Here is a 72,089-nt window from a genome sequence, read left to right as displayed (position 1 = left end):
GGGCGCGATCAGTGTGATCGCTCCCCCCCACAGGCAAAGGAGACTGCTGTGGCTGCAGCCACGAGCAGTCTCCCACTGCAGCTCAGCACACGCTGTATGCTGGGCTGCTGAGAGAGAAAGAGAGAGAAGGGAGGTTGGAGCGGCGTGGCTCCCCCCCCCCTCTCGGCGCCCCTGTCTCTACTGTATATAAATCCTACACTAAAAAAATAAAACCATCCACATTCTTGTGGCAGCTTGCAGTTCTCCCACTTTCGTACACTGAAGAACTACTGCTACATTAAATGTACCATAAAATTAAATCATAGTGATTCATTAATAACAGTATAAAATATTATACAGACTTCTCTAGTCAAGGCTCATAACAGACATACATTTACATGTATCCATTGCTAGGAGGGTAAAAGGAGCCCATTTCTAGAATTGATATTTACTTGGTCTAATAAATCTAATTCACAGGTTCTCAAACTCGGTCCTGAACAGCAAGACCTATGAATTAGACCCAAATGTTCTGGAAGCTTGTGGGAGGTGGGTTTACTATTAAATACCTGTCTGGTTGGTCATCTCCATTAAAGGGGATCCGGTCAATATTCCGACAGTTGGGATGCTGGTATTCTAGAATGCCGGTGCCGGAATCCCGACACCTATCAGAATCCCAGTGCCTGTGAGAATCCCAGCGCTGGCATCCCGATGGTAACTACTGCGGTTAGGATTAGGCACTAAAGGGGGGAGATTAAGTTTAGGCACTAGGGTGGAGATTAAGTTTAGGCACTAGGGGGGGGGGAGCTTAGGTTCAGGCACTGGGGAGGGAGGGTTAGGATACTGACAGACAAGTGTCGTATCCTAACCCTGTCTGGGTGCCGGCATCGGGATTCTGACCGCTGGGATTCCGAGCATCGGCATCCCATACCCAACCCCATTAAAGGACCAGTGAATCATTCCACAATCCTCCCACAAAAATCCAACCCTGGCAGAACAAATATGCCCGTGCCTAGTCTCATGACTGTGCGGGTCATCAGTAAGAAGCCCTAAGGGAGTAACACTGTTATCCCCAAATCAGCAGGGTTCCAAATTTAGCTGGGCACTCAAGGACACAAGGTTGGAATACTTATCCCACATCCAGCCTTTAGAGAATAGTCACTGCTATATTGCAGGAGCTGCAGAGATGAACATCAGCTGCACACTAAACACAGGATTTCACATGCAGCTGCCATTTTATTGTGTCGTTGGGAAATACTATTTTATAGCAGAGATATGTTGATACATTCTGTACTAGGGTGGCTAGTGCTGTAATATAGGTTTATGTTCAGAGCTTTTCGTTCCTTTTGCTCAATCACTGTAAGTGATACAGTTTATGTTCAGAGTTTTGTTCTAGGAAAGCAATACGTATGTGTACAGTACTTCCTAATGGAAGTTGTGAGCTTGTATCATCAAGTGGAAGTGTCAGTTACAGCATGCATTGCAGAGATATCTCATTGTTAGCCTGCAGAGCTCATTGAGAGAGTGCTGGGGTGTCCAGCCAGTAAAGCAGCTTTATTACCAGACTCCCTAGTGATATTACCATGAGGTCCACAGTTACCAGGGCAACAATATTGGTCAAGTAACCATTAATGATTAAGGACAGGCTCAGTGCCTGTTACCTTTCAATGTCTGACGGCAGAGAGAATACATATAAATGCGTTTAACTGGACAGACATCAGCATGTTTGTTAACATGTCTCAGTATAAATAATTTTTTACATAAACTTAGTTTTAAACGGCCTTGGAGAAGGAGCTCTCAGGTCAAATAATGTGTACCAATGCTAATGCCATTTAGGGTGTCTTTCGCAAATCACTACGGCCCTAAATGTGTAGAGTTTGTATATTCTCCCTGTGCTTTGCCTGGGTTTCCTATGGGTTCTCCGGTTTTCACCCACACTCCAAAAATATACTGTTAGGTTAATTGGCTCCCAACAAAAAAGAACCCTAGAGTGTATGTGTGTGAGCATTTGGTAGGGGACATAGATTGTAAGCTCCGCTGGGGTAGGGACTGATGTGAATGGCCAAATATTCTCTGTAAAGCGCTGTGGAATCTGCGTGTGCTATATAAAATAGCTGGTAATAAATAATAAATAAATGGCAAAATATTAAACACGTGTATACATGTGCTTTTAAAGTTACTGTGTAAACGTTATAGATGTAAAGGAAATATATTATTTGTTCAAAACTGGTAGTATTATATAAGGATAGTATTATCACAGAGATGAGGCAGCTCCAGTTGACGGTGTCGTTTATTATAGGGAGTGCAGCCTACAGCTAGCTAAGCATGTAACTCCCTCTTCCTCATGTCGGAACCGTTGTTTTACACCAAATGAGCAAGACATATTGGGTCCACAATCAGATCCGATCGTCAGGCTGTTATCTCCAAATAACCGATTGTGGTGAATGAGTGACTGCTGCTATTGCAGTGTGCATCTAATTACAGATTACATCGCAGCGAAGATTCACCAATCAAAACAATTACTTCAGTCTAATTGGGACAAATCTTCTAATGCATCAATCATACAGACCCACTTTTGTTGCTCAACTAGGTTAATGCTGAGCTGGGTGTACGCCCGTTTTCCCACTTTACTGTACCTTTGCGTGCCCACAAAACAAAACAAAACGTAAGACTACAGAATAGTACTATAACATACAGATTTAGTGCTTGCACCTTCCTACGCTTGGAGAGGCCTGGGAGGGAAGCTGCATGCATATGCAGACCGAACATTGTAAAGTCACGTACACCTGCCAGTAGCCATATCAATTTCAGATACCTGTGGGCTGGTACAAATAAATACTGCCATTAATGATAATGATAGCAGCCGCCTACACAAGTTAGCTGTTTATTTTTCACCCAATTATGCATCCAAGAGCTTCAACCCCAATGCCTGTAGCAGTGAACAGCTCCATAAAAACTGTAAAAAAAACCCACAAAAAAGTAGCAACCAACTTAGGGACGAATTCAATTAGCTGCGATAATCCGAAAACAACGTATGTTAAGTTTTCTCACACTTCGGGACTTTTTGTGCAATATTTTATTGTCTTTTGCGAAAAGTACAGCAGAAAATGGGAACTGAGATAGGAAAAATATAAAAGTGTAGTAGTGGCCCTAATAAAGGTATTTAGGTTTCTTAAATTGTGTCAAATGGCTATTATATGCATATTTAAAAAATGATTTAAAAAAAAAAGCTTTTTTTTCAAGCAAATACAGTGTTCTCCTTAAATTGGGGGTTCATAAAAAGAGGATTTTTGGGTACTTACCGTTGAATCCTTTTCTCTGATTCATGCTGGGGGACACTGGATTATGGGGTTGTAGATGGGACTGCAAGGAGCTGGCACTTAACTAAACCTGTAGCTTTAACACTAAGCTCCTCCCCTCTGCAACCCCATCATGCCAGTACAACTTCAAAAGTGCCTGGTAAGGAGAAGCAGTAACCCAGTGAAACATTATAACAAAAAACCGAACCGCAGGGACCAACCAGTCAAAAAACACAACGCAACAAGACTGAGCGTGAGGGAGGGAACGCAGTGTCCCCCAGCATAAATCAGATAAATGGATTAAACGGTAAGTACCCAAAAATCCTCTTTTCTCTTTCTTCTATTCTGGGGGACACTGGACCATGGGACGTTCAAAAGCCGTCCCCAGGTGAGGGAACGCTCAGGTTGCCTGACCGGAAAACTGTATGTACAAAGTGGGCGTCGCCGGAGGCAAAAACATGAAACCTGTAAAACCGCTCCATAGGTGCCTCGGCTAAAAAGGTCTTGCCATGCTTCTACCTGGACAGAGGGCCAGGTAGCTGCGTGGCAGACCTTTCTAGCCAAGGCCCTATGGCGCGCGCCCAGGAGGTTGCCACCACTCGAGTAGAAAGAGCCGACACTTTGTCAGGTGCCGGTCTCCCTGCATCAGAATAGGCCCAAAAGATGACTGAGCGGATCTAACGTGCAATGGTCTGCTTCGTAGCCAGCCAGCCACGTTTTTGAGCGTTGTACATACCTAGCAAGGAATCCATACAATAATTGGAAGAAGTCCTGTCCAAGTAGAGCCGCAGGGCCCCGACGATATCCAACATGACAAGAGCGTCACTGTACGACGCTGAAGGTGGAAACGCAGGAAAGACATTTTCCTGGTTCAGGTGGAAATCTGAAACCACTTTTGGTTGGAATGAAGGAACCGTTCGGAGAACCACCCTGTCGTCATGGAATCTGAGAAACATGAGCAGGCTTGCAGGATATGGCCCCCAACTCGGAAACCGCCGAGCTGAGGCAACGGCCATAAGGAAAACCAACTTCTGTGACTAGCTACAAAAGGCTGCAGAGCAGCCCTCCCAAATCGTGCCTAACTCCCAAGGCACTTAATCTACACTGGCATTATGGGGTTGCAGAGGGGAGGAGCTTAGGGTTAAAGCTACAGGTTTAGTTAAGTGCCAGCTCCTTGCAGTCCCAATTACAACCCCATGGTCCAGTGTCCCCCAGAATAGAAGAGAAAACAGCTATAATTATGTATTTGTGTCATTCACCTGATTTGGATGTAATTACCCTCAAATTAAATCTGAAAGTCTGCAGCTAGAGCACATCTTGTTTGTTTCATTTCAAAGCCATTGTGGTGGTGAATAGAGGCCAAAATATGAAAATTCTGTCACTGTCCCAATATTTATGCACCTGACTTGTATAATAAAACAAACAGTAAAAAAATGTGCAAAAAAGGAAACGTGTAGGTATACACTTATATATATAATTAGTAATTTGGAGTTGTGCACCTGTGATCTGTCTTTTTTTGTGTCTGCATTAATAGTCTCAGCAGGTAGCACCTATTATATATATTCAGCGTGTGCAGTCTACGACTTTTTCCCATATACTCTAATAAGTGTGCTTCTTTGCAGCCTGCACTAGCACCCCTGCCCCATTGGTGTAAAGCATAGAGTCTGGCATTGTTATGCACACTAGTACAAGGCATAATGTAGGTAAATCCTTCAAATTATGTACTGTAGTGCAGCTTTGGGTTGATTTTTGGGGCGTGGGCCCCCTGGATTGCTTTGGTTTGTCTTCTTCAGGGCATAGCATTATAACACTTTTCCTTTTTTGCACATTTTAAACACTTTTACTGTTTATTATATATGTATTTTCACTTTTCTACTCCATATATGCAGCTGTAGCTGCTCTTATCTATCTTACTCTACAGTTCACCTTTCTCATTAGAGCGATGCCCTGGAGTGGCTCAGCTGAGCTGGTTTGGGGGTGTCCTGCGCCCTGGATTTGAACCCCAGTATATTAGGGACCTACCCTACAGAGGTTACCTGGATATGGTGGGTAGGCCCATAACCTAGGCCATGATTATGGCCGACGCCTGTCATTAGGCATATGCCGGGAGACCGACGCCCGGCATCCCGGTCGAAGGGACGCCAGGCAGCGAGCGCAGATAGCCGCGGGGGGGGGGGATTAGGGTTCGGCACCCCCCCGGGGGACTTAGGTTTAGGCAGCGGGGAAGGGGGGTTAGGTTTAGGCACTTAGAGGGTAGATTATGGTTAGGAACTGGGGGGTAGGTTAGAGTTAGGCACCCCTAAGGGAGGGTTAGGGGGTAGAATTAGGTTAGCTAATACTTACCTGAGGATGATCGGGATTTCCACTGCTGCCGGGATGCTCGTGTCGGGATTCCAACTGCCGGACATGCATACCGATTCCATTTGGAGTTGTGCACCTGTGATCTGTCTTTTTTTGTGTGGACAGTGAACAATGAATGACAGGGGCAGCTGTCTTACAGCACTGAGGGCCTAATACAGACCTGCTCGCTAGGCTGTATTCGCATGCAGCCAGCCTTTTTTTGTAATCTGCGCATGCATCGCAGTGCGCGAACTAGTTCATGCGATCGGGAAGCGTTTGCTCTTAGGCAGCTCGCTAGCTATAGTGACAGGACAAGCTGTTTGTGGGTGGTGAGAGGGGATGGTCTTTGAAAACAGGGGAGTGGTAGTGCGGACGCATGCGTGCCTGAGCATCTTAACGCCGTTTAAGAGGTGTGCATAATTAAGACGCAGCGTCATAGTACACGTCACTTGGTTGTATTTCACACTGAAGCACTCGCAGTGCTTGCGGCAGGGTATGGTCAACCACAAATGCTGCGAATGTATCCGATGGTACTCGATGTTACTGATGGTTGCATACACTTCCTGGACATGACATGGGAAAGTGGGCGTCTTAAGACAGGCTGGTGGGTGTCTGCATACACAGTGATCGCACGCTAAGACATAGTGGACGTGCTAATGCCCTGCCGTGCGATCGCTTGCCTTTGCCAGATTTGCATACGCTGGGTGCGTGCGAACACATCATGCGAGCGGATCTGAATCGAGCCCTGAGGTCTTGAGTTTAATTCCCAACAAGGCCCTATCTTTGTGGAGTTTGTATGTTCTCCCCATGTTTGGTGTGTTTCCTCCGAATGCTCCAGTTTTGTCCCACAATCCAAAAACATACTAATAGGTTAATTGTTTTCTGAGGATTAAATAACCATAATGTGTATGTGTGAGTCCAAGTGATAGGGAATATAGGGCCAGACTCAGTTTACTACGCCGGAGCTGCAGTGTGGGGGAAGCTGCAGCCTGATTGACAGTCTGTGGCTGTTTGGGGGACGACGACGGGGAAGAGTCTAAAACACAGGCATGTCACTTGTGTTTTAGGAGCGTGTCGAAAGCCATCTACGGCATCTTCCAATGCAGAGTCATCATACTTGCAGTAGACATTCTGAGTTTTTCAGATGTCCGATGTTCCCCCGCAATGTTTTCGATGATGATCCAATGCTGTGTCTTCGGACACAGGTAGTGGATCTGAGAAGGCACAGGTGGGTGTCTCAATTCAAAAGACGGCACCTTCATCATTTACATACCTGCTCAGATCCGCTGCTACTGAAGACGCAGCACCGACACCACTCACCTGGGGAAGTGAATGATGTGAATGACTGAAATCTTCTCTGTAAATCACTGCGGAATATGAGTGCACTCTATAAATAACTGTTAATAAACAAATCCCAGAAAATGAGAAATCCTTCATGTTTATTCCACAATACGAGATACAGTGAGACAGCCTTAGCATCAGATACTGTAACTCTATGCTTTCCTATGTCTTAAGTGTCTGTACAGTAACCGTCCTGTCCTATAGACACATCACTTATACCCTGCTCATGCTAATATCATACGTTATTACACTGATTTGAATAAAGTGACATTCTGTTATTATACTGTTCATATAACCACTAACATCTTCTGCTTGGGCCCTCAGTGTCACTATTTAGTGCACAAGTAACTTTAAGGAAGCTGTTTAATTTTTCTTGAGTGCAAGACCTCAAATAGCAATGAAATTAGGCAAACTATATTCCTGAAGCCTGCTAAACACATTCAGTTCACTTTGCTGCAGGGATTATTATATTCTTTAAGCCTGCTAATCACATTCAGTTCACTTTGCTGGAAGGAGTATTATATTCCTGAAGCCTGCTAATCACATTCAGTTCACTTTGCTGCAGGGAATATTACTGTATATTCCTGAAGCCTGCAATACACATTCAGGACCTCATTCAGAGTCGGTCGTTGCGGCTGCACGGTCGTACGGGAAAACGGGCCGGATATGCAAATGATGCACTCGCAAGTTGCGTCCCTAAGATCGGATCGTTAGCTGGCCGACGAAGGGGAGGAAGCGGCCGGAAGACAAAAAAAATACGCCCCCTTCTCGTACGCATTACACGTCATCTCCGGGCATATAAGGTTTAATCGAGACCATCGGAACTGGTCGTAGAGCTTAAGGTTGACCATACCCTCTCTTAAGCTCTACGATCATGTCAGTGTAAAACCTCCCATGTCACATGTGCTATGACACTACTTTGTTAATTATGCACTCCCATAAAACGCCGTTCGCATAATTAGGCACACCTGCGTTCGGATTTCCACTCCCCCGTTTTCAAGCACCTTCCCCTGTTACCACCCACAAACGCCTCAATCTGTCACTCAAACTACCGACCTTGCTGTGTTCAAGGAGAGAGAAATTTCTAATCGTAGCAGCTAGTTTGCGCATGCGCATTGCGAACTTTACACATGCGCAGTTTAGCGAACATCGGTGGCGTACGACCATGCGGCCGCTACGACCGACTCTTAATGAGGTCCTGAGTTCACTTTGCTGGAGGCAGTATTATATTCCTGAAGCCTGCTAATCACATTCAGTTCACTTTGCTGCAGGGAGTATTACTGTATATTCCTGAAATCTGCTATACACATTCAGGGCCTGATTCAGAGCCGGACGCTATTTGTGAACGGTCGTTCAGAAAAAGGAGCCGGCTATTTAAATTGAGCGCCTCTATGTCTGAGCGAGCGAACAAAACATGCGCTTGCTATTTTGTAAAGACGCCCCCTGGCTATTCACATCATACGTCATCTCCGCTATTTATTAGATTAATCGAGTACATCGAAAGGCGTCTGAACTGCTCGCAGTGCTTGTGGTAGGTTTTGCTTCCTGCAATCACTGCGAGCAGTTCAGGCTAAAAGACAACCAAGTGACGTGGTCGATGACGCTGCTTTGTTAATTATGCACACCCATTAAACGCCCGTTTTGACCGTTTGGCACACCTGCGTTCGGATCTCCACTCCCCGTTTTCAAGCACCTTCCCCTGTTACCACCCACAAACGCCTCATTCTGTCACTCAAATTAGCAGGCCCTCGCTGTTTTGCGAGCGCACGATTTCTGACCGCAATGACTGGTTGGCGCATGCGCATTACGACCCATATGCATGCGCAGATGTGCGAACATCGCTCGGAGCGGCCGCTTACGAGCGGCTCTGAATCAGGCCCTCAGTTCACTTTGCTGGAGGGAGTATTATATTCCTGAAGCCTGCTAATTACATTCAGTTCACTTTGCTGTAGGGAGTATTACTGTATATTCCTGAAGCCCTGCTATAACACATTCAGTTCACTTTGCTGCAGGGAGTTTTATATTCTTTAAGCCTGCTAATCACATTCGGGGCCTGATTCAGAGCCGGACGCTCTGACCAGAGCGCTCGCTCTGAATCAGGGCCCTCCTACCTAAAAATGGAGCGGCCTCTTGGACGCTCGCATAGCTGTGGGTTACCACCCACAGCTATAGCGAGCATCCATGATGATGGTCGCGATGGTCAAGACCATCGCGCTTGCGACGAGACCCTGCGGTAGGGTCTCGGTGACCGCAAGCCCTGGAGTGATTTTGGCTCTATCAGAGCCAAAATCACTCCCACTGACATCACTAGTGATGTCAGTGGGGCCGGACCCAGACGGTAGGCGTTCCCATGGGAACGCCTCCGTCTGGCAGCCACGCCCACCAAAGGGGGCGTGCTGTCAGTCAACATCGACAGCACGCCCCCTTTGGTGTGAGACTCATAGCGACAGCTTGGCTGTCGCTATGCGGGTCTCGCGCATGCGCACAACGGAGCTCCCTCTGTCGTGCGCATGCGTATTAGGGCACCGTCGACCCGCTTGCGAGCGTCCTACGCTCGCGATCGGGTCTGAATTAGGCCCTCAGTTCACTTTCCTGCAGGGAGTATTATATTCCTGAAGCCTGCTAATCACATTCAGTTCACTTTGCTGGAGGGAGTTTTAGAGAACGTGCTTTGAGCATTCTGTTAAAAGTGAGAACAAAGGGCCTGATTCAGAGCCGCCGCTCGTTCGTTCCGACCGATGTTCGCACAACTGCGCATGCGTACGGATTTAATTACGCGTGCGCGAACCAGTCAGTGCGGCCGAAAATCGTTTGTTCGCTAAATAGCGAATGCCTGCTATTTTGAGTGACAGGAGGAGGCGTATGTGGGTGGTAACAGGGGAAGGTGCTTGAAAACTGGGAGTGGAAATCAGAACGCAGGCGTGCTTAAAGGTCAAAACGGGCGTTTTATGGGTGTGCATAATTAATACAGGAGCTTCATTAACCACGTCACTTGGTTGATTTATAGTCAGAACTGCTCGCAAGATTGTGGTAGGAAAAACCAACCACAAGAATAGCGAGCAGTTCATACGCTGTTCGATGTACTCGATTAATCTATTAAATAACGGACATGACGTATGGTGCGAGCGGCCAGGGGGCGTCTTTTTAAAAATTACGACCGCAAGTTTTGTTCGCTCGTTCAGACATAGAGGCGTGAACAGACCGCAAAGTGCGAACGGTTCATTTGAATAGCCACCCCTTTTTAATGAACGAGCGAGCGCAAATAGCGTCCGGCTCTGAATCAGGCCCAAAGTGCATAGTTGTTTTTTTTTGTAATGCCCGTGTATACGATCCTAAAGGAAAAAGAGTGGCAACAATAACAAAACAAAAGGACAATATACTCAGTTCAAACAGTAGCTTTTACACACTGCTTGGTTGTATGTAAAATTCATATTCCATGCTTAGTAGCTTCCTGATACAGTATGCACACAAATAAAGGTGGAGCACAACATCTGTTCCACTGGCCTTTACACGTTTATCATGGAAACTTTATAATTGTTGTAATGTTATACTGTACAATACGATATTGCTTTATTAGACTTATTCATTTATGAAGTGAACTACACAACTTTCCATTGACGAAAGTCTACAAACATTATGAAGCTGGTAGCAAAAGTAATGTTCTGATCCTACACTTGATCTGAGCCAAAAGGCCAAGAAGTGATCAAAAGGAATGTTCTGATCATAAAGGACGCCTCACTCTACAAGGTGGGCTTAACGTCCATTACTAAAGTGCTTCATTTCTGTACAACTGATGTATTAAAGAAAAGAAATGCTAGCATACCTCCCCAACTACCCTTATATATGAACAAACTCCATTTCTTGTTCAAAATGGATTCGGTGGAAACACTCCTAAATAAGTAGAAATAGGTGGAACGCTTCTTTACTCTATGGGAATAATACATTGACACCCTCCAGCTCACAACTAGGGAACAAATTCACCATAGTTTCAAAAATACCACCTGGTATCTAACTAGGATGGTTACACAGGATCCTCCTGTCTCATTGAGCTGATAACTGTGGAATCCTCCGGCGTCTTCCTTCCAGGACCTTACAACCATATTTCAGAGTTGCAATCTAAATTATTCGCTATTCCAGAGGTTCCCAAACGGGGTCCCTCAAGGCTCCCCAGCAGCTCAGGTTTTAGAGATATCCATGGTGGAGCACAGGTGATTAAATCAAATTGACTGAGGTACTAATTAAGTCACCTGTGCTCAACCATAGATATCTCTAAAACATGAACTGCTGGGGAGCCTTGAGGACCGTGATTGGGAACCTCTGCGCTATTCTATTGTATGTATTTTTCTCTTTTTCTTTTCTGCACATTTGTGTGAACGTGTTTAATTGTTGTTTCAGATTTCTAGCATTGTAAAACCTTCCATCTATGTTTTCTCATTTTTGTAATGAATCATTTGTTATCTCTGTTCTGCTGGAGCAGCAATATTGAATATGTACTTTTTTATTATAAGTTTATTTGTGATACCTCAATAAAAAATGTTTTGCTTCAGGATGTAAAACGGCCTGGTTTTCCCTTAATAAAAATGCTGCTTTAAATTCCACAGCAAAAAGAGAGAGAGCAGTGCATTACGTTCTCCCCATAAATCTTAGAAATCAGTGTTTTATGTGCAAATGAATCAGAAAACCATTAAAGGGCTGTGACTGCTCCAGCTCCTATATTGCATGATTACATACATCTATTCGGAATCGGTATTCCCGGCAGCCCGACAGAGCTGGAAATCCCGAACGTCCTGAGGTAAGTAAAAACTAACCTAACCCCCCTAACCCTCCTTAGGGGTGCCTAACCCTAACCTCCCCCCCAAGTGCCTAACCCTAATCCCCCCTCTAAGTGCCTAACCCTAACCCCCCCTTCCCCGCTGCCTAAAGCCAAGTCGGCCGGGGGGTGCCTAACCCTAAGTCCCCCCACCGGGTGTGCCTAACCCTAACCCTCCCTCCCCCTAGCCTAACCCTAACCCTCCCGGGGGGCGGGTGCTTAACCGTAAGCCCCCCCGGGTGCCCTAAATCTAACCCTCCCCCCTGCGACTGTCTGCTCGCGGCGCCTGGCATCCCTTCGATCGGGATGCCGGGCGCCTGTCTCCCGCTGTCGGGAAAATGACAGGTGTCTAGATATAGATGCCTGTCATTTAACCCACGCCGGGATAAAGCAGTCGGGAAGCCGGCTGTCGGGATCATGTCAGCCGGCTTCCCGATTGCATCCCCATCTATTCTTCTGTCCTTAAGAAAAGCATTTGTTAGATTTCCAGGTCTCCCTTATTAGTATCTTTATTATCCAGTCTCTGTGCTGCTTGTTCCAGATCTGCAACGATCAAATCCACATCCTCTCTGGAAGTGTCACATCCCACACTCAAGCGAATAGCACCTCGTGCGGCCTCTAGGGGGACTCCGCTGCTCAACAGCACAGGAGAGCAGCTGTGAGAAAAACGACATCACGTTACATACAAATCCTCTGCAACAGATAATTCTGGACATTGTTATGGTATAAGCAGATATTTTTAGTAAAGAGCAAAACTTACAAGCAGCTTCTTACATGCTAACTTCTCCCATCTATGACAAAAGTCAGTTTTTGCTGTAACCTGCCAGAACTCATCCCAAAAGGTTTGTATATTAGCACTCTGGTGAATGTAAGGAAGACCGGGCAGTGAAGTTGACATTCCCCTATTCTTTCTGAGGTCATATTATCTTTGGTAATGGTTTTTCGTCTTACTTTGGCCAAGGTGAGATAAAAAAGTTATTTGTCATTAATCGTGGCCTTGTGGCTCCATAGTCATCGCACCATGCGTGTATTGAAGATGTACCAATACTGCTGTGAAAGGCAGTATCAATAGCTGCAGTGCTGCTGCTCTTTTATAGCATTTTCACTGAATAATGCATTTAACTTCATTGTTCTCCAGGCTATACCCATAGCGATCCCTGTGTCCCCCTAGTGGAGGAAGAAGAACCTTCAATTGTGGAGTTTATTGGTTCTATAAGGGGGAAGGTTGTCCAAAAAGGGGCCATTTAAGCTGGTCACAAAGACAGTAATGCTGGCTCTCTGGACAAGCATCAAGATACAGGATCACGGTCTACTTTACCCACATGTTAGCAGCCAAACTGGGAGAAAACTGGTGCCTGTTGGTCTGGTATGAAGATGACTGAACTTAATAGGCTAATAACAGACATCTTCCAACCACATGTACCAAGATGCCCAAGCAATATCAATTTTCTACAACCACAAATAATACATATGGTAAAAAGCTTAAGCATGTAAAGAAAGGGATATCTTGTGAACAATAAAACAAAGGGAGTAGAAACATACTATGGTCTGGGGTAGTCCAGCAGTCCGTGGTGCAGAGAATAGTTTGCAGGTGGATTGTAGACTTGTTTCAACTAGCTATCAGTGACTTATAAAAGCCAATTATCCAGAGTTTGGGAAGACATTGAAGCTAAAAACATGTTGGAGATTTCCAAAAAACAGTAACTCAAAATGTACTTCAAAATTAAGAAAGAAAGATGAATGCACTGGATTGTCCTTCACGGTTTCTACATATCTGAAAATCTGGAGGGAGATATATAACATGTTGTTCAAGCATTGAGATCAGGACTCACAAGGTAGAGTGTGAGAAATTCCAAGTCCAGGAATATAGAGAATAATAGAACAGGCTGGCAGGGTGCACCGACTTTTGCACATGGAAACCTGCAGTTTACTCAGCAAACACATAAAATGTAAGCATTACATTACAATGAGCCAAAAGAGGCCACTTTGCCCTTTGTATCTTGTACAGGTCATGTTAAGTTCTGTTAGATATTAATTGAAATGTAAAGTCTGAACAGATGCACGTGAACTTTTGCAGTAGTTTAAAAATGGGATGAGAGTCAGTGCTTCAGAATGTTTACAATGTGCAGAAAATGACAGATTCATTACATATATATGATATATGCGGTAAATGATATATCTGTCAGTTCGACTTCCACATACCTGTCTCCGCGATCCGAGTGACATGCTGCTCCAACACTGGCTTGGAGATAATGACAATGTGAAAGCCACTCACGGCCTGCAATTGCAATATGAATAAGGGAATAAGAGGGATTGCATATAAGTGTTCCCACTCAGCTTAGCAGCTACAGTAACTTTCCAGTATCTTATAAAGGGGAAAAGGGGGGCTAAACTTTGGCTTACTAGTTAACCCCTGTACTAAATCCCATCCCTTCTTTACCGAATAATAGCACTTTTGTTGTGGTCCCTCCACTCATTTCACCGGTCCCACATATAGCCGTAACATGTACTGGTCACCCTCCTGTAATAAATGTGCAGGGGTATTCAATTTGGAGCGAAAACGTCATTTTCGCTGATTTCAATTATCCCCGTATTCAATTTCAAAGACTTTTCGCAGGTTCGAAAAGTCTTTGAAAAAAAAACGGGGATAACTTTTCACCACTGAATAGCTGGCGAAAAAAAGGGCAGAATTGGGGTTTAGGGGTGCAGGCTTAAAAAAAATAGCCTGCACCCCTGGGAATGTCATTTAAAAATAAACTGTGTCAAAAAAAGTTTAAAAAATTATTCAAAAATTGGGGTGAAAAAAAAAAAAGAAAAGAAAAAAAAGTGTTTCAAAATAGGGAAATTCTGGTTCAGGGCTATTCTGCAAGTATGCGGCAGGTGTTTTCTAGAATAGGTTATTAGCGGCAGGTGCATATTTGCAGACAGAATTTAAAAAAAAATTACTTTAGAATTTTTACATAAAAATATGCTAGCACCCATTTTCATGTACCCCAAATTTGATGGAACCACTTAATAAAAATAAAAAAATAACCTAAGTGCTCTTCTGCAATGTCGGAAAAAAAAAAACACCTGCCGCGGCTATTTAAAACCCCGACTTTCATTTGCAGGCTAAAACAGGGGTACCCATAGTGATCCCCCATGTTTTGACAGCTTTAGGGGGGGTCCTACAATTTATTCCAGGTAAATCCCATTTTTTTTCGCTGATCCTATTTTGCCGGCTCCTGTTTTCGTAGCTTTTTAATTGAATACAGGGATAAAGCGGGCGGGCGCGCGCCCGATATTTTATCCTAGGAAAATCAGCGATGTGAAGCGAAAAGTCCAGCACGGACTTTTCGCTCCAAATTGAATACCCCTGGTGGTCTTTCCGAGCACTACAAAAGCCAGGAACCATGCAACATGAACAAAGTGACAACAATTTATGAAGAAGCTGTCTCTTTGCCATGCAATCTGGCTATATACTGTTATATGGAACCTATGTAGTGGTAGTCTTAAAAAGAAAACATATGAGAGCCTTTATGCCAGGAGGCATGAAAGTGATAGACAGTGTATAACAGTATGTAAGATAGATAAGATATAAGGGGAAAGTCACACTGACAGCATGTGATTGCTCACCCAGGACTGAGGGTCGAAGCAGTGACACATTGCACGTGTTGGGAAGCCGTGCCGTGCCTGGGAAGTCGGAATTTAACCGAATCCTGTTTCCAAACACAGCCTAGAAAAAGGAAATATATCACAAAGTCGCATTTATGTCTTTCGTCATTAGGATATAGCGCTGTAGTAGGCTGTGACACAGCCACAATATCAATCATATGAAAACTAAAATAATACAGAATAAATACATTAACAGTAACACATAAACAAACAAGACCTAATTATAAAGCATACAGGAGGCAATGCAAATGGACTTGTTTTTGCATCACCTATTATCCTGGGAGACACCCGCACAACTGGAACTTTTCATAGGTTTGCCGAGTACAGGGGTGGAAAGGTTTGAAGTAGAATGCTGCATAAATGCCACATCAACCTGCTACCACTTTACAACCACTCACTCATTAAGGTAAACTCTAGGCTCCTAATATAGTACTTCCTTTAGCCATATTTATGGCTTATAATGAATCATGTGTAAGGAGGCATCAGGAGCCTCTGTATTACATGAGGGCCATTCCATGTCAAGCGGACTAGGGGCCCCCACTCCGATTTTGATGACATTTTTGCATGAAGGTTGGTATATATGTAGAACTAACTTTGGTAAAGTTACTGTGACCTGAAACTTTACCAAAGTTACAGATGCGCCCAGGTTCATTGTGGCTGGTCGCGCCACAAACGCGCGCGCGCATCATGCTATGTACCACGATACGCTATGGCGCATCCCCGATCATGGGAGTGCGTCTCCATTCAATCCTATGGAGATGGGAATGCGTGTCTCCGATCGCGGGAGTCCGCCTCGCGCGTATGGTGCGGTTCGCTGCGCTACAGGCAAGGATGTAGCTGGGCATATCTGTAGTTCTACATATATACCAACTTTCATTTCACGATTTTCAAAATTGGTCCACTTGATACGGAATGACCCATGTGGTACTTTTGTGTGTTTGAAGATTGCTTTGTGGAAAGCACTGGGTATGAGACCTGACCTCCACCAGCTGAGAGCTGCAGAATCATTCGGTATAGTCTCTGTGACTCAAAGGACTGCCATGTACAAGGCAATACCCAGAAGACTGTTCTCCATTTTCAGTGTCTTATTTGCATACTAGCAATAGGGACGCCATATACAAATCTCCATAATTCTCGTGTTCCCAAAAAATATGTAATTTTCCCCTGTTAAATGGCTTTTTTCTACTGCACTGCTTACCTGTAATCTCTGCTCCAGGTAGTCCCGCACGCCCCTCATGTGATCCTCATACTCCGCACAATGTAAGCTTACTAACTCTGCAGCCTGGAGAAAAAGCAATTACTTTTATGTATATACAGGGCTGCTATTAGGTGGTGTTGTGCATAGTATTAGGGCAATGCAATAAGCAGAAAAATGTTTGGAATTTATAAGCTCACCTTCCCTAGTCCAGCAATCATCGGAGTATTCTCTGTACTGGAGGAAAGACGATGAGAGATGTATGAGACACAACATTTACATTTCAGTAATATTAGACATCTACTAACAATGTAATGTTTATAAATATACAACTGTAATACCGGTCCTGATACTAGAGGTGCATACAGTGTTGATGCCATGCACAACCGAGCAATGTTTTCAGTCTGCGCATGCGTCCTGAGTAACTATCACAGAGCTTGTGCAATCTCTGATGGTGCGCCCAGATGCGACCGATGGTGCCTCTTAATGCGCACAGCAGTGAATTAGAGCTGTAGCCGGTGAGCGTGTCTGTACTAATCCCATGGGCTTCAGCAGGGCTGTAACTAGGGGTGTGCGAGCAGTGCAGTCGCACAGTGCTCTGTGGGCGGCACCTTCGCTGCCTTACGGCTCCTGCATCTGCCTATCAGGATGGCTTGAATGGCGTTGGGCTGAGGCATTAGTATACAGTAAAGATGCAGTCGCACTATAGCAATAGGCGCCAACGCAGCTGCAATAACATGCACCTGGACTCAGGCCCACAATGTTATGGGAAAGCACGGATGGCCAGTTACAGCACTAATCTACACTAAATCAGTATCAGAAAGCCTTGCTGTATGATTGGCTGATCAGCACAGTCATCTGTAACCCCTCCATGAGTTGTTGCTCACACAACCAGAACGATTTACACATTGTTTTCTATTCATTTCTTTAAGCCACTGTTACCAAAAATAACTTTCATTTTGTAGTCTACCCAAGTGAATTTTATTTTATTTTTCAGGCACAAATTGTGCTTATTTTGTTAGAATGTTGGGATACATAATACATACTGTACATAAGCCATTTGCCAGTGACATCTAAGGTAATATTAAAGCATGTTAATATATTCTCACAGAAGGGGAACAGAATAGAGAACTTATTCCGATCTTATTGAACCAAGGGGCTCTTCTTCCTTTATGGAAACCTAGGTGGAGATGTCACCAAGGTTTCCGGGGGAGGCAGACGGGGGTGACACTGCTTCCCATGTACAGCGCTGTATAATGTATGCACTAAGCCACATGTCCATCAGGTGAAAAGTAGTTCCCAGCTACTACACAGTGAGAAGCTGCTGCCTGATTCATGTGTCAGCAGCGATTTCAGTACTGCGTGGCCCAAAATACAATAGAATGTAGCTGTACCACAGTTACATTATCATGTGCTAACATCATGTAAAGATAAGCCTATTTCAAAACAAACACTGTTGCTGGTTAGCGAAGGAAGTTGTCATTACTGTATAAGGTAAGACTATAGCTCTCCACGTAACGCCCATCTTCCTTGTCAAATGTGTTACACACATTTTTCACCATTGAGTGGTACATAATGGCCCTTACAAACTTTTTGCTTAAAATACCTAGTTACGCCCCTCTATGGATCATATTACTATTTACTAAACTTGATCTCAATTCTTAGAAGATTGCTTACCCTGGTCGGTAGTTGCGTTCCTGTCCTCCTCCATATAACATTGGCAACAGCGAGGTTTGGTGCCCAACTCCACGAACATAAAGCGCCCCAATACGAGGCCCATAAAACTAAACAAAATATAATAATAAAAAAACAAAAGCATATATTACATAAAGTGTACAACTCCAAAAGAAAACCATTACCGGCACACATGAAAGACATAGAAATTATCAATCAGATCACACACGCAACAAAACTAAACTGACATAGAGAGAGACTGGAAAACTTGTGTTGTAAGTAAGAAGGTGTAATGTTCCAATATTATAGTTTTCTGAATGTTACATTTGACTCATGATTCAATTTATCATCCAACAAGTTTCATGCAACATTTATCTTTTGTCCACAATTGCTAAAGTCAACCAAGTAGTATATAGAAAGATGCTGGCCACACAGCCACCATACTGTATATGGAAAAAAGGGGCAAAAAACAAAAACATGAGGCAGCATTGGAAGAAGATTTTAGGTGGTAATAGAAGACTAAATGTATATAAGCCTTAAATTTGATCCACGCTGATCACTTATAGCAGAAACGGGATTATCATCAACATTTTTATTAATACTTTTCATTTTAGTATCTCTATGGAGTGATAAAGTTCAAAGTTGTGAACGAAACGCGTCAAAGTTATCAAAAGATGGTACTCCTTATGCTGAGAATAACAAGTAGAATTCAACTGATTATACTTTGTAGACTACTTTCTTAGCTAGAACAGGCTCCTATCTCTCCACACATCCACGCAGTAACTAGATGCTCTGCTGAACTGCCATACTGTGAGAAATCACACTAAGAATTTTTTATTAAGTATTATCAATTAGTCGGTGACAAGACCTCTACTAAGTACTATATAGTACAGAGGCTGGTATAAGGGCAACAACATTCATTTGGCTGGGCATTCATATCCCATTCAACAGCATGGGAGTACTATTTACCTACACATGAGAGGTACCCCTACTGAAGTGGACTGATACTGTATATAAGATCCTGTGAACTTACATATGCCCATGATCAGTTCCTTCCATTTATTAAGGAACCAAAAGCATTGCTACACACATTTTTTCTGACCAAACAAAGTGTTATGGATAAAACCTGACTGAGACTTTACAAGTGTGGATTGGATACAAAACAGAGAACTGTTCATCAAACTAATAAGGTGGTTATCTTTCTTCAATTTATGATCTAGAAGAAAAGTCAATTAAGGCAACAGAGTTTGTATACTGGGTCATATATGTCTAAAGGATTGTGGAGCATCATAATATTATATTGAAACAGTTATGAAGGTTCCGACTATACTTTTTGCTGCAATTTACCAAACGCTCAGATCAAGCCTGATCTATTTTTTATATATATTTTTTTTTTATGTGATTGTCAATTGTGTATTGTATTTTATTGTGTTTACTTTATTTATGATATGGCCATATTATTATGTATTAATAAATTGTATTGAAATCGATTGTTGTGAATAGTTTCCAATTGGCAGCGCTTCCTATATTTCTATTCTTTCTTGTCAGTCATAAGAGGTGTGGCAATTACCTCTAATAGGAAGCTGCACCATTAATTAATTAATTAGAGGAGATATCTTTGTCTATACCAGATTAGGCGCCAGGTTGCGTCATTTTGTTCTTTTTTCATACTTTCTTAGCTACAATGCAATAGAACTCTAACACATGAAGCCCGTACCAATGGCTGCATCTGAACTTGGACATATTGGAGACATAAGATTGGCAAGTGGTACGTTTGATTTCACTGGCTATGAGACTTGTTATTGCCTAATATATAGAAAAGGGTTCCTAAAGCAAAGAGTGCCTGATAATGAATCTGCCACTTTCTTGCCTAACTCCTATTGCTACTTATATAGGAGACACGGACACAGATATGGTGAGAATTACTAGTCACTAACAGGTGGAACGATTATATCTGCTGCTACAACTGATATGCACATACTAATACGCTAATAAGGACACTATTAGCAAGCTAGTAAGACTATGCAAAGCGAGAATAAGGGGAGAGGGAGACGGGAGAAATAGGGGGAGAGCGAGACGGGAGATATAGGAGGTGAGGCTGATGGACGGAATTGCTGGAGATAGAGCAGAGAGATGGGAAGGTGCAGGAAGAGAGGGAACAAATCTTACCACTTGCTATTAATACATCAACACAATGCTGTACAACATTATTTATAATAATCTCATCAATAGGCAAGCTACTCAGTTACTAAATGATGTTTGATTCTTTTCAACAATTGTATCTTCTTTGTAATTTGATAAATTATTTTAATGTACATGTACTAACTTCCAAATGTAATATATAAATGAAAAAAATAATAGTAAATCTTGTGCATACATCACTAAATTACCTTAAAGGATTTCTCTGCAAATATTAACAGGTTGGAAGTACCTTGTGTCCTACAATGGTCAAATAATTGACTCCGAGCTCTTGAACATCAACACTGATCTTTCCCAGTGCTTGTGCTGCATCTGTGTGCAAAAGGACTGGGGGTAGCCCCTGTGAAGTGCGTTCTTGAGAAATGGGTGCCAGGCGTTCTGATAATTCACTCACAGGCTGCAGGGAAGAGTCAGCATAAACAAACATTCATTGCAGTTTACATACTTCATAAATTGATAAAAATTAATACAAAATCCAAACTAAACACCAAAAGCTAATTTCTACTATTCTCTAAAGCAATATCTGGGGGACACTGCAGACTGTGGCTTTAGAGGGGAGGATGCGGAGTAGGCACAAAATAGTTTGCCCTTGAAAAAGGTCCATGGCGGGATGAAACGCGTTGGGTAACTGACACCACAACTACAACCAGTGATATTGGCCTTATTATACTGGATTTTTTAATTGGACTTTTGCTAGTAATTATCTGATCTAGATGTTTATATACTGTTGTACAGGTATTAGCAGCCAAATAAAAGATATTTGATATACACATACTATGTATCATTCATTATAGTATTGGTAAGAACACCTATCCCCTCACCCGCACAGAACCAGCCTCCACCCCGCAGATGGCAAGAACGACCGAGAACCAGCAGACGCTTTCTGGTAAGTAACATCCATTTTACCTAAATTCTGCACAATAGTGTCCACATCACCGTGATACTGCATTAATTATTCCTGAGGTGGAGAGACGTTTGCAGACATCCAAACCCAGACCTACTTGGGGAATAGTGCAAGTAAGGGGAAAATACCACTCCAGGACATATCGGATACTGAACTGACCATTACACATTCACACTCTGCCTAAAATTATTATCCACCTGGCTGCAAAGATGGAATAAGCAGGAGTATCACCAGCCGAGGCATATCCAAGATTTGTTACTCAGGACACCCATCCTACAGTTTAGAGAATAGACACTTGTCACTGATGTCAGCAGAAGGATGGTTTACATTAATACTACATATTTAAGGCACCACTAACACTCAGTATCCCAACCACAAGGCAGAGGTTAGAATTGAACTATACTTAAACTACTACCACATCAGTCTTGCAAAGTCACCATACACGGCTAGGGATAGATCCAAGACCCACGGAGCGCTTCCTATAAATTATTTTCTTACTAAATAGTGAAACATCTGTTTGACTATGACTATGAAAAATGCAGTTCTTTTGCTAGGACTATAAAAAAAATGCAGTTTCTCAGTTATTTCACTATACTCTAAAAACACAATAACCTTTACAAAACACAGATAACATGCAATAGCAAAAAGATTATTACTCAGCAGAATCAGCAAAAAAACTAAAACTGATCAGTCATTTACATTGAAGCGAGTACAAAGTTCTGTCATTTGAGTAATTTGTCGCTGGATGGTCACTGTCAAATAACGTGCATGTACTTGTAATCCAAAATTGACAAGAGTAGTAGGATTAGCATCTAATGCTGGTCTTTCCTGATTAAAGAGAAATAATAGCTTTGGCTTTCCAATGATAAGGCACTATAAACACAGTTCTACTTTCAACTGCACAATTATCTTTAGCACTTCACAAGTGCTCTTTAATCATCTTATGATTCTCTCACAAAATTACTTCCTCTCTTTACACTGTTAAACTCAGTCACTGATTCAGTAGCAGCTCAAACAAGGTATATGTCATACTTTCAGGACACTCATATCTTTAGCTCAGTCTCTTGCATAAGTTAGGGTTACACAGTACATTCAATATATTACTTAATATACTATTAATATTATATATTCCCAATAGCTCTTAGTAGTTTCCAAAGGTTCTCAGTGTCTCTCAATAGGGCTTAGTAACTCACACACAGCCTCCATGGATCTTATTCCGCATACAAACTAGATGATAAGTTGGACGATATGAACGATAACGATATCGTTCATCGCGTTCAATATCGTCCAGTGTGTATGCAAGACATTGTTAATGATGCGCGCTCCTGCAGATCGTTTATGAAATGTCTTACATCGCCTGTACTTGCAGGGCAACCTGACGATATCGTCAGGTTCTGCAAGTACGGGGATGAGGGAGGGTGCCGTCACTGAACGATATCGTTCAGTGTGTATGCTCAATGTCGTTAACGACATTGAGCCCGGCAGTGCAGGTGAAACACTTAACGATATCGCTCATGGAGCATATCGTTAAGTGTGTAGGCGGCTTAAGCTGCGACTCCAAGTGCTGACACACTGTTTCTGGATCTCAGCCTCACTCTGTCGGTGCTCTGCAAAGGTCTACAGCGCACCATCAGCAGGTATTCAGTGGTACATGTCATTCTGTACCACTTTAGAGTCATCACTTGTGTGACGCTTCAGGATTTTGTTTCTACGGGGGATCTCACTGAAGCCGGTATAGGAGCAATACTCTGCGAGGTGGTAGCCATGGGATACCCTGAGGTGGTTAATACAGGAAGCACAAAAGCCTTAGGTACAGCTCAGTACCCAAAGTGTGTGAGTTTGGGTCATGGATGCATTGGCACTGTTTGTATAATGTGTAGCATGTAATGAGAAGCACGGGTGGAATATCCTGACTCAGACTCAGTGGATTCTGCGTGGCATGCCTCCACATGTTCAGCCAGACAATGCCATTGCTGTGGCATATATCAACCAGCAGGGCTATAACCAAGCGTCACAAGGTCATGGCGGAGATCACTTGCATCATGCGGTGGGCAGAAAAGTTTGTTCTGGCCATCTCTGCCATCTTCATTCTCGGGGTGGACATTTGAGAGGTCGACTTTCTCAGTCGACACAGGTTCCAACAGGGCGAGTGGTGAATGCACCAGGACACGTTCAACCTGCTTATTGAGCGATAGGGCACTCCAGACATCTGCCTCATGGTGTCCAAGTTGAACAAGAATGCTGAACAAGAATCAAGTTGTTATTTTTTTTCCACTGGGTTACCTGTACCTGCCCATCTCCATACTGCCACAGGTGATCCGGCAGGTAAAGAAGAAGGTGCACATTCTTCTCATAGCTCCAGAATGGCTGCGGAATGCATGGTATAACGACTTAGGGCCTGATTCAGACCCACTCGCGAGCGGCTGTCCGCTCGCAAGTGGGTCGATGTTATGCACTGAGCATGCGCACGACGGAGGGAGCTCCGTCGTGCGCATGCGCCAGACGCGACGAGCGAAGGAAAGTCCTTCGCTCGTTGTGTCCGATCAAAGGGGGCGTGCTGTCAATGTTGATTGACAGCACGCCCCCTTTGGTGGGCGTGCCGGGGGCGTGCCTCCCTGACGGGGGCGTTCCCACGGGAACGCCTCCCGTCAGAAGCCGGCCCACTGACATCACTAGTGATGTCAGTGGGAGTGATTTTGGCTCTGATAGAGCCAAAATCACTCCGGAGCTTGCGGTTGAAAACCTCAACCGCAGGCTCCGGCTCGCAATTTCGATGGTCGCGATGGTCTCGACCATCGCGGCCATCAAAAAGCACGCTCGTATAGCCTGTGGGTGGTGACCCACAGCTATACGAGCGTCCAGGAGGACGCTCCATGAAAATGGAGCCCGGCCCTCATTCAGAGCGTGCGCTCTGCTCAGAGCGTACGGCTCTGAATGAGGGCCTTAATCTCTAATGGTCGAACCCTGTGGTGGCTGCCACTACGGGATGATCTGCTAACACAAGGCCTGTTCCTGCACCCAGATTTGCCTTGGCTGGCTTTGTCAGTGTGGCACATGAGATCAGGATCTTGAGGTCTAAGGGGTTTTCTGCAGCAGCGATGTGGACCATGCTTCAATTGCTTAGGCCAGCCATGGTGACAATTTATGACCGGGTGTGGAAGACTTGCATATGGTGGAGTGAGCGCCAGGGAGTATCTGCTTCTCAGTTCTGCTTGTCGATTAGGTTTAAGATGCATCTGGCCTTGCTTCCAAACATTCAGACATTTATGCAGGGTGTGCTCCATGTACACCCTCCTCCTTGGGACCTCAATTTGGTCCTGGAGACGCTTCAGCAGCCTTTTTTTGAGCCTCTGGAGTTGATTGACCTTTGGTGGCTTACTTGTTAAGTGGCATTGATGTTGGCTATTGGTTCCGCTACAGGCGTTTCAGAGCTGGCTGTGTTGTCTGCTAGTTCTCTTCTCCTGATTATTCACTGTAACCGGGTGGTGCTCCACTCTAAGCCATCTATCAAGCCAAAAGTAGTTTCCCAAATTAATTTGAACCAGGAGATCGTGTTACCGGGTTTCCATCCTTCCAATTCGAATGGGCCTCTTCACTTCTCGTCCGGACATTGCGGGTTTATGTGGATCACACCTGCTTACTGAAGGGGCTGGCCCGACTCCAAGAAGTCCGTGGCTCGCTGGATCACTTCTGCTATTAAACAGGCTTATGTCTCATTGGAAGAGCCTCTGGCTGAGCTTATTCGGGCACATTCTACTCAGGCACATTACCCCCATGCATTATTTGTCGGGCAGTCCACCCTGCAAAATTCCCCTGCCGCCCGGCCCTGTGACATCAGTGCAGCACAACTTAATGGCCACATCACAGTGCCTGTCAACGTCAGAGTGGAGGGCACAGCAGTTCCCTCCCCAAGGATAAAAGGAAGGACGTGATTGCTTGGTCTCTGTTTACACATATTAATAAGGGCCTGGCTGGATAATGCATAAGGTGCATACAGACACAATGATTTTTTAAACGATTATCGTTAACGATATCTTTTATCGTTCAATCGTTTAAAAATTTGTTCACTTTCTGAGTTAAAACAATGAACGATTATCGTTCATGCACGTTCACGTTTGTAGTTCAGTTAGACTGACCAACTCAATGATTTTCAGTAAGGGAATATGCAAAAATTGTTTGTAGTTCAAAAAAATCGTTCATTACATTTAGTAAATGAAAGATTTTAGTAAACGATTTTCATTCATTTTTCCCTTGAAAAAATGAACGAAAATGAACCAGTATCTTTCATTTCACAGGTTCAAGATAGAATCTCTCCATTCTGTCATTGCGGGACTAGAGGCAGAAGAGTTTCTGGTGTCGATAGATATCAAGGACGCCTATCTGCATGTCCCAATTTGGGTTCCTCACCAGGCTTTCCTCAGATTTGCCATCAGGGAAGCTCATTTCCAGTTTCAGGCCCTGCCATTCGGTCTCTCGTCAGCTCCCAGGGTATTCACCAAAGTGATGGCCGTCATGGTGTCTCATTTGCGCTCTCGGGGGGTGACGATAGTTCCGTACCTAGACGATTTACTCATCAAGGCTCCGACGGCAGAAGTCCTTTTACACCAAGTGTCCCTTACACATCAGATTCTCATTCAACATGGATGGATTGTGAACTTCCAGAAGTCTCAGTTGATGCCGTCCCAGAGACTTCAGTTCCTAGGAATGATTCTAGACACTGTTCTGCTTCGTATATTCTTGCCAAGGGACAAGGCCATAGCCATACAGGAGCTGGTTCGTCTAGTGCTCAGACCCAGGAAAGTATCTGTGCATCTTTGCATCCGTCTCCTGGGGAAAATGGTGGCTTCCTTCGAGGCCATCCAATTCGGCAGATTTCACTCCAGAATATTTCAACTGGATCTTCTGTCTCAGTGGTCCGGGTCCCACCTACAGATGCATCGGCTGGTGCGTCTGTCTCCCCGGACCCGCATATCCTTGCTCTGGTGGCTTCGGACGGAGCTTCGGAATTTGGAATTGGACCTTGGTCACCACGGACGCCAGCCTCCGCGGATGGGGAGCGGTGGTTCTGGACAATCACTTCCAGGGGCTTTGGTCGCAGCAGGAGTCCCTCTTACCAATCAATGTTCTCGAACTGCGGGCAGTCTACAGAGCTTTGATACAGGCTGCTCCTCTGTTACGAGGACTTCCGGTTCGGATACAATCCGACAACGCCACTGCAGTGGCATACATAAATCGCCAAGGGGGAACCCGCAGTCGGATGGCAATGAGAGAAGCCAGTCGCATCCTTCTGTGGGCAGAAAGACACGTAGAGGTCATTTCCGCAGTGTTTATTCCGGGGGTCGACAACTGGGAAGCGGACTACCTCAGTCGTCGGGATCTTCATCCCGGGGAGTGGTCCCTTCATCCCGAGGTCTTTCATCAACTGGTTTGCAGATGGGGGAAGCCACAGATAGACCTGATGGCATCTCGGATAAATCATCAACTACCCCTTTACTGCTCCAGGGCCATGGATCCGGCAGCGGTGGGAGCGGATGCTTTACTGATCCCTTGGCCGTACAGCCTTGTGTACCTGTTCCCACCGTTTCCGCTCCTCCCTCGGATTCTCAAGCGGATCAAACGAGAGTCGTCCACCGTCATCCTAGTGGCTCCGGATTGGCCTCGTCGGGTTTGGTACTCCGATCTTTTATTCCTTCTGGCAGACGAACCTTGGCCTCTTCCGCTACGATCGGACCTTCTACAACAGAGTCCATGTGTGTACCCGGATTTACGGCGGCTTCGTTTAACGGCGTGGCTATTGAGACCGCCATCCTAAGAAGCCATGGAGTTCCTAGGTCGGTCATTCCTACCATGCTTAGGGCTAGAAAACCGGTAACATCAGCGCATTATCATCGCATTTGGAGGGCTTATATCTCCTGGTGTGAAGGTCGTGGATCCTCCACTTCCTCTTTTCATTTACCACGTCTTCTTCTTTTTCTTCAAAAAGGCCTCGATGCGGGGTTACGCTTGGGATCGCTTAAAGTGCAGATTTCTGCTCTTTCTATTTTTTTCCAGCGTCGCCTAGCTCTGATTCCGGAGGTTCAGACCTTTTTTCAAGGGGTACTTAGAATTCAGCCTCCCTTTGTGCCACCCACGGCTCCTTGGGACCTGAATCTTGTTTTATCTTTTCTTCAGTCATCCACCTTTGAGCCTTTGCAGGAGGTGGAATTGAAGTATTTGACTTGGAAGATGATCCTTTTATTGGCCCTGGCTTCGGCCAGACGTGTGTCTGAACTTGGAGCCTTGTCCTGCCGTTCCCCTTACTTGATTTTTCACGAAGATCGGGCGGAACTTCGTACCCGGCCTTCCTTTTTGCCCAAGGTGGTCTCGGGTTTTCATCTGAATCAGCCGATTGTAGTGCCAGCGTTGTCGGACTCTTCTGGGGATTCTCACTCCTTGGATGTGGTTCGGGCACTTCGCATTTATGTGTCCCGTACTGAGGGGCTACGTAAATCAGAGGCTCTATTCGTCCTTTATGATGCTAATCGGCGTGGCTGGCCTGCGTCTAAACAAACTTTGGCCAGGTGGATTCGTCTGACTATTCGTCAGGCATATGTTGCTTCTGCTCGACCACCGCCGGTATCCATTTCTGCGCATTCTACGCGCTCTGTGGGTACTTCTTGGGCGGCACGTAGAGGTGTCTCGGCTTCACAGCTTTGTAGGGCAGCGACGTGGTCTTCGGTTCATACTTTTGTACTTTTCTACAGATTTTACACTTTTGCGGCTTCTGCTTCAAATTTTGGTCGTAGTGTCTTGCAGGGCGTTCAGCACTCTCCCCCCCAGGAGGGTAGCTTTGGGACGTCCCCACTGTCATGAAGCTCCAGTGTCCCCTAGTGGATGAAGGAGAAAACAGGATTTTGGTACTTACCGTTAAATCCATTTCTCCGATTCCACAGGGGACACTGGACGCCCACCCAGTGCTTCTTGCCTGTTCTCAGTTGCTTGTTCTGCATCAGTTCTGTTGCAGTTTGGTCTGTTTTTATTGTGTGACTGTTTATCACTGCAGCCTGCTGTGTTCTTGTAGTGTGTCAGTATGTTGGATGTTTCTTTTCCTGTTCTCCTTCTCTGTTCTTCAGTCTGTTCTCCGTCTCCTCTCGGGCTCAGTTTTTTAAAACTGGGGTTGATGGGGCATAGAGGGGGAGGAGCCAGTCACACTTGTAGATTTTTAAAGTGCCAGGCTCAACTCAACCCACCGTCTATACCCCACTGTCATGAAGCTCCAGTGTCCCCTGTGGAATCGGAGAAATGGATTTAACGGTAAGTACCAAAATCCTGTTATCAATACAGATGACTTAGTACAGGGGAAGAGTATTGGTCAATGTATCAATTGTGATGGAGTGGCTAAAAAATAATGCTCTTTTGACCGTAACAAAAAGTATGTTCATGATCTTGGTTGTGCTGTCAAAAGTGCATTATTATGGTGCAAATTGCCAAAAACTAACCCACAGCAATGAAAGTTGCATCCTAATTTTAACTAGGCCGCAAGCTTGGGTCCCAATTTATTTTCTGCCCAGGGTTTCCTGGCTCATACTCCAAGCCCTGTAAATGCTCACTCACCATAATGACACCAGTTTCGTTATTTGCCAACATGATGGATATAAGACATGTGTTCGGACGCAAAGCTGCAACAACATCATCGACCTCCACCCGTCCTGTCGTAGTAGAGACTGGCACAAAGGTCACCTCTAGGATATATATAAGAAAAAGTGTGACATGTCGTGATAAGTCAGGATGATAAGCATGCGCACAAACATAATAATCATATTCCAATCTATCTACTGAACCAACATTATATTATAGATCTTCTGTATATATGGCAAATTTTGGGGACTAAGGAACTTGACATTTTAGCACTCAGTAAAATTGACATGTAGATAACCACAGCTTTACTGTGCATAAAATGTTCCAAATTGCTAGATGTATCTTACAGAAGTCATAAACCTCCTGGACGTATGAAGCTGTGTATTACAATGTTAGGTGCTGCAGATATGCAGTCTTCCACTATATGCCAATTAATAATCCATTGGAGCTATCTGAACAATACTTCACATATACTAAGTTACATAGATACATTTTGAAAAAGACACAAGTGTCTCAAATTCAGCCCTTTATAAATAGCAGGTGAGCGGCAATGAGACCCTCAGCATAGTATCCAACAATAAATCCTCTCAGGAAGAACAATAAAAAGAATTACTGAATACATTACAACTATCGATACCATTTGGCACCCAAGCCAACCAGTGAATATGAAATTACTGCCACCCTCAATTGTAAACTCCACAATCGCTACCTTCACAGCCCTTTAGCTGCAATACAAAATCCCTTTCTATGTTGTTAGAAGGACAATGTTACTCACGTCCCATGGTCTGATTACATTTGTAAACATTAGGGGCTGAGTCGCATGCTATGGTGATATGCTGTCAGTTGGCCGATGCTGTAAGTACTGCATTTGGATTTTAGTGTTACTGGGAAGTAACGGGGGTGGCTAGGCAGACGTGGACATGTCGCTGACAGTGACTGCATTAATGAAACACAATTGCTCACATAGGAGGCCATATTCAGACGGAGAAGGGTGCGACCGATGAAACAGCTAAGAAGTATCAAGCTGGATTTGCACCGTCATAAGACGCTGCAAGTGGGCGTCTCACTATTCACAAAATCAGCTGTGGCATTAGCACAAAGACACAGACACGGTTACGGCATTTGGAGTTCGAAGTGTCCAAAAACTCTGCCCCATATTCAAAATTTTGTACTTAAACAATGGCAGAAACATCCTTTCTAAATAACTGACCTTCCACAGTAACTTACTGTCCCGCTCTGCTGTAATATTACCATTAAATACTCATCAAACAAGGTGAAAAATAAGAGTTATGGTAGACTTACCTTTGTTAACTATTTTTCTTCGAGGTCCATAGGGTCCACAGGGCTACCATGGGGACAATGTGGTTGTAGTGATCCAGGAACCAAACAGCTCCCAGGATACCCCAAGTCCTATTCCACATATGCCCCCGCCCCTGGCCACAGGCATTCAGTCTTGTAAACAAGCCCAAGGCATGAAAAGGAAAAGAAGAAAGAACAATCGTACACCAGAAACACTCACAGAAAAAGAGGGAATCTGTGACCAAAAGAAAAATTACCCAATGCAGCCAGGTGTGTCAGGGTGGGTGCCCTGTGAACCCTATGGACCTCGAAGAAAAAGAGTCTACCATAACTCTTATTTTCTTCTTTAGGGTCCATAGGGATCCACAGGCATACCATGGGGATGTTCTAAAGCAGTTCCCTTAAGGGTGGGGGATGCTCCTGAGCAGAAAGGAGAAACCGTCGCCCAAAGGAAGAATCCGGAGAGGCAAAAGTATCAAAAGCGTATAACCTAAGAAAAGTGTGGACAGAATACCATGTGGCTGCCTAGCATAATTGTTCAGCAGAGGCACCACGACAGAACGCCCACGATTGTCCCACAGACCGGGTAGAATGTGCTGTCGCCGTGTTTGGGACAGGGAGATCAGATCATGTGTAAGCTTGAGCGATAGTCATACATAACCATCGAGACAGAGTTTGTTTGTTAGCTGGCTATCCTCGTTTGTGAAAACCATATAACACAAAAAGAGCATCCGATTTAAAAAAAAAAGTCTGTACGATCCACAAAGATACGGATAGCACAAACCACATCCAGGGAGGCTTCACCTACATAAAGGTCTGAAGACTGAAAAGGTGGAACCACAATCTCTTCATTCACATGAAAACGGGACACTACCTTAGGAAGGTAACCCGCCCGTGTACAAAGAACAGCCCTATCCTGGTGAAATATCAAAAAGGAGGAGCGACAAGAGAGCCCTTCCAAATCAGAGACGCAGAGTGCAGAAGAGATAGTGAGGAGAAAAAGTGTCTTCGCTGTCAACCATTTAAAATCTACAGTCCAGAGGTTCAAATGGGGGAACTTGCAGCCCCTTGAGAATCAAGGACAAATCCCACGGTGCCACCAGTGGGACAAAGGGTGGCTGAACTCAGAGAACACCTTGTAAAAAAGTTCTAACATCCGGCAAAGAAACCAATCCTTTGCTCGAACCACACTGACAACGCAGAAACCTGTACTCTCAGGGTGGCCAGACAGAGACCGAGGTCTAACCCAGCCTGGAGAAAAGCAAGTACCTGGGAAACTCTAAAAACCTTAGGGTCATACTTTCTGTGGGAACACCATTGACCAAAAGAATGCCAAACTCTGTAATAGATACGGGCAGAGGAAGGTTTTCATGCCCTAAGCACCGTTTGAATCACAGAGCCAGAGAAACCTTTGGCTCTTAAGATGGAAGACTCTTGGGAGGAGGGTAATCAGAGGAAAGAGATATGCCAGCTTAAGGTTCCACTTCACTGCCAGCGCGTCCATAAAGGCTGCTGAGGGGGTCTCTGGTTCTGGGCTCGTACCTTGGGACCTTGTGATTGTGACGTGAGGCCATGACGTCTAAGTCTGGTACGCCCCATTTGTTCACCAGGAGTTGAAAAAACCCCAGGTGGAGAGCCCACTCTCTGGGGTGTATGTCCTGACGACTTAGGAAGTCAGCTTCTTAGTTGAGGACTACCAGGATGTATATTGCTGAGATAGCCGGAAGATGACGTTCTGCCCAGATCAGAATGTTTGTCACTTCCCTTATGGCTGCGTGACTTTGCATGCCTCCTTGATGATTGAGATAGACTACTGTGGTGGCGTTGTTGGACTGGATCTGGACCAGCCTGCCCTGGGGCAGGTCCTGTGCCATAAGTGCTTTGTATACTGCTCAAAGCTCCAGAATGTTTATGGGCAGATGACTTTCCTGATTTGTTCATCTTCCCTGAAAGGTGCAATGACCTGTCACCACCCTCCATCTGCGAAGACTGGCATCCGTGGTGAGAAGCATCCAATTTGGAATCCAGAATGGGTGACCTTTGTCCAGATGATCCTTTCGTAGCCACCACGAGAGAGACGAACCTCCGGAGTGAGAAGGATCCTCTGGGACCGTATTAGATGATACTGTCCATTCCAACGGGAGAGAATCAATTGTTGCAGAGGCCTGGAGTAGAACTGAGCATATTCCACCATGTCAAGGTGGATACCATTGACTCCAAGACCTGCCTCGCTGACAGAATGGATACCCTTTGATTGCGTAGCAATTTGCGTACTCGCAATGATAGAGCAGCAATCTTGTACTCTGGCAGAAACACCCTTTGTGTCTGAAAATCCAGAAGTGCCCCAGATGTACAATACGCTGTATTGGAGTCAAAGAAAATTTCTTCCAATTAATTATCTAGGGGTGCGTCTGTAGGCAGGCAATGGTCAGTTGGAGATGGTGTTGTAGAACAGCCGGAGATTGTGCCAATATCAGAAGGTCGTCCAGGTATGGCAGTATTCTGATTCCTTGACTCCTGACGTAGGCCGTGATCACCACCATTATTTTGGTGAAGACCCAAGGGGCCATTGATAGACCAAAGGGCAGTGCCTGAAATTGGTAATGTTGTTGCAGGACAGCAAACCGTATAAATTGTTGGTGGGATGGTGTAATAGGCACATGCAGGTACGCATCCTGAATGTCCAGGGAAGCCATAAAATCCCTAGATTTCATTGCCAACATAATTGATCGGAGAGTCTCCATACGGAAAGGATTATCACCCCTGCCTGCAGCAGGGAGCAAATGGCCTCCTGTAGGGCCAAGGCCTTGATAGGCTCCGATGGGGGAGTTGTGCAAAAAAACTTCTGGGGAGGATGCCTCAGAAAGTGAGAGCATACCCCTGAGAGATCACTTCTCGGACCCAGGCATCTGTTGTTGTTTGACGCCAGTAGCCCGCAAATTGAAGAAGTCGGCCTTCCACCCTGGGACCCCCCAGGAGGAGGCCCACTCCATCCGACAGACGGTTTGTTGTCCGGCTTAGAAGCTGGATGTCTGGCCAGCCAGGACCTCTTAGTTTGCTGCTTGATGGTCCTGCTAGAACTAGACAGCCTGGGGGAAGACTTTTCTTTTGCTTGTCCCTTAAGACAAATGGACCTGAAAAGAAGACGGCCTATACTTTCATGCAGCTCTTGATGGCAGATCTGCAGATTTTGAAGCTGCCAGAGTAGCCACTATCTTATCTAACTGTGCTCCAAAAAGTATATTTCCAAAAAAAGGTAAGGATTTCAGAGCCTTCTTTGACCATGTATCTGCTCTCCAGGACGTTAACCAAATGGCTCTACGAGCCACAACCGAGGCTGCCGATGCTTTAGAAGCTAGGAGTCCTGCATCTATTGCAGCTTCTCAAAAATAGGAGGCCTGATTCCCGTATGTGGGAGATATATGTCAGCTGTTCTCTGGTAGCATTTGGTAGAGTATCTTCCAATGCCCCTGTCCATTCTTCAACAGCTTTGGATACCCAAGCCCCAGCCAAAGCCAGCCGAGTAACAGCTCCAGAGAATGAAAATACTGCTTTAAGACATGTTTACATTTTATATCTGTAGAATCTTTAAGAGAAGATGCTGACGGTATCACTCCTGACTAAATGTGTCACATGATCATCCACAGTAGGAGGAATTTCCCACTTTCGCAACATGGAACCATTTATCCGGGTTACTCCATGCCTCTACCATAAATTCAGTGAGCTGCTTAGATTTAGGAAACTCAGCTTTTATCACCTTCTGGTGTTTAAACACTGGAGCCTTCTGTCTAGGAACCGACTCACCATCCTGTATATTTAGGATTGATATGACCGCCCTCACCAAAGAAGGGACATCCACTGTAGAAGGATGGTCCTTCTCTCCTGAGATAGACCCTGGAGAAGAAGCCGGTTCATCATCTGATTCTTCTGATGATGCGTCTGAATCTACATGCTGAGCAGACTGATAAAAGGATAAAGGCCCTCATTCAGAGCCACCCGCTATTTGCGGTCGTTCGTTCTAAAACAAGGGGTGGCTATTCAAATGAACCGTTCGCTGTTTGCGGTCTGTTCACGCCTCTATGTCTGAACGAGCGAACAAAACTTGCGCCCGTTTTTTGGAAAAATACGCCCCCTGGCCGCTCGCATCCTACGTCATGTCCGCTATTTATTAGATTAATCGAGTACATCGACAAGGGTATGAACTGCTCGCTATTCTTGGGGTTGGTGTTTGCTACCACAATTTTGCGAGCAGTTCTGACTATAAAATAACTCAGTGACGTGGTCAATGATGCTGCTGTTTTAAATATGCACACCCATAAAACGCCCGTTTTGACCTTTAAGCACGCCTGCGTTCTGATTTCCACTCCCCATTTTCAAGCACCTTCCCCTGTTACCACCCACATACGCCTCTTTCTGTCACTCAAAATAGCAGGCATTCGCTATTTTGCGAGCACATGAATTTTGGCCGCACTGACTGGTTCGCACATGCGTATAACGATCCGTACGCATGCGCAGTTGGGCTAACATCGCTCGGAACGAACGAGCGGCCGCTTACGAGCAGCTCTGAATCAGGCCCAAAGTCCGTTTAGGCAACTTAGTGACTACCGGTATGTTTGCAACAGCTGACTGAGCCATATTCTGACTTTAGTGAGCATAAACATCCATCCAAGAAGGATGTATAGGGGGGGCAAACATAGCCTGCTGAAACTGCTGTGGGCATCCCATTAAAGGAGGCTGCGTGGGAGCAGCCAAACGATCCACTAGCTGCTTCATCACCTGAGACAAGGATGACACCCAAGATGGCTCCTGTACAGGGACTGGTAGACTGAACTGGTGAGGTGGTTCTTTATAACAGACAGCACACAAACCATCCTGTATAAAGTCCTGAGGAGACAAACCCGCCAAACAGGATTTACATGAAACCAGCACAGAGGTCTCCACCTCCTGTTTCTCTTTACCTTTTGACATATTAATTATAAAGGTAACAATGCAATGTAATGTGACAGCCTTCACAAATAACTAGTAAATGTGAAGTACAAAGCAAAACCCCCACCCACCTGTAACAGAGGGATGAGGAGAAAAAAAACATTGATAGGTATGACAGTCAGAAATAAAAGGCAGCATCAACACAGCAGCTAGCAAAAAAGTCACATACAATGCATATGTAATTCAGTTGCATCACTAGTGATGTCAGTGGGGCCGGCCCCAGACAGTAGGGAACGCCTCCGTCTGGGCAGCCACGCCCCCGGCACGCCTACCAAAGGGGGCGTGCTGTCAATCACCATCGACAGCACGCCCCCTTTGGCGCGAGACCCATAACGACGGCTTGGCCGTCGTTATTTGGGTCTCGCGCATGCGCATGACGGAGCCGCCTCCGTCGTGCGCATGCGCACTTGGGCAACATCGACCCGCTTGCGAGCGCTCAGTGCTCACGAGCGGGTCTCAATCAGGCCCTCTGTGACATAGAAATAAAATAAAACAGAAAATTAAAGATTGGGACTGCCTGAGCAGTCCCTGTTAAAAAGATGCGCCTGAATCCTGCCGCACCAAAAGAACAACTGAATGTCTGTGGCCAGGGGCGGGGCATATGTGGAGGAGGACCTGGGGCATTCTGGGAGCTGAAAGCTTAACTGTTTGGTACCTGGATCACTCCAACCACATTATCCCCATGGTATCTCTGTGGATCCCTATGGAGCCTGTAGAAGAAAAAGTGAAGTGTCTTTATGGAAGTAGAACAATAGCTGTGTGCAGTATTTGGGTTTTAAGCTGATTTTGGTCCAACTCCTTCCATCTTCCAGACCATTTACAGCTTGTTACTACAGATAATTTCAACACGAGTAGGGGTGTGAAGGGGCGGGCTTAAAGGTGTGAGAGAAGGGCTAACAGTTTACGGTTTCACTCTACACAAGAAAATCTATAATCTATTTCATAGTTCTTCATGATTAATGTAGGTTCTATAAGGTTTTTATTTTATTTATTGCTAAAATATGCTAATGCTGCTGGAGGCATCTACAGTAAGGACAAAAAAGACATCCCCTGACGGCATCGTGGATCTGAGTGTTGCGTCTGAAGATGCAGCATTGCATCACCATTGCGACCATCGGTTACGGCCTAAGGCTACTCAGAATGGCCAGCAGCTTCTTAGCAGAGGCCAGTACATCTGTCTGAAGACGCAGACACTGGCCTTGCCACTTCCTGAAAATGGGGCTGACACTCATCGTATTCGGAAACGCTGGCCGTCACCACCCATTCCCAGCCCCCAAAAAGCAGCAGCATGTCAATCATGCTGCAACTTAGGGGCACTGCGACCGTAGTCACAGAAAGAGACCTGCACATGCACAGTGCAGAACCATCGGGTTTGCATACAACCCTGAATCAGGCCCTTTAATAATTGATGTAAAATACAGGTTATAAATATATTTTATACTGTAAGTGTGGTATATTTACTTTTTAAATAGGTTTTATATATGGGTGAATAAACATTCTGCAAAGAAGTAGTCAGCATCCCGGGCAGTCAGGATGCCAACGGTGACAATACTGACAGATTAGGGTTAGGCACTAGGGGGAGGGTTAGGGTTATAATACTTACAGAAATCTGTCAGGATTCTGACCGTCGACATCCTGACAATCGGGATCCCGTACCCAATCCCATTCTGCAGCTATATATTTAAAATAAATGGTTCTCCCTAAATGATTTACAATTCACAGCCAAATATCTAACATAACTGTTTTTTTCTGTGATACAAATATGTCCTCATACGACTAACTTCAAAACGCCAAGCGGTGCTCGCCATCTGGCGCAAGAGAGTTGCACTGAGTGGTGTAGCGTCTTTTTTGCTCGTATGTCAAACACAGACATACAAGTGTCGCATATCAAATCAATCAGTTCCAGCTTGTGAAGTGGTTTTGTTGCATCGCGTTGTGACTAAGACGCCCATTCGTGCGAAAAGATGCTTGGCATAAGCCGAGTGGCGTGTTACTTGGTGCTTTGAGAAGGGCTGTTTGGCACGGTTGCGGCAATAGTGTATGAGGATATATCTGTAACTCATACAGGAATGTGCAGTAACAAGATGTTGCAGGAAGAACTTGTTACTTATCCACATATCAGCTGGATATTCAGTGATATTAAAATCAATTTATGTTTTATTACTAGTGATTTACAAAATATGGCTCATCTGCACTACATTGACGGGTTTTAATATCTTAGATCACTGTTTCCAAACTGTCTTCAGAGTTCCGTTACAGTCCAGGTTTTAAGGATAACCATTGCATGAGAACAGATGGTTAAAACAATTTGGCTGAGGTACTAATTAAGTCTCCTGTGCTCGAGCATGGATAGCCTCAAAAGTAGGACTGTTAAGAGGATTTGAAGACAGACGCATTAAAAAATATTATAATGGTATTAATAATATCTGGAAGACAAAGTGAATGGCACCAACTATATTTTTTTCATGATGTGGGCACCATTTGTAGTACATACTTTCAGCACTACAAGTGCAGGCATGCACTTGTCATTTATTAATTAAAAAACTGCCTCCATTAACATTCAAAAATTATTGCCCCAGTTATATGATTAAAAAATAAAGCCCCCTTACTTAAAAGTCTTATCCAAATTTTAGCCAGCAGACTTAACCTGGTTCTCCCCTCTCTGATTCTTCCAGATCATGTGGGTTTTGACCCGGGCCACCATGCCTCAGACAACACAAGGAGAATAGTTGCTTCGATTCACCATATTATGGAACACAGGCTGCCATCTCTCCTTCTCTCATGGATGCAGAGAAGGCTTTGGACCATGTTGGGTGGCACATTACGATGAGAACTCTTGTCTCTTATGGCTTCCGGGAGACATTCCTTCCAGGTGTCTCTTATACCATAATCCCTCAGCCTCAATCCAGGTCAAAGGGTATTCCTCCTCTCCCCTACCAATAACGAATGGGATTGGGCAGGGTTGTCTTCTTTCCCCTCTGGTTTTTGCCCTCTCTATTCAACCCCTGGCCTCCAAATCAAGGTCTACCTCTAACATCTCGGTTATTCAAATTACTACGGCACCTTTAAAATTTACCCTTTATGATGATGACATTCTGTTGACCATAACATGCCCTCTCATCTCCCTAATATGTTTGAAGAACTTCAGCAGTTCTCTGCTTTTTCTAACATTAAGAGCAATGCGACGAAGACAGAGACACTGGACTTCTTCCTGGGTGTAATGCCCACTAAATCTATTGTAACTATCCACCTCTCATTTGCAATATTAAATAAGACCTAGAGTCTTGGAAATACCTATATATCGCCATGGTTGGTCCCATTATATCAATTAAAATTAGGGATGTGCAGGCTCGGATAGGTTCGAGTTTGCACGTGGAGTTCGGATTTTTCCCTCCAAAAAAACGGAACTCATAACGAGGCAAAACGTCATCTTACATGGACGAACATCATCATTCCTGGACAAAAGACCAGGAATGATGATGTTCGTCCATGTAAGATGACGTTTTGCCTCGTTCTGAGTTCCGTTTTTTTGGAGGGAAAAATCCGAACTCCACGTGCAAACTCGAACCTATCCGAGCCTGCACATCCCTAATTAAAATAGATGTCCTCCCCCAACTACTATATCTTTTCCAAACACAACCCATAAGAATTCCCCCACTGATTTTATTTTTGCTTCAAAAGCTAGTGGTGAAATTTATTTGGTCAAACAAGAAACCCCAGATCCAATCTTGCATAATTCAACGATCCTCTATTGCTGGTGGCCTGGGGATTTGTAACTTCCTCAATGACTAATACTCGCCAGATTGGCCCAGTGTGTACAATGGCACTGCCCACAAGGCACCACGGTTTGGGTAGACATGGAGTCTGCAGTGTTAAGTGGCCCCAAGTTGCCCGTTCTCACACTTTAGTCCATCACTCCCTGGCAATAAGGTCACGTTGTAATAGAATGGCTAATTTATCTCCCTCACCATGCCCAATTTTTTCCACTGTGGGGTAACCCCACATTCTTCCCCCTCCCGGTTTTTATATCCATAGAGCCAAGCCTTGGCTGTAGACCTTTCTCTGGAAGCGATTCAATTATTTGATAGGGCGCCCAAACTAATGGGCATTCAACGGAGCAATTCAACTGTTGCTCTGTTTGGGCGCACATAGCCGTTGTTAGACAAATTTTTGCTCAAAGCCTCCTGAGGTGGCAAATAGAAATGTGCGATAAGTCGGCTGTTTCAGCATCCAAACAGGAGTTTTTGTGCCCAAAGCAGGATTGTAGACGAATTTGAGTGCCTCTGTCTGCATAGTCACACCGTAAAACATCTTTACTCTTTATCCCCACATCAGGTGGCAACAGAGACTCATTCCAAATCTGTTGGGATATCTGAGTTGGGAGATCAGCTCCACCAAGGTGAATAGGTGGAAATTTTCGAAAATAGTCCATTAACATCTCCAATAAGGAAAATGCTTATAAACTGCTTTGATGTTAATACTTTGTCCCCACCCGGCTCCATGGTACCTATCCAGGTTTCTCATACATCTGTTGGAGGAACTGCAGTCAGCAAGTTTTTTTTCTGCACATCTGGTGGAGATGTCCCAAGCTTCAGCCCTTTTGGAAGGAACTCACTGCTTAGCTTCCCAGAGTCTTACTCTTCAAATCCCTCATGACCCAAGGTACATACTCCTCCCTCTCCCTGGCCCAGACTGCCCTAAACACACCTTCAAACTGCGACATCATATCATGAGCGATGCTACTTGCCGCATCCTGCCCCCCATTACTGGCTCAATCTATAACAGGATCTGGTATGTATATCAAATGGAGTACATCACAAGCATCCTGAGGAGCTTTCATTGTCATCAAGCACTCTTGTTTGCCAATTTCTTTCCATGTGGAACTCCCACCTCTCTCCCATACCTATCCTTCTTCCCTCTCCTCTTTCTTCCTCCCTTCCTGACGCTCCCCCTCCATTCTCTTTTTATATAAAAAATGTACTGTTGACTTTGTTTCCTGTTTACATTGTGTATTGCTCTGTGACCTGTTTGCACTTAGAATGTTCTCATATCACCATCTCTCGGTTTCTTTGGTGCATTCAATAAATCTGTTCAAGAAAAAAACATTCTAATAATGCCCCCTTAAAGTTCAGCAGGTATCTGAGCCCTTTCAGTCTATACAAGTGGAAATGTAAGCAAACACTCACCGGCTCTCTGCGCCCTCTGCAGGTGTTGTAGTGGCAGTGCTATAGAATCATGCTCCACATTTGAGGTAATGATGTGTGGTAACACCTTATCCACACTGCTGCCCTGACTTTCCTTGCTTCTTATGTAGAAATTTTCCACAGCTGAAAACAGTATCATGTTGTTGGCCTATAACAAGAATGTCTCAATGTAATTGCAATTGCAAAATACTAGGAAGTAAATATTCCCCACAATACATAAAACTGTGTATTCACATAGGAAATGTATCAGCAGTGGCGGCCTACTCTAAATAGACTTACATGTGCACATCCTTACTGTAAGTAACTGGCACATACCCGGCCCCAAATAGTCACAAGTGCGAGTTACGTTCAACTTAAATTCCATAGCCTGCAGTCATCACATTATACAATGTCTGTGTGTAGGGCTGGTCAATATACATACAGCCAGTGATCAAAGTGGGGCGATATGACATGCCGCCACATTGCCAAGTTTGGGATCCCAGCGCTGGAACAGCAGCGGCATTGTGTGGCGATGTGTCTCGCTGGGGACACATCTCGATCGGTGGCGGCGCTGGGACAGAGCCGGGAGCATCGAGTCCCGGCTGCACTGCAATTTAAAGTTACCCCTTGGCCACCAGCCAATCCTGGCTCGTGGACCAGCTGCCAATCAAAAGAAGGGGTGGCTTTTTGAAGAGAGAGATTACAATTTCCATACCCCCACCTCTAAATTCTCACCTCAAGCACTGAATAAAGGATCAATGATCCCTTTGGGCAATTCAGTTAGTGATGCACTTACTAACCACTGGCAAATAAGCCTCAGAGAGAACATCTCATAGTATTCACAGATACAACCCTACTGTATATATAATAATTATTACTTTAATCTTCAGGGTATCTTAAATTATTGCACTCATTATGAATACTGAACTTACTAGCCTCAGGCATGGTGCAGAATTTAATGCTATAGCAGGTAAGAAAAGGCTATATGCCCTCTCATAATGCAGGGAAGGTCCCGTACACACAAGCTCTCCACCCATTCATCTTATTTACATAAGCCCATCTTAAAAATCCAATTTCAGTGCAAAATTAGGAGCACTTATGCCCCAAATTTGTAATAAGCACAGTATGCCCCTGATTTGCCCAACTCCCCTCTCAGCTGAATATCTCTGCAGCAGACACATCCAACTTGGCCGAAACCTCCATGAAATTCACCATAAAATGGATACAGGTTTTACAAGTTGCGGTCCTTAAATTACCCTTAGGTTGTAATCTGTAAGTAAATCTAGGTGCTTCTCCTAATGCAGTTTATTGGAAATCTCAATAGATTGCTATATTGTAGTATGCCACTGGCATCCATATGAATAACTCACTTCTGTTCCTCCAGAGGTGAAGATGATGTCTTCTGGTCTTCCTCGCACCATTTTGGCTATGTGTGCCCGTGCAGCATCTATCAGTTCTTTGGCCTTGCATCCTGCAATTTAGTGGTAACAGAGAAAAAGACTAAATAAAGTCCCCAGTCATAAGAGGAGCTCCAAAGATATCATCGGCTATCTACCATCCTATTTGCCAAAGGAGCTTATTTCTGTTCACCACTGAGCACTTTGATACCATGGCATCATATAGAGATAATACTGTAATCTTTATGCTAATCTCCCATATATGTATTTACAAGAAGAGCGGCTGAGACTCATCAGTAAAAAGAGTACCTGTCACCATACCCAGCAGCAGCAGACTACAGCCTTGGAGATGGTACTGGCTCCACGTGACTTGAGGACTGGCTATAATTTGGTTCAGCACATAAAATAACGTCCTCTGCTGCTAGTACATAAATTACCTTTTCTTAAATGTGTATCATAGGACTTATTTGTCCCCCCACAGACGGTATAGAATGGGTTTATCCAATTCTTATACTTGCCTTAGATGTGCCAGGGAGGAGGCTGACCTTTATCATTGTCTTTGGGAGTGTCCAGTGGTCCAGGGCTTTTGGAGGCAGGTAAGTTGGGAGGCTGAGACCCACCTGGTCAACTTTGTGCCTTTTATTCCTTAGTGGGCTGCTCTGGGCATTTTTCAGAGGGGGCGGAGACTTACCCCTGGCAGTAGGAAATTATTACTTGCTATAAGTGCAGCAGCAGAAAAGACCATTCTTCAAGAATGGATGCACCCAACCCCTATTAATTTTCAATTATATAGGGAGAAAGCAATCCCAGATTTATCATAGCATGCGTCTGACCCAGAGATATAAAGCTCAAATTCTTCTGGATGATTCTCCCATTACGTTGCCCGACGGGAGAGTGCCAGACACGTTCTTCTTTTTTTTCTACTGTGTCTCTCACTTACATTTATATGCAATTCTGTATTTTACACAAGTCTTGGGCGGTATGAACGCCTACATACTGTAATGACAAGTATAGAGGTTTAGAACAGAAGGCCTAATTCAGCAGTGCATGCTAGTGTACTACTGAAAGCAGATTCCCGATGATCGGGAATCTGCGCAGGCGCCAGTCCCGTTCTGCGCATGTACAGAATGGGTCTGTGAGCCTGCAAGTAAACTGGCAGCAGACTGTGTTTGACTGGCAGCAGTGATTGACAGTCTGCTGCCGTTTGGGGGGCAGATAGGGGGGAGTGACAGCCTCGGTTACCCAAAACAGAGGCATGTTGCCGCTGTTGGGGGGAGTTGAAAGGCCAGGATCTCCGTCGGCTGACGGAAATTTCCTGGCCTCTTCCTCGCAGCTGCGACGGCAGGCAGCGTGACCCCATGGGTCACCTTAGCCAGCCGATGGTCCGCAGAGTATCTGACAACGCAGCTCGGATACATAATGCAGCAGGAGGCATGATGCCTCCTGCTGCATTACCATATCGGTACAGACAGAATAGCTAAGCTGCTTGTGAGCAGCTTAGCTATTCCGCCTGAAGCTGAGCCACAATACACTAGAGATGGCAAGGTGTTCACAAGTTCAGTTGAAGTGTGTAATTAATGTACTTAAAATAATAATTGTGAATATCTTTTTCACATACTGCATCTTATTATTATTATGAATAATAATAATATCATTACTAGTAATAATTGTCAGAACTTTTATCTATCTAGTGAGACCACCATAGAATTGAGACAAAGCATTCTCCCTCACTGTGCACCTGTACATCCTACCGATGTTGGCACATCATAAAAATCTATAATTCAACTATCCAATTTTATGTTTCACAATATAACTTGCACATTGAGTTTTCCATGACTAACATTAGTAAATATCTACAGCTTTACTATAGTAGAATTGATTATAATTTAAAAACAATTTTCTTTCTTCTGCAGCTCTTCAGACTGCTGCAGTAAGAAGCAGGTCTGCTCGTTTTCACTGAGCATCGGCCATTTTGCTACAGTGGTTAGCTAATTCCTCCCATTTACAGGGCTTACATGTGTAATACAGCTGTAGACAAGCATAAACTACTTTGCCAAGATGACTTTTTAAACTTTAAAGACTTCCACTTGGTAAACTACACATGTAGCAAATGTCACTGTAGATGACGAAGCATGTTCATATGATAGGCCTAGAACAACAGGCTTATGGCCTACATTAACAATGCATTAGCCTGACAGAAGTACACTATGACTCAGAGTACAGTACTTATCCGAGTGCTGAAAGGCAAGAATACGTTCTTCATTTATATTAATGACTTTCTTGCCCCGTTTATTCTTTATCATGATTAATTCTGACTTCATTTCTGTTTAATGCAATTGAACTGAGATTGTAAGATTTCTTTTAACCTTGAAGATTATGGAGGTCAGGGGGCAACTAATCGCGATAAACTGCATGTAAAACGTTAACAAGCCATTCATCTTTCTCTTCTGTACAGGTATATGGTGGTGCATGTAACGGCTGTATACACCTCCATCAAACTTACCGGCACTGTAGCTGCTACTGGGATTTCCCCAGGCCTCTCGCAGGGCCTCTGTCACCACCTTAACCACTTCTGCTGAAGGGGGAGTAGTTGCATTGTAGTCTAAGTAGATCTTACTGTACAAAGGAGAGAACAACATACTCTGGTTATGATGAAAGCTATAGGATATGCTTCTAAGAAATAAACATTATTCTCCTCACAACTTAGTAATAATATGAGATATGGTAAGAACTTACCCTTGTTATCTCTATTTATACGAAGTCCATAGGGTTCCACAGGATACCTTGGGGTATAGGTGTGACGTCAGTCGCAGGGCACCAAAGAGTTAAGCTTTCAGCCTCCCAGGATGCACTAGGTCCCCCTCCTATACCCCGCCCCCGGGCCAAGGCACCTCAGTTAGTTACCAAGCCATAGGCCGGAGGAGGAGAAGGAAGAGAGAGAACAAAGATCTGGACACATACAAGAATCACATTCTCACCAGAGGGACTTCGTAGAAATAGAGATAACAAGGGTAAGTTCTAACCATATCTCATATTTTCTACTTCAGGGTCCATAGGGTATCCACAGGATACCTTGGGGATGTCCCAAAGCAGTATCCTTTAAGGGTGGGGACACTCCTGTGCAGAAAGGAGAATCCGCCGCCCGAAGGAAGCATCCTGAGAGGCGAAGGTGTCAAACCTGTAATACCTCACGAAGGTATGGACAGAAGACCACGTAGCAGCCTTGCAGATCTGAACTGCCGAGGCACCACGTCGAGCTGCCCACGAAGGACCCACAGACCTAGTGGAATGAGCCTTCAGAGAAGGAGGGACTGGTAGGCCTTCATGAAGATAAGCTTCAGAAATAGCCATACGGATCCAGGCTGCCAAAGTTTGCTTTGAAGCAGGCCAACCCTTTTTACAGAAGCCATAGAGGACAAACAAAGCGTCCGACTTCCTAAACGAAGAAGTGCGGTCAACATAAGTCCTTAAGGCCCGCACAACATCCAAAGAGGCCTCACCCACGGAAAGACCCAGTGAGTTAAAGGCCGGAACAACGATTTCCTCGTTAACATGAAACTGGGAAACAACTTTGGGAAGAAACTCGGGCCGAGTGCGGAGCACTGCCCTGTTCCCATGAAAAACCAAGAAAGGGGGTCTACAAGAAAGAGCCCCTAACTCAGAAACACGTCTGGCCGAAGCAACGGCCAGAAGGAAAACAGTCTTAGCTGTTAGCCATTTAATATCCACTGAGCCCAGTGGTTCAAACGGCAGTCCTTGGAGAGCCCTCAGGACCACAGCCAAATCCCAAGGCGCCACAGGTGGAACAAAGGGCGGCTGAATACGGAGAACACCTTGCATAAAGGTGCGCACATCCGGGATTGTAGCAATCCTACGGTGAAACCAGACAGATAGGGCCGAAACCTGTACCTTCAAAGAAGCAAGGCGAAGCCCATGATCTAGTCCCGCTTGCAGGAAGGCGAGAATCCGAGACAGACGAAACTCCCGCGGTGCATAACCTCTCGGTCGACACCACTGGAAGAACGTATGCCACACGCGATGGTATATCCTTGCGGAAGACGGTTTCCGAGCTCGTAACATGGTACGCACCACAGAGCTGGAAAACCCCGGGACCTCAGCATGGCCGTCTCAACAGCCACGCCGTCAAAGACAGCCGAGTCAGGTCCGGGTGAAGACAAGGACCCTGAGACAGAAGGTCCGGTCGTAGCGGCAACCGCAGAGGACTGTCCACGGACAGACCCTGAAGGTCTGAGAACCAGTGCCGTCTGGGCCACGCGGGAGCTATCAACAGGAGCGTCCCTCCTTCCTGTTTGAATTTCCGGATTACCCGTGGAAGAAGGGAGACCGGAGGGAACAGGTATGCGAACCTGAACGTCCACCGGACGGACAGAGCATCCACCAGAGACGCCCCTTCGTCTCTTGTGCGAGACCCGTACACCGGCAACTTGTTGTTGTGCCGGGACGCCATGAGGTCGATTTCTGGAAGACCCCACCTGTCCACCAGTAGTTGAAAAACGTCCGGGTGCAGGGACCATTCCCCTGGATGAACGTCCTGGCGACTTAGAAAGTCCGCCTCCCAATTTAGCACTCCCGGGATGAAGACCGCTGATATGGCCGGAAGATTGCGCTCCGCCCAAACCAGGATCCGAGAGACCTCTACGAGAGCCGCCCGACTGCGAGTTCCTCCTTGCCTGTTTATGTAGGCCACGGTGGTAGCATTGTCCGACTGGACCTGCACCGGGTGACCCTGGAGAAACCGCTGTGCCTGCAGGAGAGCATTGAAGACCGCACGGAGTTCCAAGATATTTATTGGAAGCTCCGCTTCTGTCGGCGTCCACCTGCCCTGGAACAAGTGTGGACCCGAAACTGCTCCCCAGCCCCGAAGACTGGCGTCCGTTGTCAACAGGACCCAATTTGGAACCCAGAACGGACGTCCCTTGTTGAGGTGGGTCGTCTTTAACCACCACGCAAGGGACAGGCGAACCTCCGGGGTGAGCACAATCGTCTGGAACTTCAGAGACTGAGGCAGCCCGTTCCACTTGGACAGGATCAGGTGCTGCAGAGGTCTGGAGTGAAACTGGGCGTATTCCACCATGTCGAACACCGACACTATGGAGCCCAGTAACCTCATCGCCGAGTGTAAGGACACCCGGCGGCTGTGCAGACAACTGCGCACCCTTGACTGTAAAGCAGAGATCTTGTCCTCCGTCACGAAGATCCTTTGCTGTCCCGAGTCCAATAAGGCTCCAAGATGCAGAATCCTCCGAGACGGGATTAGAGTTGACTTCTGCCAGTTGATTAGCCAGCCGTGCCGTTGCAGCAGTGCAATGGTCAGGTCCAAGTGGTGTAACAGGAGCTCTGGAGATCCTGCCACCAATAACAGGTCATCCAAGTACGGCAACATGCGGACTCCATGCAGCCGCAGAGAAGCCGCCATGACCGCCATCACCTTGGTGAAAACACGTGGTGCTGTCGCCAGGCCAAAAGGTAACGCCCGAAACTGGAAGTGGTCGCTGCGGATTGCAAACCGAAGGAACTCTTGATGGCGCAAAAGAATAGGGACATGCAGGTAAGCGTCCTGTATGTCCAATGACACCATGTAGTCCCCAGGTTCCAGCGCCAGAATGATGGACCGTAGGGTCTCCATCCGAAACTTCGGGACCCGCAAAGACTTGTTGAGTGCTTTGAGGTTGAGAATCGGACGATATGACCCATTGGGTTTCTGTACCAAAAATAGATTTGAATAGAAACCCTGGCCCCTCTGGGAGAATGGAACAGGCACTATAACTCCAGCCTGGAGCATAGTGTGCAATACCTTCCGCAGCTCCGTAGCCTTGTTCCGGTCTGATGGTAGACCCGTGGTGAAGAATCGAGCCGGGGGTCTGTGCCGGAAGGAGAGGGCGTACCCGTGGGAGACCACCTCCAGAACCCAAGTATCTGTCGTAGTGAACGACCAACACCGGGAGAACTGCAGCAGGCGGCCTCCCACCCTGGGATCCCCCAAGGGGAGACCCGGACCGCCAGGCCGCAGGCTTGTCATCTGGCTTGGGGGCCGGACGTCTGGTACTCCATGCCTGTTTCCGGGGCTTGACCGATTTCTTAGGGCCAGCCTGTCGAGGAAACGACTGTGGTTTGGGCCTGCCCTGGGCCCTAGATGACCGAAAGGACGATGGTCCAGAACCAGAAGGAGCAGCGGCCGACGGGAGACAAGCAGATTTGGCTGCCGCCAGCGTGGCCACAATCTTATCCAGATCCGGACCGAAGAGAACTTCTCCGGTAAACGGCAATGCTTCCAGACCTTTCTTGGAATCTGCGTCCGCCTTCCAGGATCGCAGCCACAAGGTGCGACGAGCAGCTACCGCTGCTGAAGAAATTCTAGACACCAGAGTACTAATGTCTAGAGCCGCCTCGTTGATGTAGGTGGCCGAATCACGGAGATTGCCAATCAACTCCGCCTGTTCGGCCGGACAGTCGGATTCAAAAGAAGCCTCTAATGAATCCGCCCAGCGCTCCATCGCTCTGGCAACCCAGCAAATGGCCATAGCCGGCCGTGCTGCCCCCCCTGCAAGGGAATAAGCGGACTTCAGGCAGATTTCTACCTTGCGGTCCGTAGCATCCTTAAGGGAGGACATGGATGGCATCGGCAATGTGGCACTACGGACAAGACGAGTCACGTGAGAATCCACCTGTGGAGGGGATTCCCACTTAGCAAAATAATTATCCGCGAACTGATAAGCCACCGCCAGGCGTCTCTGCGGCTGGTATCTTTTGCCAGGTTGTTTCCACGCCTCCTCTAATTGGTCCACCAACTGACCCGAAAGAGGAAAGACTGTGGCATCGCCCTTCACATCTTTGAAGAAGGCATACTTAGATTTAGCCGCTGGGGGAACTTCGTCCTCAATCACCAAGGCTGTGCGGACCGCCCGAATAAGTCCAGGAATATATACTTTGGACTTAGCATCAGCGTCCTTAGTATGGAGAGGTTCCTGATCGTAAGGATCCAGAATCTCCCCATCATCAGACGTCCCTTCGTCATCCTCATAAGGAGCGGACAGAGACGCCACCGGCCTTTTATGAGGCCGCATCACAGAACTCGTCAGGGAGTTAACCCACGCTGGCTCCTGAGAACCCGGGAGCGGGGAAATAGGGAGACTGTGGGGTACCACCAATTGTCGTGGGAACCCCTGCATGGGTGACGACACCACAGACTGCTGGGACAAACCCATCGGAGTAAACGCGGGCTGCGGAGCTAAATGGCCCACTAAAGCTGTTAACGCCTGAGCGAAACAAGCCCAGGGCGGCTCCTGTACCGGTGCTGTAACCGTAATAGGCCGCGCCATGGACAAACACTGCCGGCAAAGGCCCTCCGCGCTACCCTCCCCCTCTGCTAACGGTACTTTGCACGTGGTACACTGTAGCCGGAGGGGAAAATCACTTTCAGACATGATGGCACCACGTATGTGACCTCTCTCACCAATTAAGTATTAAATAGGCGAGAGACCACCCTGCAGCACCGCACCGCAAGGGCTTTAGCAGAAAGAACAGGGACAGTAATAAAGCTGACAGTTTAGAGAAGAAAAGATTACAGGCAGCAGCGCTAGCACAGTCACATACAATGCAGAGAAATAACAATTCCTGCACTAACAGCGCTGATCACTCAACTACACAGACACAGGGCCTGGTAGGACACAGCGCTGCATACACAGACCGGAGCCACAGCGGAGGAGAGGTATGCGGGGGGACCCAGACCACGATGCTTCCTTCCAGACTTCCAGCAGCGTTCACCATGCGTTGCAGAGAAGATGGCCGCCGAGGAGCAGAGAGAAGCTGGCCTGGGGGAGGAGCGCTGACACAGGACCAGTCAGCACAGTGCAGAGAGGGCTGTGTGCAGCGGGGGAGGCGCCGGCTGTGAGACAGGGAAGGCGCGCTCCCCTGGCATGCATTTAACCCCTGGGACGCCGCAGCGCTACCGCTCTGCTGCGGTCCGCTGTCCCAGGGGGTAGTGGAAAGCGCAGGTTCAGTACCTGGCTCCACGCTGCAGCCAGTCCCCAGGGAGCCCCCTGCCTGGGGACTTAGGACCATGTGACCAGCGGGGACCCACCGCGGGACCCCGCTGCTTACCTTTGTCCCCCTTGGATCCGGCCATGGTCCGGAACATCTGGGGTCACCGCTAGCTGTGACCCCAGATGCTCACCAGCATCCCCGGATCGGTACCGGCGTTCTGGTACCGGCGGGGGTGTAGGGAAGACAGCATGGACGTCAGGACTGACTGTCCATGCTGTACATCCAGATGTGCAGCCACAGCTGCACTGAAGAAAGCTTCAGGGGCTCTTCTAGCCCCCACTCCGACAGGTGCACCCGACGCCGGCCGGGCACCAAACTAAACTGAGGTGCCTTGGCCCGGGGGCGGGGTATAGGAGGGGGACCTAGTGCATCCTGGGAGACTGAAAGCTTAACTCTTTGGTGCCCTGCGACTGACGTCACACCTATACCCCAAGGTATCCTGTGGATACCCTATGGACCCTGAAGTAGAAATACTAACAGACTGCAAATATTCATCTCTTATCGTTTCCCCATAACTGAATGTATAATGTAAGAATATGTATATATATATATATATAAATATTTTATTAAAGGGTACTATAAGATTAGCAGTACAGTTACCTTTGAAGGCGAGTCGTGAGAGAACGGTTAAACAGGTATCTGACAGGTTATGTGGCAAGAGATGAGGGGCTAGCAGAGTCAAGCTGCCAGAAGAGCCACATAAGGTCCTTGTGATCAGTCTATGGGTCTGGCCTGATTCAGAGATGTACGGTATAAGCATCGCTGCTGCGTCCGCTAAAATATGCTAATGCAGCAGGAGGCGTATGAAAAAAAAAAAAAAAATCTCCTGCCAGCAGCGCAGGTCTGATTGCTGCGTCCGAAGATTCGGCATCAGATCGCCATCGGCCTCAGCTTACTCATATTGACCGCCGGAACTGCTCAGCTGGGGCCAGGAAATCTGTGTCGGAAGACTCAGACCCTGGCTTCGGCACGCCTATAACAATGGGAACGACACGCCCCCATTTTGTAAAATGGTCAGCGTTACCGCACTGACCCGCTGTGCACATACGCAGAACGATTCTTATGCATGCGCAGTCCTCCCACCATTGGACTTGTACGCAAACTAGATGGTCTGAATCGGGCCCATGGTCATCGAGAGGCAGATCACTGGTGATTCAGTGGTTACTAACAAATAGGCTACCATGGTTTCCATTTTGGTATTAGGATATGAGTTAGGCAGGGTCAAATTCCTGAGAGCTCTCTGATAGTAGTGGAGAATTAATCAGGAGTGCATAGGCAGGTGGTTTATGCTTCCCATAGATATGACAAAAGTAATGGAGTATAGGATAAATTAAGCCAGAACCTTAGCGAGTCTTGGACTCTAAATACATCTAGTAGTAGTCACAGGTGTATCCAAATAGATGTCATTAATCCAGTGCATTGGGAAATTTAGACTGAGAACTAGCCAAGGTTGACTCATAGCATCAGATAACCACAGCTCCCTGCTGTGTTTTGGACACAGCATGGGCTCTGAAGGCAGACAAAATCTAATGGCACCACTCACTCACCTGAGAACACAGCTGTACTGTAGGGCAGTTAAGGGAATCCTTATTTGGCACTAACCACACTGGTGGTAGTAAGGACCACTGAGTGGTGGGATGTAGAAAAGGGTGTACAGATGGCCTACTTTCTGTAGTGGTATCATTTCCGTAGTATCATTGTGAGCAGAAGAAGTAAGTAAAGGATGTCCATTGTGATGACCAGGCTCCAATGCAACGGCCTTCGTTAGATGATTAAGGCCTCCAGGGCAGTGAATACACCCTCGCCAATAAGCACTGGAGATCTGGGGCCAGAACTCACCGTGGATTGCCATAGATAATAATTTGTCGGGTAGCAGATATCCGCGAGTCAGTCAGGAATGCTGCTTAAGTGTAGGTGTTGTGGCCCCTGGAGAAGTAGGCCAGCTGAAGATCCTTCAAGTATCAGTAAGGAGGAAACAGCTACTAGTCCAAATATTGGTCTCACATATGCCGAGTCAGGATAACAGGCAGGATGTTATATTGGAGCAATGTCAGACATCTCTTACATCATGATCCTCTAGGCCATGATTTAGGTACTGTATAACATTTGTCTATGCAGCCAATTCCTGGCCCACACCTAAACCCTGGCTATGAAAATAGCCCATGAGTTTAACCTACTCTAAAGCTGGGTACACACTGGAGCAATATCGGGCCGGTATGTTGTTTCCAGCCGAATCGCAACGACATATCGGCCGGATCGTTCAGTGTGTACGGCCATTCTGCGCGTTCCCGCAGTCTTAGCGATATTTTCTGCACGGGTAACTGGAAGATATCCCATGTAGCGCCGTGTAAGGTAATGAAGGTTGGTACGAGGGAACGTTTCGTCCTTCATTACATCTTTGTAATGTGTACCGCGGATATGATACGTCGGCCCGTCTGCCTCTATATCATCCTGGTACACTTCGCACCTGTGTGTACCCAGCATAAGATTTAAACTGGTTTTCCATCTGCAGATTACTTTATTTGAGGGCCTTGTATATGACACCCAGAAACATATCTAAATACATTGCATTTTTTTTTTTTTTTTTTTGCTTCATTCTACATTTTTAAAACTTATATATATATTGTCAGGTATTTCATCCATATATACAAGCCATTCAAAGTTTTATATCTTTGTATTACCCTGGGTTACAACACATAGCTGCTCTGTGGTTACATTTGTACAGATTGAACACAGAAGGACTGTGTCATATCACAGGAACAAATGCAAACAATTCTGCCCAATAACAAACAGATGGCTAAGTAGCATACATTTATTAAAGGCTCCAGACGGGATGTACAATAACATTTTAAATCAGCTGACAGTATAAGGACTATACAGTGCATCTAGAAAGTATTCACAACGCTTCACTATTTCCACATTTTTTTGTTACAGCCTTATTCCAAATTGCAATAAATTAATTGGGTCCTCAACATTCTACACACAATACCCCATAATGACAACGTGTAAAAAGTTTTTTTGAGATTTTTGCAAATTTAATAAAAACAAAACAAAAAACACACTAAGAAATTACATGTCCTTAAGTATTCACAGCCTTTGCGATGAAGCTCAAAATTGAGCTCAGGTGCATCCTGTTTCCACTGATCATCTTTGAGATGTTCCTACAGCTTAATTGGAGTCCACCAGTGGTAAATTCAGTTGATTGGACATGATTTTGAAAGGCATACACCTGTCTATATAAGGTCCCACACTTGACAGTGCATGTCAGAGCACAAACTAAGCATGAAGTCCAAGGAATTGTCTCTAGACCTCTGAGACAGGATTGTCTCGAGGCACAAATCTGCGGAAGGGTACAGAAAAATATCTGCTGCTTTGAAGGTCCCAATGATCACAGTGGCCTCCATCATCCGTAAATGGAAGACGTTCGGAACCACCAGTACTCTTCCTAGAGTTGGCCATCCGTCTAAACTGAGCGATCGTGGGAGAAGGGAGCTAGTCAGGGAGGTGACTAAGAACCCGATAATCACTCTGTCAGAGCTACAGCATTCTCTGTGGAGAGAGGAGGGGTTAGGTATAAGAGATAGACAAAAATTAGTTAGACAATGTCTAGATCTACCCCAGTTGTTAGACAGTCAATAGATCGACAGGTACAAAAGGTCGACACACTAAAGGTCGACATGTAAGAAGGTCGACATGTGCAAATGGTCGACAGGGTAAAAAGATCGACATGGAAAAGGACGCCACGAAAATGGTCGACACATTTAAAAAAAAAAAAAAATTGCGTAAATACCATTCGGCCCCTACGGGCTCGCTTCGCTCGCCACGCTGCGGGCACGGTGGCTCGCTTCGCTCGCCACATGGATTTATTCCTCCTCCATGCCCACTTGGATGGTAGGGAATGACGTTGGATGGTAGGGAATGACGCTGGACACTGGCTCATCTTAAGTGCCTAACCCTAAAAAAAAAAAAAATATGTTGATCATTTTTGTGTCGACCATTTTCATGTCGACCTTTTGACCCTGTCTACCATTTGTACCTGTCGATCTATTGACTGTCTAACAACTGTGGTCGATCTAGACATTGTCTAGCTAATTACTGTCTATCTACAGTCCGGCACCCGAGAGGAGAACCTTCCAGAAGGACAACCATCTTTGCAGCAATCCACCAATCAGGCCTGTATGGTAGAGTGGCCAGATGGAAGCCACTCCTTAGTAAAAAGAACTTGGCAGCCCGCCTGGAGTTTGCCAAAATGCACCTGAAGGACTCTCGGACCATGAGAGACAAAGATTGAACTCTTTGGCATCAATGCCAGGCGTTATGTTTGGAAGAAACCAGGCACTGCTCATCACCAGGCCATTACCATCCCTACAGTCAAGCATGGTGGTGGCAGCATCATGCTGTGGGGATGTTTTTCAGCGGCAGGAACTGGGAGACTAGTCAGGATAGAGGGAAAGATGAATGCAGCAATGTACAGAGACACCCTGGATGAAAACCTGCTCCAGAGCGCTCTTGACCTCAGACTGGGGCAACGGTTCATCTTTCAGCAGAACAACGACCCTAAGCACACAGCCAAGATATCAAAGGAGTGGCTTCAGGACAACTCTGTGAAAGTCCTTGAGTGGCCCAGCCAGAGCCCAGACTTGAATCCATTTGAACATCTCTGGAGAAATCTGAAAATGGCTATGCAACAACGCTTCCCATCCAACCTGATGGAGCTTGAGAGGTGTTACAAAGAGGAATGGGCGAAACTGCCCAAAGATAGGTGTGCCAAGCTTGTGGTATCATATTCAAAAAGACTTGAGGCTGTAATTGCTGCCAAAGGTGCATCAACAAAGTATTGTACATAAGTATTCACAGCCTTTGCTCATGTGATTTCTTTGTTTTTTTTTATATATATAAAATTAGCAAAAACCGCAAAATAAACTTTTTACACATTGTCATTATGGGGTATTGTGTGTAGAATTTTGAGGACAAAAATGAATTTATTCCATTTTGGAATAAGGCTGTAACATAACAACATGTGGAAAAAGTGAAGCGTTGTGAATACTTTCCGGATGCACTGTATATTGCCACAACAAACAACATATATTCCAAATAATATAAATTGTATCATTCGTGTTGTTCTGTGACTTTGGGAAAAGTTTGTAATCATCCGTCTGCTGTGGGCTTACTAAAGTAATATATAGCCCACTAAAGACTTATGGTGGCGCAGAATAGTGCATTAAAGTGAAGATAGTTGAGGATGTACAGTATGTGGTGCAAACAGACTTACAGGAAGCCTGTGCAAGCGATGAAGCTGGAGGTGAGTGTAATGCAGAGTATAATAATGAATCTGCGGAATGAAACCTACAGTGTATAAGGACGGACAGCACGTCCACCACTCCAAACCCACCAATAGCTATGGCGCTGTATTATTCCGCTCCTGGTATGATGCCTGCATATCTCACCTCTGAGAATGGTTCCCCGTCTCCTCCAGATATTGTTCCTCTTTTATTGTCCTATAATTATCTGCCATGTACACAAAACTGGGACAAAAAGAGACAGGGTTATATATACAGGGACTAATTACATACAAAACAGGCAGCACTGTGGTTGCTGTGGCCAGATCAGGGCTCAATTGTGGTTCTAGGTGGTACATTTCCTAAAGGTCATTTTTGATCGATTATAAATCGATCTAAATCCATGTTGTGTTTCTGGGGCTGAATCATACATTTACTAACACTTAAAAAATATATAAAAAATTGTCTGGTAGTAAATGTTTTATTTATACCCAGAAACACAACATTGATTTAGATTAGAATTAAAATCGATCAAACTTGACCTTTAGTAAATATACCCCTAACTCTCTTTATGGCAGAGATTCCCAAACACAGTCCTCAAGGCAGTTCAGGTTTTAGAGCTATCCATAGTTGAGCGCAGGTGGTTAAATCAAATTGCAAGGTACTAATTAAGTCAACTGTGGTCAAGCTTGGATATCTTTAAAACCTGGACCGTTAGGGTGCCTTGAGGACCGAGTTTGGGAACCTCTGCCTTATGCTATTGCAGTGGACAGTACAAAACATTGCTTTCACATACACCTTTTAGCATTGTGGAGGGCCTGTGGGCCTGATTCAGTAAGGATCGCAGTTGCTTATACGCACGCAATCGGACGATTTCGCACTGCGCATGTGTACGTATCACAGTGCGCGAACCAGATGCTGCGATCGGAGTGGCGACGCAGACCCAATGCAGGACGATTGACAGGAAGTGCCGTACGTGGGTGGTGATGGGGGTGGTCAGGCGAACGCAGGAGTGCCAATGCGTTTCAACTGCGTTGCGTGGGCGTGCATAAATTAGCCACTGCGATACCAGGCGCAGCCTGAGGTCTCATAGCGTGCACCGAAGTAAGAGGTCTGACCTGCCTTAACTGTGCATATGGGTCCGATGTTACCGATTATTTACCTATGTTGTCAAATTATACAGATGTGAGTAAGGGGAAGTGGGCGTCCTTATTTTAGGCTGCGATCGCAATGCGAATGCAAACATTTGCATATCACCGCTGATATTAGGAATCGTCTCGCGTGCGTATAAATAGCGATCCTTGCTGAATCAGGCCCTGTATCTTTAGCCCTAGAACCAACAAAAGTTAGCAGACCATAATATACACCACAAACATACAGACTGCGTGTTAAACAGCCCTTATGGCCGTGCCATACCATGGCGTGACTCGGTAACACTTTTTACCTTCAAATGTGTCTTATTCGCAAAGCTGAATAAAATGATATGCGGCATGCCTATATTGTGTATGTGACTGCTGGTGTATCTGCATGCAAAATGCTACGTTATAGTGTCAGCAGCTGTGAGTGCTGGTGTATCTGCATGCAAAATGCTACGTTATAGTGTCAGCAGCTGTGAGTGCTGGTGTATCTGTGCGCAAAATGCTACGTTACAGTGTCAGTGGCTGTGAGTGCGGGTGTATCTGTGCGCAAAATGATACGTTATAGTGTCAGCAGCTGTGAGTGCGGGTGTATCTGTGCGCAAAATGCTACGTTACAGTGTCTGGTTGTGAGTGCGGGTGTATCTGTGCGCAAAATGATACGTTATAGTGTCAGCAGCTGTGAGTGCGGGTGTATCTGTGCGCAAAATGCTACGTTATAGTGTCAGCAGCTGTGAGTGCGGGTGTATCTGTGCGCAAAATGCTACGTTATAGTGTCAGCAGCTGTGAGTGCGGGTGTAACTGTGTGCAAAATGCTACGTTATAGTGTCCGCAGCTGTGAGTGCGGGTGTATCTGTGTGCAAAATGCTACGTTACAGTGTCAGTGGCTGTGAGTGCGGGTGTATCTATGCGCAAAATGCTACGTTACAGTGTCAGTGGCTGTGAGTGCGGGTGGATCTATGCGCAAAATGCTACGTTACAGTGTCAGCAGCTGTGAGTGCGGGTGTATCTGTGCGCAAAATGCTACGTTATAGTGTCAGCAGCTGTGAGTGCGGGTGTATCTGTGCGCAAAATGCTACGTTACAGTGTCAGTGGCTGTGAGTGCGGGTGTATCTGTGCGCAAAATGCTACATTACAGTGTCAGCGGCTGTGACACAGCATTTCACATTCAGGTACACCCGCAGTCACACACAGAATATAGACATGCCACATATCATTTCAATCAGCAGATGCTGCTTATGCGTCTGTTTCTTTTAATCTTCTAAGGATGTAAAATGGAAGGTTCAACACAATTGCGGACAATTATTTAGATGTGCAGACTCATTCCCTACAGCAATGGCGTCACTAGGGGAGTGAGGTGACACCATCCAAGGGGGTGACACCAAAATAGCAGAGCTGTTCTGCTATTTTGGGGTCACCCCTTCGGATATTGCGAGCAGCGGTAATGGATGGCACGCGCATGCACACGTCATTCATTCTATACGTTCCTGGGCTGGGGGCTTCTCAGAAACCTCGAGGAGCACTGGGCAAGCCCCTAGTGTGACAACACGGGCGCCGTGACACGCGGTCATGCAACGGGTCTTGAGGTGCCGCAGCGGGTGTCATCACACCCTGTGACGCCTCTGTCCTACAGCAGTGATTTCCAACTCCAATCCTCAGGGAACCCTAACAGTGCCTGTTTTTAGGGTCTCCTCATAGAATCACAACTGAAATAACTAGTATTACCTGTGCATCTTCTAAAATGTGTCAGACATAATGACTACACCTGTGCTTCAGTAAGGATAATAGAAAACATGTAATGTTAGGGCCCCTGAAGAATGTAGTTGGGGATCACTGCCCTACAGCATTACAGACAGTATGGATGAAATGTTAAACTAAAGCTGTTGGCTCGACATATTGTATCGCGGATACACATTGAGCAAAGCAATGAATGCCGGAACGATCCCTCGTTCCATCCTTCTTTACTTTCAACGGCACGACCGGACGATATCGCAGCGACCGCGGGAGAACGCAGATAGTCTGTACACACTGGATGATCCAGACGATATGTTGTACCAATTCGTCCAGAAACAACATATCGGCCCGGCATCGTCCTTGTGTGTACCCGGCTTTTAGCTCCTTCACTTATGATAGTGTGTTAATAATTTCTGACTCTAAACTTTATGAATAACATTTTAAATATCTTCCCAAAAGTTTAACACATTATTTGTCCAGAAAAATCATGAAGAAATTAAATGCCAAAAGAAAAAAAAAAAAAGACTGAAATAGCTTATTAAATTATTGTTTACAGCTGGGTACACACTTGTAGATATAACGTTCGTTCGAACAATGAACAATATATCGGTAGCGGATCAGCGGCTGTGTACACCCTATAATTCTGGGAATTACATCTTTCACACAAATATCAGGTAGGCCCTGTAGCATAGCTAAAGCCAATATAACTTGCAGATATATTGGTAAGTCTGGCTGTGCGCACAGGCGCCTCGTTGACCGTCCGTACACTGGCTGCAGGGATCGCCGCCACTGACATCTCAACTGGGCGAGCAAATTTAAATTATGTCATGTCAGCTCCGACATATGTGTATAGCGTACCAATCGGCCGCTCAGTCGGTGTGACGCCTGGTCAGCCATTTCGTCTGGTAAGCACGTACCCAGCTTTAGTCTCAGAGCATAGCGTTCCCGCTAGGCTGTTTTAGCGGGCCGCGGCGCCCTGCCCTCCTTCTGGAGGGCAAAAAGCACCCTGCCCTCCAGGAGGAGGGCAAAAAGCGCCCTGCCCTAACAGCCTGCGGGAGCCGTTCTCACCCGCGGGACGCAGTGTCCCGCGGGTGGACAAACATGCGGTGATCCAGTCACCGCCGGAGAATAGACGCCGGGCGCTCTATTCTCCCTTTCCGCAGCGCTTGGGGGCTGCCCGGCATGTCCGTAAGCGCCGGGCACGCCCCCAAGTATGACGAAAAGGGGACGCGTCTTATAGACACGCCCCTTTTCATAACCACGCCACCTTTTCGGGCGCGCGCGCAAGATTGCCCTCTCTAGCTCCGGCGCCCTGCCTGCCGCCGGAGCTAGAAGGAACACTAAGAGCACTGACCATTAGTGACCTCCTGTTTACTTTCTCTACAGAATTACTCTGAAAATGTGTTTTCCAATCCAGTTAGCAGTAAAATATTTAAGTAAATTGACAGGAGTATTCAATTCTAAGCTATATGCGGAGCAGTGAGGCTTGGCTGAGAACATATCAGTCATAAATAAGGTGCTGCTGACATTGTATGTTTTCCAGCGTACATCTCTGGAGGCGCCAGAGTAAGTGTCAGGGTAACTTTTACACAACTAAGAGTGTCTCCATTACAGCATATGTACCCCATAAGTGTCAGGGTAACGTATACACAAATAAGAGTGTCTCCATTACAGCATATGTACCCCATAAGTGTCAGGCTAACATACACAAATAAGAGTGTCTCCATTACAGCATATGAACCCCATAAGTGTCAGGGTAACTTTTACACAAATAATAGTGGTTCCATTACAGAATATTGAATGTGACAAATAAACATTACATTCTAATGGTAAATTCTGCAATTACCACTTTTTGATGTTTAAAAATGACATAACTCCATCTGCCAAAATATATACTTTTAAAAGCATTATGTATACCCTGCACAGAGCCCCCCTTCTCTAATTGCTGGGACTTGTGGCTCCATAACAAATAGAGAGCCGAGTAGCTGAGTCAGCACTGCAGTATGGCAAGTACAGTACATAGTAAGGTTTGGAGAAGACTGTCTACTACAGTATACACTGCATCATTGCAGCACAGTGACTAGTATTGCAGCACTTACAAAGCAGCACTGCGGTTATTATATTGATGACATGCTATATTACATTATATTATGTATTGTGTATACACACTCACATAACTACTCATTCACGCAGAGCAAGGAGGAAAGATCATCATACCATAGAGAGCAGATGAGGCGGGCTCGAAAGGATAGTTTAAAACCATAGAGAGAGTAGGAGAAGCAAGATTGTCTCCAGTCACCTGACGTGTCACGTGAATGAAATGGCTTTTTCATACAGAGACCGGTGTACACTACAATACCCGCAATGAGGGTAGACCATCACTAGGGTACAGGCAGTCCCTGATAGATATTGATGTTCATGTATTGCTGTTGGTTGTAGGTATTTCTCTGTGTCCTGTATAGATGACTATAAGCACTACAGTGTATTTTTTTTGGCTGTATAGGAGACTATGGGGGAGGTGAATCAAACCTTGGGAGAGAATTAAAGTACCTATCAATCAGTTTCTGTAATTTTACAGGCTGTGCATTAAAAGTGACAGGAGCTGATTGGTTGGTACTTTAACTCCACTTTCTCTGCAAGTTTTAATACATCTCCCCAAGTATAGACTATATTGTATGTATTTGTATGCTGAATAGGTGACTACAGTGTATAGATTGCACTGTATGTATTTGTGTATGTATATGTGCTGTATAGGTTACTGTAAGCTATATAGACTGCACTGTATGTATTTGTATGCTGTATACGGAATCCGTATTTTTTGACCGCTGGACGTGAGCCTGGTGGTTCAAATCCCAACGCCGACAACCCGATGGAGGAGATCGGAGGTAAATTTACTATTCCTAACCCTCTTCCCCCCCCCCCCCCCAGCCCTAACCCACCTTTAGGGATGCCTAACCCTAACCTCCCCCCGTTAGTGCCTAAATCTAACTCCCCCCTCCCCGCACCCTAAACCTAACCCTCCCAGGGTGGTGCCTAACCTCCCCCCTTAGTGCCTAACCCTCCCCGGGGGGGTGTCTAGGTCCCCCAGGGGGCTCCCTAAACCTAACCCCCCATCCCCGACTACGTAGATATTTACCCCCGGCGTTGGACAATTGGTGCAGCGTCCCGTCAGAGTTCCGGCGTCGGTATTTCGATGTTAGATCGGGATTACACTGTCGGGTTTCATACCGGCAGCCATGCGTGCGCAGGTCTCTTAACTACATGCCGCTGTATACTGTAGGTGACTATCAACTGCACTGTATGTAATTGTAGGGGAGATGTATTATAAGCGACACACATCATGCCGGTGTAGCTCTTCCTACGTCTACAGTCCCAACGAGATGTATTAATTAAATGTCTACCAGAGTGAGGGAGTGCAAACTTCCCCTTCCAGTGATCCCTGCCAGGCCCCACAGCGAATCAGCCTAGTGCTGATGCACTGTGTCTCTCCTTGTCAACTCCAGTGGGCATGTGTGAGATCTCGCTAGCATCACAATATCTCCCGTGCGCAGCCCGGAGCCCAGCAGCCGCCGCCGCAGCCATGGACACTAGTGCTGTTGCTGCTGTGGTGGGGCAACAACAGTTGCAGCTGTCGAAATCAATAGCTGCAGTTGTCGGAAGGGTCAGTGCCACCGACCGTTAACATTGGCTGGCACATTGGCCCGCTATCTTGTAGATAGCAGCGCCAATAATGACGGAGGCGCATAGCTGCACTGTCATTTAACACCCAACCCTACATTAATACATGGGGGAGAAGCGAAATCATAACGTGCGATGATACCACTGAACCCCATAACACCCCCTCATACATCTCCCCTGTGTGCTGTATTGGTGACCGGATATACTGCAATGTATGAATTTGGCTGTATGCGGTGAAGGTAGGATTGTCATATTATTACTTATATTCGGGACACATGTGAATTATACAGGTTCTGTGGTCGATTTAAATCCAAACAAATTGGAGACTTGAAGTCAGACAGCCTTTATGTAATTCATATGTGTCCCAAATTATAGGAATTATATGGGAAGCCTATGTATATGTGACTATATAGATTGTCCCGTATGCTCTATGTTTATTGTATAATCAGCAAACTGACCCTCCAGATCACGGGTGGGCAAAATACAGCTAGTAGGCCATATGGAGCCTGCTAGCAAATTGTCAGGTCTGCATCATCCTACCCGTCCACAGCCTGCGTGTGGCCCATTCGCTTCTACACTGCCTCGGAGCTGCTGGTCGAGGGGGGCTCACAACTACTCATGTGGACGGGCTCACAGCTCTGCACCAGGTACACACACTTAGTGGCAACATTGGTGTTCACTGTAAGAACACTACTCTTTCTGCATTCTTGGATAGGAACTGTTCTGGTGTTATATGCAGAGCAATGGTATTTTGTGGAACACTGTTCTGTTACTGATCGGCAGTGGCAAGATCCACCGCAGGTCAGGCAGTGTGATAGTCTCTGCCGCTTATCTCTGCGACTCCAGGAAGGATCACCCGGGAAAACTGTTAACTATGGTCACTAGGAACCCAGTGTCTGACTCAGGCTGAACCACACTCTGGGGGCTGGTCTCATAGTGCACATTCTGGCCCTCATTCAGAGCCGTACGCTCTGAGCAGAGCGCACGCTCTGAATAAGGGCCGCCCTCCATAATTATGGAGCGTCCTCCTGGACGCTCGTATAGCTGTGGGTCACCACCCACAGCCTATACGAGCGTGCAGTTTGATGGCCGCGATGGTCGTGACCATCGCGACCATCGCCACTGCGAGCCGGAGCCTGCGGTTGAGGTTTTCAACCGCAAGGCCCGGAGTGATTTTGGCTCTATCAGAGCCAAAATCACTCCCACTGACATCACTAGTGATGTCAGTGGGCCGGCTTCTGACGGTAGGCGTTCCCTTGGGAACGCCCCTGTCAGGGAGGCACGCCCCCGGCACACCCACCAAAGGGGGCGTGCTGTCAATCAACATCGACAGCACGCCCCCTTTGATCAGACACAACGAGCGAAGGAAAGTCCTTCGCTCGTCGCGTCTGGCGCATGCGCACGACGGAGCTCCCTCCGTCGTGCGCATGCTCAGTGCAGACCATCGACCCACTTACGAGCGGACAGCCGCTCGCGAGTGGGTCTGAATCAGGCCCTCAGTCTCTTCCATTGATGTGGCTGCTTGCCTAATTCCTAAACCTTCCCCGCCGACCTGTCGCCCCTCCAGCAGCAATTCTAGTGATGGGGTCAGCCTGTGTCTTTCAGCGTTGAGTCAACGCAGGAACCTCTTGACATGAAGAATTAGGGGCCCATTTATCATTTAATATTTGTGGTGTATTCCCCGAAAACACCTGCAAATATTAAGTATCACCCAGATGTATTATGGAGGGATCGTTGCAGATATCTCCAATATCTGCTGCTGTCCCTCCATTTCCGCCAGCACCGCAAACCCCATAGGTTTCTATGGGGATGCGAATCATTCCAGAACTTGGTCCTGAAGGCACCAACATGAAAAGCGGCATGATCTCACATCATGGGGGCAAGCCAACATGTCAAGTCCCTGTCATGCTGGGGGAGGTGACCAGCGCGTCCCATCCGCTGGGCTGCACCCATTCTCTCTCTACACTCTGAATGACTCTTTCACCTGCAGCTCTGCATAGCAGGCATGTGAGAAAGTGACCTCCCTAATTCCCCGACAATTTTGGGACCGTTGGGAGGCCTCTATATTGTCATGAGTGCTGCAACAATAATGGGGTAAATGTAATAGCAGATTAGCCACTAAATATGGCAATACTTTAAAGGAAGAGCCAAGCTGTGTATGGAGAGCTTGAGATGCCCTGTGGAGGATAAGCATGGCCTCTGGGATTCTTGGTGCCGGTATACAGAAAAGGTATTACATATCATTCCCTAGTTGAGGTTTTACAACAATTTTGAGAATATTGGATCTTGAGAGAGGTCTTTATTTCTGCATCCTCTTGTTACTTACTGTCAGGAGATTGTCCTGCAGCTGAGCAAATTCTTGCTTGAAGAATTATTGAAATGGAATAACTTCCTCATTTTCTCAAGCACAGCAACACAGTTACCAATGTCATCAACTCCAATATGACCCTGACGACTTCATGTTTAATGCTTTGTTTTATATTTCTCACTAACTGGCCTGATTAAAGGTAACTTGATACCGTCTGCCAACTGGGTTTTTTTTTGTTTTGGGACTTTACTGGTTATGGAGAATGAATGATGTGCAAAGTCCAAATTCGCTACTAGGTTATGCTCCTGGAATAGATGGTCTATACACAGGACTGAAGATAAAGAAGGATTGCATTATACTAATGCTAGGTACACACTGACAGATACATTGGCCGATCAATTGATCGGCCAATATATCTGCTGCACGTCGGCCAGTGTGTACCCGCGATATGTCGGTGAACGTCGTCGACATATCTGTCCATCGGCAGGTGTGTACACACACAGCAGCCACGAGGAGGGGCGCAGGACACATCCCAGGACCCGAGGGCACAAGCAGATGATGGCCGTTCAGTGTGTATGAACGACCATCATCTGCAGATATATCTGTCAGGTGTGTACCCACCTTTAGAGGTCACAAAAACCACAGTAGAAATGGCACAGTGTGGTGCAACTAGAACCAAGTTAGGTTGGTCACAGAATTTTGGCAAGAGGTGTTAATATCAAATATGGCCAGCAGGTGTCAGCAGATGACAGAAAAAAAGCTTAGCAATGCAACAGTTACTTAAATGCAAATAAATGGATTTGGGTCTGTAGGAGATAGCAGGTGAAATGCAGAGGGTCAGTGCAGTATTGTATGCTCAGATTGAGCGATCTTGACTGAATAACAAGAGACTTTCCTCAGATTAGCTCACGGGTCAGAGTGGTATTAGGCAGTGCAGTTGAATTTCTGGTCATATAACTGCTGTAGGAGAGGGCATATGAAGAAAGAAGGTATAAATCTGCCACCAAATCGTATTATTGGCCCAAAACCAACAAGATTTAGCCAGGTCAGGAAAGTCCATAATGCACAAGAAGTTAAATGTGGATCCACACTCCTGCAGGGGATGGGTACGGGATGCCGGCGGTCAAAAACCCGAAGCCAGCATCCTGACTGGGTTAGGATATCAACACCTGTCGGTATGTATCCTAACCCTCCTCAATGCCTAAACCTTACCTTACCTATGGGATGCCGGTGTCAGGATTCTATTGCCAGTATTCTAAGTGCTGGCATACTGAACATTGAAAGCCAGGTAAGGTGTACACTCCAGGGCTTCGGCTCAGGGTGTTCCCATTCACTATATCCCCTTGGGGGTGACTCACTGAATCACTGTATTGTCAATCTTTGCAGCCCAAAAATCAAGGGTGGGTCTCTGATCTGGAGCCAGGAAGGCACTTGGCACAGACCCCTGTACACGGGGAAATGATCTTCTACAGTGAGCCCAGGAGACGCTCTAGACCTTGCTCAGTGGGCAATGATGTGCTGGGCAGTAAGATTCCTCATGGACCCTGGGCTGCCATCACCCAAGATGATGGGTGCGGATATAAAGGACTGAGAAGGCACATCTAGTAGCAGTGATTGCCAGACTTCTCCCTTTCCCCCTCCTTTGCCTCTACAGCAGCCTTCCTCAAGTTGTTTTTTTACTTTGGAGCAATCCTTGAAATTAATTTTTAAATCTTGGGGAACAGTTATTCTTATTAAAACACAAATTGTTACTAGAGACCAAAAAAACCAAAATCTAAAATCACAGGAAAAAGTTAAGTGTTGAAGAATAGGAACAATGTACATTAATTGTATATAGTGTACAGTGACTCTATATGTATTAACTTTACTTCAGGGATACGGTTGCAGGCAATCTCTCAGACATTCAAACCTTGGGCCTGATTCAGACCCACTCGCAAGCGGCTGTCCGCTCGCAAGTGGGTCGATGGTGTGCACTGAGCATGTGCACGACGGAGGGAGCTCCGTCGTGCGCATGCGCCAGACGCGACGAGCGAAGGAAAGTCCTTCGCTCGTTGTGTCTGATCAAAGGGGGCATGCTGTCGATGTTGATTGACAGCACGCCCCCTTTGGTGGGCGTGCCGGGGGCGTGCCTCCCTGACGGGGGCGTTCCCACGGGAACTCCTCCCATCAGAAGCCGGCCCACTGACATCACTAGTGATGTCAATGGGAGTGATTTTGGCTCTGATAGAGCCAAAATCACTCCGGAGCTTGCGGTTGAAAACCTCAACCGCAGGCTCCGGCTCGCAGTTTCGATGGTCGCGATGGTCAAGACCATCGCGGCCATCAAACTGCACGCTCGTATAGCCTGTGGGTGGTGACCCACAGCTATACGAGCGTCCAGGAGGACGCTCCATTTTCATGGAGGGCGGCCCTCATTCAGAGCGTGCGCTCTGCTCAGAGCGTACGGCTCTGAATGAGGGCCCTTGTTCCTAATGTATGACTTCAATAAATAAATATTTATCTTTCATGTTAAGATTGTGTCTGTTTTGGTTCCTTTTTTTCTGCAAACCTGTCTTTATTAAAGAACAGCAAAAACTTACAACAGCCAATCAATAATGAGCAACACTGGAAGCAGATTTAGAGGACGTGGGCCAAAGCTCTGTAAGACATGGATATTAAGATAACCATTTAGATGCTGTGGTAACCATAGTCCAGTCTCTGAAATGACAAACTGGAGAAACCAAGGCTGTTTCCAGCACAAAGTAGAGGGGAGGATGTAAAAGAAAAGGAAATCATCAGGGGTGGTGGGGCAGTAGAGGAGGAAAGCCAAGTCTGCAAAGTGATGTAGAGATAACCGTGGAGGGGCTAGGTATAATAAAAGAACCCAGGAAGGGGAGAAAGAAAACTCGTGAATCCCAGGACATGTCAAGGAGGCAGAGAGACCACAGTTGTGATCACTAAGGGAGCGGCGAGAGTGCTAACATCGGACACTGTAGCTAAATGTGACCGATATGTATCAGATTCTGTAAATCTCATACCAATTATATACTCTGAGGTTTTATTGAGGGCAAAAAACATGTCTTCCATGGTCCTGTAAATATCAATTTGTTTAAACCAGAGAGAATGTGTTTGAGGTCACGAAGATCTCCGAAGACATTGGATCACATCCCTGTCATTAAGGGTTTAGGTAATGTTTTCTTATCGTGAGAGAGCCATAATATCGGAATGTGAGGAAGAGGGAGGACAGATATTTCTTCAGAAATTTCCTTAACTTTTTTCCAATATCCAGTTTATAAGGAGCAATGCCACCAAATATGGAGCCTAATGATACATCCAACAGAGGACCATTTTATCTTTTTTAAATACATTATTATTGGATTGCCGCTAAGTAATAAACAAGAAAATAGACAAGCAAACTTAAATTACAAATAGCTTATGTAACAGCAATAGGGGTATGGAGAGCACCAGATGCATTGAAGATAAGTTTCCACTCATCGCACTCATCATTGTTGCAAACTGCGCATGCGTAAAAGACGCAGTACGCATACCAGTCACGGCGATCGGGAGGTGATCGCTCACAGCACACAGGCAGCCCACTAGTTTGAGTGACAGAACGGGCTGTTTGTGGGTGGTGACGGGAAGGACAAAGTGGGTGGTGACGGGAAGGACAAAGGAAACGGGTGTGGATGTGCGAACACAGGCGTGTCAGTGCAGTTTAACACCATTATAAGGGCGTGCATAATTAAGATGCATCGTTCGCATACACGTCATATGAGTGAAATAAAGACAGCAGCACTCGCAGTGCTTGCGGTAGACTAGGGTCTACCTCAAGCACTGTGTGCTGGTTTGATGTCGCCCGATGATACCAATGTTATCATACACTTCCTGGAGATGCCGTGTGCAAGTGGGCGTCTTATGTCCAGGCTAGTGGGCGTCTAACGTCACCTGGCGATCGCACGTTAAGACATAAGGGGCGCCCTAATGTCTTAGCGTGTGATCGCAGCATTTGCATACTTTCCTTACGGCTGTGTGCGAAAACAGCTTAGCGAGCAGGTCTGAATCGGGCCCCAAGTTAAGTTTAAATTTGGGCTCATTAAGGGAGATCCAAGAAGATGATATGCCAAAGAATTTGTTAGGGTGTTCATGGAGACAGCTAGTGATGTACTACAGATGATAAGTATGCCACTTGGAATTGTGGAGGAAAGGGGATCTACTTTCTTCCAGTTAGCTGCATTAAGTATGTGTCATATCAATGACTGAGTGAGGTTATCAGCATTGGGAACCAGCCTTAGTAAAAGGGAGACTGAAAGACATTGTGGAAGCTCGATGCCCGTAAGCAAACATATTAAATGGTGCACTGTTTCCTAATCTTCGGGCAGTGCCATCATATATGAGCAAGGGTGCCCTCTTCCTCACAATCCCACCAACACCTATCAGAACCCCGAAGGAAAAAAATCACTAAGGCGAGTAGGCACTAGATACTATACTGTACGTACAAATGTTTATATGTAATTTCCTTAATTCTAGCGCAAATGGAAGATTAAGGCCCGTATTCAATGTGATTCGCACCAGCAATACTTTTTCGCCTGGTGGACTTTTCGCCTACATCGCGTGTTTTGGGTGCGGAAACTTTTCGTGCTCGTCCCCGCGATTCCCCATATTCAATATGAAAGTATGCGAAAATGGCACCCCCGAATTGGCCTGCTGAAGGTATTTGGTGGTTTTAAATGGTCTCTATAGGCGCTGTTTTGCGTATTTGCATTAGTGGTGAAGAATAGCATTTTGTTTTATTTTCGGTAGAAAATAACTAGTCCCTGCAAATTTTGGGTACCTGAAAATGGGGGGTAGCATATTTTAAAGTTGCTGAAGTATCTTTTAAAAATACGTAAAAAATCCACCTGCCACAAACACCTGCAATAAAAAGAAAACACTTGGGGACCCCCCTGGAGTCTATTTCGCTAGTTTTTAACTCTGTCCCCCAACTTTATTTTTCCGCCCCAAAATGAAAGTAATTTTTTGGGGTGTTCTTAAGTCTTTTTTAAGATTTTTTTTGGTGCAGTTTACCTTTGGGGGACTGTCTTAAGGCTGCATGGGGGTTCCCGCAACATTGCACCCCAAAACCCCACTTTTTTCTGCCTGCTATTCATAAGCGAAACTTTTTTGCCTATTACATTGCATTGATTTTCCGCCTAGGTGGAAAGTCTTTCAAATTGAACACGGCGATACTTTTCCGACTGGCGAAGTTATGTCAACGGAGAAACTTTTTCGTCGCTCTCAGCATTTCGCTCCAAATTGAATATGGGCCTTAACAGCATTTTCCTAAATTTTAGTCCAGTCCTCCACATACTATCGCTATTTACCTAGTGACGGCAGGGTATGATGAAACGATATATCGCTCGTGCCGTACACACTATACAATCCGCCTAATATATTGTTCCATGCTGCTTTAGCAGTATGGCATACAGTGGCGGAACTAGCTACGGTGCAGCCGGTGGCTTGCACCGAGGCCCGCTGTGGTGCAGGGGCCAATAGCCTCTGCAGCCAACAGCACTGCTGCAGCCACCGCCAGTGTCCCCCGGGCCCCACAGTGTAGTGTGGACCGCAGTGAGTGAGGTCTGCACTACACAACAAACACCACCACTGGCCCCATGTAGCACTCTCGTACTACCCGGCGGCGGTGTGTTTGTTTTGGCAGCTAATGAGAGTCAGACAGACTAGCGCACAAGGAGGCTAGATGTACGAGGACACATCTGAAGGTTCTCACCATTGTAGTAAAAATCAAATAATTATATATTAATCTGTTCCAGATCCTAAATCGTTATTTCTGATAACCACAGATCTCTCACTTATTGGGTTTCTAACTCAGAAATGGGCATTCAATTTCTCCTGTATTACTTGATATAGATCTGAGCGCTAAAATAATACTATATATTGGTTAGTTACCTTGAGCTATTCACAGAGACTGATAGTACATACTGTATGTTATCAGTCACAAAAGGTAATCTGTTGATCTGTGGTGCCTTCAAAGGGTGATCCGACATATTGCTTCAGTATAATAGCTATGTTCTGTTTCTCAATATAACCTATAAGCTCTCCTGTTATTACTGATGTAACACAATGACTTGAATATGAAAGTTAATAGTCAATGGTTATTACATACAGTAGTGCCAGGTGCAGCTTAGGGGATGTGCTGGCAGGGCCATTGCCTGGGGTCCTGCAGCATAGGGAGGGCCGCTCAGGCCCCAACCTTCTTTCAGATGATGCTTGTAATGGCCGCGGGTCTTATCGCTGCAGCTGCCGTTATCTTTACACTTCTCCCCACTCACAGCCACAATAGTCCTTGCAGGCTGCGGCTTCTCCTGAGTCCTGCCCCTGCTACCTCCCCTTCCCTCCCAGTTCAGCAGGCTGAAGCTCTGACCCTAGATGAGGAGCTAGCAGCTGCTGCTGAGAGAATGGTGGCTCCCTCAGGCATTGTTTGAGGGGAACTGCCCTGTAGGCAGAATTGATGAAAAGAAGGAGGGGGTGGGTCAGAGTCCCAGTAGGGGGCGGGGCTAACTACCATAGGGTACAGCACGGACTCCTGCAATATAACATTGGAGATAGGAGGGATGAAGCTGCCACAGTAGGGATGGCCATTGGTGGGGTGTCCATAAATCTTTCAATCTGTGTTTACCATCAATGGTTTGCACCCCTCGATGGCCACCGCTGCTGGGGGCATGGCAGGACATGGGCCAATCAGAAATGGATGGGGCTAAGCTCCATCCTGTGAAAAAAAAGCCATTGGCTCTCTGCCATCAACGGCAAAACCATAGGCAGTTAACCATCAATGGTTGATGGCCATCCCTATGCCACAGTCCGCTCTCAGTGACAACTACTCTGTGAGGTATGAGGGACATTATATAATGATATTGAATTGCCCCAGTATGTGTCTGTGTGTATATACTGTATGTCTATATATAAATGTGTCTGTTTAACTGTACTGTATATAAGTGTCTGTGTATATATGTGTCTGTGTAACTTTGTATATATGTAGTAATCCCACAAGATTACTGGCAGGGCTCTGAGGATGCGGTAGGCAGTCTGCACCCGCCGTAGGCACGTGCTCCCAAAATAGATGCGCACAGCATCTAATCACCTGGCGATGATCGGTCATCGCAACTGTTCCTGCCCGCGGGACACTGCTGCCCATGGGTGGAGAAGGCACAGGGCAGGCTGTTTTAGTAGGGTGCCGCTAAAAGGACAGGGTGCATTTTGCCCCTTTAAAATCGGGCAGGACACGGCGCACCGCTAAAACAGTCTAGTAGGATCACTATATATGCGATCGGGACTGCGAGCACTGTGACTACGCAGACCCATCGCAGAGTGAATGACAGGAAGTGCTGTTTGTGGGAGGTGACGGGTGGGTGGTTGGCAAAACGTGGTCGTGCCAGTGCTTTTGAACACCGTTGCATGGGCTTGCATAAATTAACCACTGCGATGCCGTATGCAGTCTGATAGCGTGCAATGTAGTTAGCAATTCCTGATGACTAAGGTCTGACCTTGTGCAAGGGTGCGTGAGGCTGCGATTGTACTCGATGGTACCAATGGTTTTGCAGTCTTGCGAGATAAGGTAAAGTGGGCGTCCTTATGTAGTGCTGCGACAGCATAGCGATTGCAATGGATTATCATATTATCTCAGACTGGGTGTGTAATCGCTAGTTGCGATCCTAATGCCCACAGTCCCATAAAGTATATGTAATGAGGCAGTATCAAAGGATGTTTGTGACTAATGTCCAGCAATGAAGATAGGAGAAATGTTACCAGTGCTTGTGCCAGAAGCAAAGAAGATCCTTTGCAGATAACCGGCTCCAACAATCCTCGGCTGTAGATCTGTCCCAATTAGCAGGTGATAGAGTCTGATCTGTGATCATTGCCAGGCGTCTGAACGAATGTCACCTTGTGACATTTAATACTTTTATGTATAATGTACAACCACAGCCCTGATTTTGTCTTTAAAATGATTGCCGCTTTAAAAATACGGGAAGGTTCGCAGGAGTT

General features: G+C 46.0%; 1 protein-coding gene across 1 annotated transcript; it reads right to left on the bottom strand.

Annotated features, from left to right (window-relative positions):
* Positions 1 to 11,973: 11,973 nt before the first annotated feature.
* Positions 11,974 to 60,371, bottom strand: SCLY (selenocysteine lyase). Its single transcript, XM_088479282.1, has 13 exons — positions 60,305 to 60,371; positions 55,386 to 55,463; positions 44,378 to 44,490; positions 41,848 to 41,948; positions 40,481 to 40,646; positions 28,986 to 29,113; positions 20,721 to 20,885; positions 18,293 to 18,399; positions 16,816 to 16,852; positions 16,619 to 16,702; positions 15,382 to 15,481; positions 13,969 to 14,044; positions 11,974 to 12,422 (listed from the first exon to the last, which is right to left on the bottom strand). Exons 2-13 carry the CDS (start codon positions 55,451 to 55,453, stop codon positions 12,245 to 12,247), a joined length of 1,323 nt encoding a protein of 440 aa, XP_088335408.1. The 5' UTR covers positions 55,454 to 55,463; positions 60,305 to 60,371; the 3' UTR covers positions 11,974 to 12,244.
* Positions 60,372 to 72,089: the final 11,718 nt, after the last annotated feature.

Source organism: Taudactylus pleione, unplaced genomic scaffold (genome assembly GCF_031769625.1).
Source record: "Taudactylus pleione unplaced genomic scaffold, aTauple2 ptg000229l, whole genome shotgun sequence".
Lineage (NCBI taxonomy): Eukaryota > Metazoa > Chordata > Amphibia > Anura > Myobatrachidae > Taudactylus > Taudactylus pleione.
Note: the sequence above shows the minus strand (reverse complement) of the source record. Positions and strands in the feature narration are given on the sequence as shown.

Coding starts and splice junctions, on each gene's coding strand:
- SCLY (XM_088479282.1), bottom strand. CDS start 55,453: ATGGCAGATAATTATAGGACAATAAAAGAGGAACAATATCTGGAGGAG. Junction 29,114..40,480: donor GCAGAGGGCGCAGAGAGCCG/GTGAGTGTTTGC, acceptor TATATATCCTAG/AGGTGACCTTTGTGCCAGTC. Junction 14,045..15,381: donor GCTTCGACCCTCAGTCCTGG/GTGAGCAATCAC, acceptor TTGCAATTGCAG/GCCGTGAGTGGCTTTCACAT.